Below are 70,886 nucleotides of genomic sequence, written 5' to 3'. Positions count from 1 at the left end.
ATATATATATATATATATATATATATATTGTAAATGCATATATACAGCATGAACAGGGACAGGCAGACAGTCTCATTTAGAAATAGTTAACCTATTTACCTTTAGACTCATTCTGTTTCTCTGGACACACCATTTGAAAAAGAACTGTCTGATTTCTTTAAACCTGATGCAGTAAATAAAGGGGTTCACTAGTGGTGGAAGCAGACTGTAGAACATGACCAGGGCGATCTTCTGACTGCTGTTCATCTGAATGTTCGGGATGCTAGAACCGGAGTAAACCACGAAACGTGGCACATAATAGATGATAATGATAGTCAGCTGTGTGGCACAGGTAGAAAAGGCTTTCATACGACCCTGTGCATTTGCTATTCGAAGCACAGACACCAGGATACTTGCATAGGAAAAGATGATGAAAGAGAATGGTAGGAGAAGCACAACCATTGCTACAATGTAGGCAATGAGATTTGCGAGGGTGGCATCAGCACAGGCGAGCTGGTTCATAGATACACCATCACAGAAGCAATGAGCGATCATGTTTGGCCCACAGAATGGCATTTTCACTGTTTGCATTGAGCTGATGGTTGGGGCAATCATTGCAGTAACCCAGGAAAACCCTATTAGAAGTCTCATAGTGCGGTTAGTCATTAAAACAGGGTATCTTAGTGGGTAACAGATCGCCAAGTACCGATCTAGAGCCATGATCATCATAATAAGAGAGTTTAGGGTCCCAAAATAGTGAATCAGCTGCCTTTGAAACAAACAAACGTAGAATGCAATATAACCATCATTAAACCAGTAGCGAGAAATGACTTTAGGCAGAGCAACTGTGCAAAAACCTATATCAGAAAAGGACAAACTCAGCAAGATAATATACATAGGCTTATGGAGGCTGCGTTCAATCACAAACAGGATCACAATGAGAGAGTTGCCGGTGATTACAGCGATGTAGATGCAGAACAAAAGCACTGCCATCAGGCTGTAGTATTTGGGCAGGAGTCCAGGGAAGCCCACGATGAAAAACTCGGTTACAACAGAAGCTGCGGATTTGTTTTCCTGTAACATACTGAAACATACAGTGAACTTTAACTTTTCCAGTGTATAACATTGACATTACTGACTACTCACTTGTGTATAGGAAAAAATAAAACAAATTTGTCTTATTCAAAGATTATACCTCGCAACATTAAAAATGCAGTAAAAATTTACATAAATGTAAAAAAAAATATAAAAAAATGAAATACATTTTCATAAAATGCTAACTTACAGAAAAATCATCTAAATTCATCTAAATGATCAAACATGTAATTCATACATATAATTTTATTAAGTGATATTTATAATGTAAATACATAATATGGAATTTTCCTTTAATTACCTATTTTTACTGATTTGAAATTATTTTGCAAAAATCGAAATGTTATTTTGGTTGTTATTTCAGCTGATCACACGATTACCTTGATTATTCCCTGTTAAATTATGTGACATCTGCTAAGAATATTCCTGGCTTAGTGTGATACGTTTCTCAGTTATCAGTGCAGATGCTTGTGGTTTCATTATTTTATAGTCATAGAATCAGTGTTAAAGCCTGTAGGGTCCAACACGTCATGAAGGATCATGTTTTGAATCATTGGTGTCATGAAACTGGGATGATCTTTGGTGTTTACTGGATGAGGTGCCCTGTGTGCTTGTGTTTGCTGGATCACACACATTCACACAGATCAGGAAAAGGTGGGAATCAAACATAATAATAATAACAATAATAATAATAATAATAATAATCCTCTAATATATATTTATATATTTATACTAATTTCGTCTACATCTTTAACGGTCACCAGCAGGATGTGCAAAAAACAAGGGGAATCTGTTTTTTGTTACCTGGATCCATTGGCATAAAAGATAGGAAATGTTCTATATGTACTGCTTGGTGCATAATAGGGCTGTCACGATTCCTCGATTAAATTCGAGTACTTGATTTAAAAAAATCCTTGATTTCAATTTGCCATGTCGAATAACAGGCAAAATACCGGAAGTGCCGCTTTCCACGGATGAGAATCCATGAAACGCATTATTAAGACCTTTCACACCGAGAATGATAACTATAAAGATAACTGTATTAGCGTCCAGAACAATGGATGATATTGCCCTGTTTATTCTAAGTGTGTTCTTGTCTGTCACTTTAAATGCTCAAGCTTGTTAAAGCAGGAAGGATTCTGATTGGCTGTTAAAACTTTTTATTGTTCATCAGCTGGATAAAAACATTCTGAAGTGATTCCAACTATATCATTTCTCTACCGATACCGTTATAGCTGTAGTGTGAACTCTGCTATTCTTTAATATTGAGAACGATTTTTAGAACTGTATCTTTATCGTTATCTTTATAGTTATCTTTCATGGTGTGAATGGGCCTTTAGACCGTTTTCTAAGGCTTCACTCTGCATTTTTACCTATAGTTTTAATCTTCATATTTTTTTACTTAAATTTTATTTAATATTGCCCAATTTACAATATAATCTTTGTTATATTTTAAACTACATTTTCCCTTTTTCTTGTATATATTGTCAATATTGTATAGATTATGAGTACTATTGGACATGCCTGTCATGGTCATGAGACACATGAGAGCCAATGCCATTTCACAAACCTGACAAATCAGCTTGGCCAAGCTGGTAGTGCTGGTGGAAACCTGTTTGAGCTGGTCATTATTTGTTACAAGCTTTTTGTGCTGGTGGACCTAAGCTTTCAGTGCTGGGGGTTAAGATGGTCATTATCTGGTGAAAATTATACAGATTAAAAACTCAGTTACAACAAAAGCTGCATACTAAAACATACAGTGAACTTTAACTTTTCCAATGTATCAAGCTGGTGGAGACCTGGTCAAGCTGGTCCACCAGCTCAGCCAAGTTGGTCATTATATGGTCCAACCTGGTGGTGCTGGTGGACCAGCTAAAGACCAGCATAGACCAGCTAATAACCAGCATGGACTAACTAATGACCAGCATAGACCAGCTAAAGACCAGTATGGACCAGCTGAAGACCACCTTAAATTATGTATTTTGACAGTTTTGTTAAAAAAAAACCCAGACTGTCCTCCAAAAAAAAACAACAACAACCCTATAGGTCATTTTTCAAGGACCTTATTACGACTTATATTTACGTTTCAAAGTCATGTGCCCTCTAGCTGGTGTAAAAATAATAACAGTGTCGTGTTACGTCTGTCATCATGAAATGACGTATGACTTTTGTTACCAATCAAAATGCTTGTTCATTTAAATGCAATGTGTGGACTTTTTACAACATTTGTCCTATTTCCATTTAGCAAAACTCATTTTTTTATTAACGACCACACCCACCCCACCCTACCCCAACTTTAGCAAACGCTCCTATGGGTCGTATTTCAGGGAAGTGACATACGACCTACAAACCCGATTCCAAAAAAGTTGGGACACTGTACAAATTGTGAATAAAAAAGGAATGCAATAATTAAATCTCCTAATTAAATCTACAAATCTCATAAACTTATATTTTCTTCACAATAGAGTATAGATAACATATCAAATGTTGAAAGTGAGACATTTTAAAATGTCATGCCAAATATTGGCTCATTTTGGATTACATGAGAGCTACACATTCCAAAAAAGTTGGGACAGGTAGCAATAAGAGCCCGGAAAAGTTAAATTTACATATAAGGAACAGCTGGAGGACCAATTTGCAACTTATTAGGTCAATTGGCAACATGATTGGGTATAAAAAGAGCCTCTCAGAGTGGCAGTGTCTCTCAGAAGTCAAGATGGGCAGAGGATCGCCAGTTCCCCCAATGTTGCGGTGAAAAATAGTGGAGCAGTATCAGAAAGGAGTTTCTCAGAGAAAAATTGCGAAGAGTTTGAAGTTATCATCATCTACAGTGCATAATATCATCCAAAGATTCAGAGAATCTGGAACAATCTCTGTGCGTAAGGGTCAAGGCCGGAAAACCATACTGGATGCCCGTGATCTTTGGGCCCTTAGACGGCACTGCATCACACGCAGGAATGCTACTGTAATGGAAATCACAACATGGGCTCAGGAATACTTCCAGAAAACATTGTCGGTGAACACAATCCACCGTGCCATTCACCGTTGCCGGCTAAAACTCTATAGGTCAAAAAAGAAGCCATATCTAAACATGATCCAGAAGCACAGGCATTTTCTCTGGGCCAAGGCTCATTTAAAATGGACTGTGGCAAAGTGGAAAACTGTTCTGTGGTCAAACGAATCAAAATTTGAAGTTCTTTTTGGAAAACTGGGATGCCATGTCATCCCGACTAAAGAGGACAAGGACAACCCAAGTTATCAGCGCTCAGTTCAGAAGCCTGTATTTCTGATGGGGTTGCATGAGTGCGTGTGGCATGGGCAGCTTACACATCTGGAAAGGCACCATCAATGCTGAAAGGTATATCCAAGTTCTAGAACAATATATGCTCCCATCCAGACGTTGTCTCTTTCTGAATAAAATATTTAAATTTGAAACTTCCACATCATTGCATTCTGTTTTTATTCACAATTTGTACAGTGTCCCAACTTTTTTGGAATCGGGTTTGTATATAGGCGTATTGATTGGAGAACATGTTGATAAAACCTTTTTTATACTTTACTTGAATCAATTATTATTGTGTTATTGCCATTATTTATGTATTTGAAGCCATATGTGTAAGTGACTGTCTTTTGTTGTTTAAGCACCTTTATAATGATTTCATTAGTAGTTGAGCTATATGCAAAATGGACGCCGGCATGTTTGTTTAAGCCGCAGTTCAGAGAATCAGATCTGTCAGATTTACAACACGTGAATTCATGCACTTCTCTCGAAATGTACGGATGGATGTAAGTGTCTGGTGAAACTGGGAGAAGAACAGAGTAAACTTTATAGTTGCTTACACACATGTATCTGATATTAATTAATTAGTCGTCAAATTATAATGGAAAGCATTATTATTGCAGTTTCCTTAGACATTAGTGTATATTTTACAAACTCTATTGTTACTAGTACTTATGTGTATTTAAATGTCTGAAACTTAAAATAAACTTTATGTGGTTGAAAATACTGAATAGTTGTTATAAATGCCAAGCACTGAGTGCATCTGTCACTGGCTCAGGGGATTCAATTACTTGGGTGGACATCAGAATAATTCAACAATTACTCAATTACCAAAATAATAGTGACAGTCCTATAGTGCATAATGACATATAATAAACAGGTCAGTCAGAGGTAAAAAAAGGTTAATGTAAAAATGTAAAAGGTTTTAAAGATCTGCCCATAAACTGGACAGCAGCATCTAAGAATTAAATAATAGTTTCAATTTTATACTTTTTACCAATGTTTTTTTTCCCCCGTTTGATTATGTTCTGATTATTATTAGCTTTACTATTCACAAAGTTTTACCACCTTCATCATTTTTGATGACTAATCATTTTACATTTAATTTTAAATTACATAGGCCAGGGTTTCCCAAACTAGGATTCACAGCTAATCCCTGGCAGTGATTCATTGACCTCAGGAAAAAGCAATCTGGCCACTCCGTTAAAAAATTACAGGACAGTCATGACTATGAGGAAAAGTTTATCAGTTTAACGGTCATTAATTTAATGCACAGACAAGTTAGGCTTTTCAACAGCTCATTTCATTGTGACACGTTTCCATACTAAATGCTTTGCTGCATGGGTATGGCATATTATGGCACTTCTACACTCGAAAAAGTGTTTAGGCCTAAATTTAATATTTATGTATATATTTATGTATTTGCATATACAATTTCCATTCATTTGGATTACACAGTTTTAAAATAATATAATAGACTTAATGAAATGCTTATTTGTCATACATACATTTCTGTAACAGTACTAATAAACTCGCTACTGTTCTACTGTTTTAAATAAACAATAACCAGGATTTAATACAGGTATTTATCAACAATAAAACCAATTTGTTTAAATCTCAAACATTACAACTAATACAAAATTGCTTTTGAAAATATGATGATTTAAAATAGATGCAAATAGTTAATAACTATATGTCATAATTTTTTAAAGTGCAGAAATCTCATGACTGACAAATATGCCTCACATTACGTTTATTAGTTTGTTTGTTAAAGTTGTGTAAACCACATGGATGAACATTTTATATGAAATTCAAATGCATAAACCTTAAATTTAGGCCCAAATATTTTTTGACAAACGGATAGTTAACATGTCTGTTATACATAAAAAGGAGCCAGTTTTATTAATGCTGTCATTCATAACAGAGCAGAGATTTTGTATTGCTTTTCTTGCATTGTCACCACCAGATTTCACTGGAATACGTCACAATACGCAATTAAGCTGAACATAAAAAACTCAAAAAAATTAATCATTGTATTTTTTTCTTTTAAAACTCCACAGATCATGACAATATTCTACAGTGTGATCACATTAATTCTGGATGTTTCTCTCATGGCCCTTTGCCTGCTCAACCATCTGCTCACAATGATTCTGATTTCATGTGTTCGTAAACAGTAAATGAAGGGGTTTATCAGTGGTGGAACGAGACTGTAGAGTAGTATGAGAACTATCCTGAAATCTTTGCTGATTTGGATTTGCAGGAAACTGGCTATATACACTGCGCAGCGAGGCACGTAAAACAGTGCGATGATGCACAGCTGCGTGCTGCAGGTGGCAAAACTTTTCCAGCGACTCTGAGAGCTCGACAGCCTCATGAGAGACATTATAATGTGAGAGTAAGAGTAAATGATGAAGGCTAGAGGGAGAAGAAGCACGAGTAGGGCAACGCACAGGGCCACCAAAATCTGCTTGCTGTTGTCAGCACAGGCCAGGTTGGTAATAGAGATGTGGTCGCAGTAGCACTGAATGATCAGTTTAGGGCCGCAGTAAGGAAGCTGTTGAGTGTGTAGGGTGGCTACTGTGGGGGCGATAAAAGCAGTTACCCAAGCCGTGATGTTTAGGATGTACGTGATGCGGTTAGTCATAACAGCCTGATATCTCAGAGAGTAACAAATAGCCACATAGCGATCAAGAGCCATGATCATCATTATCAGTGAGTTTAATGTCCCAAAATAGTGGATTAGTTCCATTTGGAAGAAGCAAGCGTGAAAGGGGGTTACTCCCGCATCAAACCAGTACCTGGATATGATCTTAGGTAAGGCAACAGTGGAGAAACACATATCAGATATCGCCAGGCTCGCGAGGATAATGTACATGGGCTTCCTGAGGCTCCGTGAAGTGACAAACAGCACCAGAAAAACAGTGTTCCCAGCCACTGTGGTCGTGTAGACGATGAAGAAAATAGCAGCGACCAGGCCATAGTAGTCTGGATGGAGTCCAGGGAAGCCCACAATGATAAACTCAGTGATCGTCGTCCAGTTCTTCTGTAGCATTTTGCAAATCTGCAGAGATTGTAGGACAAAAGTGATAAATATTGCATAATAATAATATTTATAGTATAATCTAAATGAAATATTAATTTCTAAAAACAGGGACACCTTTAAAAAAGGCCCATTAAAAAATAAATTAAAAAGGTTGAATGTTAATGGCAGTTTGGATTATAAATCAGCTAGTTGTACAGTCAGTGAGTATGTCAATAAATTCATTATCAATAAACAGCAGGACATCAGACAATAAGTGAATTTGCACCTGAATCTGTGCTCTAAATGATGACAAATACATGATTGTGTATCACTTATATACTGTACTGTAGCGTTCATTGATATGAACAGTGTCGTTGGGAATCAGTCACACAACTTTTTTTTCCTTTAGAAGATGACGGGGCCAGGGTGGCTTTAGGGATTGGATGTCACTCATAGCTCATGAATGCTTCTACAGGCCTTGTGTCAGCTCAAGTTCTGCTGCCTTCAAAGCAAAATGATGACATGCCAAATACTAAGAATTGTGAAATGTTTGTTATTTATTTTCAACTTTTTACTCAAGTTGTAATGCTGGAAATTACAGACATAAAAATAGAATAATTTTCACTTGTGGTCTCAAGCCACCCTACACACTCAACAGCTTCCTTACTGCGGTCACCATTTCTTTCTTTTTTCTTTTTCTTTTTTGTCATTATTTTAATCAAATTGTAGTAGTTCAGTTCAGTTAACCATTCCTGAGGTTATTGTATTATCAATAGAACCAACTGAAATGTACTTTTACACAAGTTTCATAAGGCTACTATATCATATTATACAATTTTATAGGTGATAATTAAAATATCAATACATCTTCACTCTTAAAGTTGGCGTCATCTTTTGGAGTGATAGATTGATAACCTTTTTCCTGCCTCTTTCATCAGATCTCATGGGGGTTTCAGTGTTTGTGTGTGTCAGTACCGACATTAATTGGTGTTGTCACTTATCTGTTGGATTCCTCAGTGATAATTCTCTCAGGTTTGGTTTCCCATCAGTACAATCTTCAGGGTCTGTCAGGTGACTCCAGAGAACAAATTAAGGACATGGTTCAAGAATGTCGACACTTTTCAGACAAACAATGGTGACAGTGTTTACTGTACTACATTACATGGAAACCCTTGACATCAGCCCTCTAATGTCTTCCTCAGTGCGCAACCCTCCTCTCAAAACACATAAACATCTAACTGTATTAAATATTAAAATAAATAATAGCTAGATACATGGAAATTATGTTCCTGCTGTCTCCACTAATCCTTAAGGATGTAATCTAGTACTGTACTTTGCAAACAAAAAAACTAAAATAGGCCCAAATAGAAGACCCTACTAATTTCTTTTATTACCCCCTTTTCTTGTATTAAAATTTTGAGATTTTGGGCTATTTCCATAACATACCTTCCTTCAGACTAGTGGAAAGAATTTTTTATTTTATTACACTTTATCTGTTTGCATCTGTATAATTCAGTATGATATACAATCATTATAGGCCGTTTTCTCAAAATGAGTTTTTGCTCATGCATTAAGCTATAGAAATCTCCAATTCAGCAGCACATAAAAAATAATTTTATACAATTTTCTGATATATGGAGTGATTAAAAAGAGACATACTAAATCCCATCTGTGAAAATCTTCAACTCTAATAATGAAAGAAGAATTGTGAACCTGGCTTTATCCATTGTTTAGATTTCTGTTCTGGAAATATCTGCAAATTAGTGTATATTTAATACCTAATTAGATATATAATACCTATAGATAATGCCTAATATGCATTTTTAAACATGACCATTCAGAAAACGTATAATACAAAACAACTTAATGTACTGTGATTAATAAACTTGGAAAGTATAATGATATATATTAGTTAAAATGTTTACACTATTCACCAAAGCATCATATAGTATGTTTATTAAATCAAAACCCCCTTTCAGCCTCAAGGGCTCAGTGGTACCAAGCAAATAATACACTAATGATATAATTGAATAATATATTAATTGCTCTGCTGGGAAAATAAAAAAGTTAATGTTGTTGATTAACACCCCCTAATGTATTCACATGGGATAACACAAGAAATTATGTATCATGTACAAATTAGAATTTCTACAGCAGCAATCCTTATTGTTTTTGTCTGATAAATGTTGAGAGCATAGCAAGATTGTGATTCCTGAGTTCCATTTTTTAAACATAGTATTATAATTGATTTGTCTGCCTCTGAATTTGGAGTTGTGATTGATGATCAGTTCAGATCAAAGGGTTAGTTCACCCCAAACTTTTAAGCTTCTGGAAGAGGTTTCTTGTGCGTTATTCAGGTTTGGTTGAGCTTCTGCTTATGTCCTGCATATTTGCCTTATACAACATTAGGAAGATCAGACCCTACCTATCGGCACTGATGTTTGCCTAACAACCAATGGCTCTGCACCACTACACCTAAACTCACTACTTCAGACTTATATTCCCTTCAGAAGCTTGCGTTCTCCAAATGAACGGCGCCTTGTGGTGCCATCCCAAAGTGGCACAAAATCACTTTCACGCACCTTTACCTTGACTATTCCATGCCGTTTCAAGAAACAGCTAAAAACGCATCTTTTTCATCAACACTTCAATTCTAACACTTACTATTCCATCTGTTTATAACTGGGACTAGTCATAAGGGGGCATTTTTGTTCCATTATTCTAAATAAATAGATTATGACCCACAAATAAATGTAAAGAGATTCACAAAAAATAATCATATGCACAAATAAATAGAATTAGATCCTCAAAAATATGTTCCAAAAAAAAAAAATGAGATGTGCTAATAAAAAACATTCACAAATATGTTTTTATGTCACAATCACAACTCTGCCTGGCATTCATTTGTGAATCGCTTTCTGTATATTTGTGAATTGCAGCACACATTTGTGTATCCCTTCCTGCGCATTTGTGGATTTTGAAACAATTCTAGCATCAGGACTGCAGACAAATCCACAAATAGGTCAACTCTACCCACTGACTACTCAAGCCAATCAGATAATGACCACATTGTGCTGACCAATAGCAGCACGTTCTTGCTACAGTCAATCACGTTTGGCTTGAGACAAATTGAGTCTAATTGTCTAACGAAATCTACATTTTAAACATATTTTTACTGTACCAATGTTTAAGAACCCTATACTTCCTATCTAAGCCAATGCAGGACGAGACCGCCCACGATTGTAAAGCAAAACGTGATTGGTAGCGAGAAGGTGCCGTGATTGGTAAGCGCATTGTAGCCGTTATCTGATTGGCTTGAGTAGTCGGTGGGTGGAATCGACCTATTTGAGGATTTGTCTGCAGTCTTGACGCTAGAACTGTTTCAAAATCCACAAATGCGCATGAAGAGATCCTCAACAACAATTCAATAAAAATACTAAATCAATAAACAAATAATAGTTACTTAATCGTTATACATACATGTACATACATATATTTAAGATATATCTTTATTAATTATAAATTATAGTGTTTTGTTACTTTAAATTGTTACTTTAAATTTTAATGTGTTCCTCACAAAGGTATCGTGTCACTTTAGAAGATTTGAAATTCAAGCCTTGAGTCATATGGACTGTTTTTAAAGGTGCTATTTTTTGTAAAATACTTTTTTGTGTGTGAAAAATAAGCCTGATTGCATGAGAAAAACATAGTGTGCATAAATTTTTACACAAAACTTACTAAAATATGAACAAAAATGCTGTTTGACTATAATTTCCATATGAAATGTCCTCTGGGTGGTGCTAAAAACGTGTTTTCCAAAAAAATATTCTAAAAATATTCTATTATATTATTTGTCTAATTAAACTTAAAGGAACCCTAAACTCTACCTTAATGTTAAATTACATTTTAAATCCAAAATTAATCCATAATTATGTTTTGACCTTTATTGATCTTTATAATTCTTGATGAAGGTTAAAGGTCACAGACATCTCAAAGACACCTTAGTTTGAGTGTCATTGTCTACATAATCTTTGTTATGTAGACAGTTTTTCATAATAGTCTACATGGGTGTTGTCACTTATTTACTTCATCTCTGAGTGACAATTCCCTCAGGTCTGGTTTCCCAACAGTACAATCTTCAGGGCATGTCTAGTGTCTCCAGAGAACAAATTAGCGGCATGTAGCAAGTATGTTGACACTCTTCAGACAAACAACAGTGACAGGGTTTGTTGCTCTTGGTTACATGAAAACTCATGACATCAAATCTCTAATGTGTTCCTCAATGAGCATCTCTCCTCTCAAAACACAAACATCATTGTCTGTTCAGTAAGAAAATAGTATCTGTGTAAATAATGTAAGGCTATAGGCAGCTTTTTTATGAACCTAATCAGGCATTTAGAAATAAAGTCAAATACATCAGCTCTTATTTATGTTGTCGTGATTTGCCAGCTTGTTCTCTTCCCATGACACACCAGTTTGTAACATGATTCTTGGGCCTAACTGTGGCACAATATTGCTGCCTTATTAAAAAATGTATGTGTTAGAAATTAGTTTGCACCTGGTACCTTGAATGAAGCCCCCCTTGTGTTGTCACTTTGCTATGGTGGAGGGGTTTGCATGTCCTAGTGACCCTGGGAGCTACGTCAGTGGGAACTCAGGTCCGTGGCAGGTTCAACCATGCTGGATTGGTCTCAGGCAAAGGGACAGACTAAGGACAACGCCTGGTCCTCAGGCCAACAGCCCAGCCCCACCTTGTAAACACACCATTCTGTTACAGAAACCGAGACAAATGCAAATGACAACACCAACTCTGACAGAGGCCATCAGCAGGGGGTTAGGAGTGCGACAGACAGTCTGCTCAGCCCAAACAAAACGTCCACATTGGAGCATGGAATGTCCGAACCATGTAGAATGGGAACCACTCTGTGAAAGGATGATAAAAAAAAGCTTCGATTCAAAGCACTGTAATCTCACCATCACACAACATATGGATATTGACATCAGTCCCCCAAATGAACACACGATCATCCAACATAAGGACATCCACAAGCTGACATGGAAATCACCTGATAGTAACATGATCAATCAGATCGACCACATCCTAATCAACGGAAAGTTGCACAGGTCCTTTCAAGGTGTCAAAGTGTGCTGAGGTACGGATGTCAACAGTGAGCACTACTTTGTGAAAATTACTATCAAACTCAAGCTTTGCAAGGTGATAACCTTGTAACAGCTAGATGTTGCCAAGATCAAGTGTCCTCAAATCAACAAGAACTATTAGACTAGAACTGAGGAACCGTTTTAATGCCTTAGATGAGAAAACAGATAGGGACCCAGACGTTAACACCAAGTGGGAGGCCATTAAGAAGACCTATGTTGATACATCTATCGAGATCTTAGGCTACAGGAAGAGGAAACACAAGGAGTGGTTAACACCAGGGGGAAAATAGAGGAAAGGAAATGACTTAAAACCAAGATGTTCAGCACTAAGTTACCAAGCCTCCAAAGGCTTGTATAGAAAGCCTACAAGTCCAAAGATAAGAAGGTGAAGAAGAGCGCCTGTTTTATTACATAAACAGAAACACTGCAAAGCAGTTGAATGCATGTAACTGTGGAACATGTAACAAAAACACATGTATTTCATGTATTTAACATTGTACATTAACATTACATTGAAAGTCGTAATGACCAGTGTGCCCTTCTGTGCCTCCGCTGTGTGATTGTGCGACACTCTTTGCAAAAGGCGCAGGTATTGTCCATATGGCTTTGAGATATGAAATTAAATTCTTCCGTCCAGCTGTTGTTAAATTTACATGTATATTTAGTTTTTTTTTTTCTTTTTTCGCCAGAGCAGTCTTCTCCTCCCATTTACACCAATGATGCTTGATTCAACTTCCTGTGTCTACTACCTGCACAGATATCAACTATGCAACTTGGTTGTAGTAGGTTGCCATGTTGAGGTCACAAATGGGTTGAAATGTGTATGATGTGTCGATTGTGTGAGTAGGATGCGTTTCATACAAGATCTGGCAACTGGACAACCTTTTAAAAAATATATTGATATGATTATTCATATAACGAGGTTTGGGCCATACAAATTACGGGAGTTTCCCGAGAGAAATAACAAAATGGGAGGGGGGTGGGAGATGGGTGTAAAATACGGGAGATTCCCGGGAAAAACGGGAGTGTTGACAGGTATGCGCATGTCCACTTACAAGAAAAGACCAATAGACTGGACAACTTTGCCAAAAAAATAGGCCTCGACATAAACACAACCAAAACCTAATTGATGCTCATCAACGCAAGATGATGAACCCATTATTCTGAATGGAAGTCAATTTGAAGATGTTGAGGAGTTTGTTGAGCAAGGACAATACTGCAGCTAAGGACATTAAAGCAAAACTAAGTAAAGTCCGCTGTGCATTCACTAGACTCCAGCACATCTGGAAATCTGCACAATACAGCATCAGAACAAAGATGAGACTATACAACAGCAATGTCAAATCTGTTCTGCTGCATGGGTCAGAATGCTATCATGTCATTGAGTGTGACATGAAGAAGATTGAGGTATTCCACAACAATTGCCAATTGGCCAGAGAGGATCTCAAATGCTGAGTTATATAAGAAGACCAGCTCATAGCGTGGCGATGGAGATCAAGCGCCAGAGAATTAAATGGCTTGGGCATGTCCTTCAGATGGACCAGAACCGCATCTCAAAAGTAGCTATGAGTTGGAGACCACCTGGGAAAAGTAAGCAAGGAAGACCGAAAACAACCTGGAAGAGGAATGTAGAAGCTCAACTGAAAGAACCACACTTCTCATGGGGCGACGGACAACATGCTGCCAATGATAGAACAAGACGGAAGCAGATTGTCAACGTCTTATGTTCCATAGGGAAATAAGAGACATTAGTAAGTGTAACGTAGTGAGTAAATCTCACTCCCCTGACCTCACTAGCGATTGACGCTAGAAGCTGCGACCTTTAGCATCCTTGAAATGAATCTAATCAATTATCAATATTAGAAGCATTTAAATCCAATTTCATACAGGACCACTTTGGCAAGTTACTTTGAGTTTATTGAAACACAAGTTATCTTTGGCGGCATGGTTCCTTATGGGGGTTCTTGCTCTGAAATTAATTGAACATACAAGAGCTTTAACATTAAACCCCCAATGGAACCATCAGCTTGGAAATACATAGACAATTAAGACACTTTAGTAATGTCTTTAAAAGCGAACAGTGGTAATCATGTAGATGTGGCAGTGGGACGTCTATACTGTAGCTTGGTTATGAGGATGAGTGTCTCTCAGCAGTGAGATCCATGCCAGCTAGGACTTGAAAGCCTTAGTGTTCTGAAACAAAAGAAGACGACAACCAGACAGAAAGTGCACAGTAATATGCTCATGCTTATAATGGGGAGGGAGGGAGGGTTGCGAGCAGTTTGAGCACTTACCAAGCAGTAATGCCACGTATATATGTCCCCGGTCTAATAGGAGAATGGTAGTGATTGGAGCGATTTGACAGCCGACCGCATCAGCTGGTCACAGCACTATGCCTACGTGGTCTGACTGAACTAACGCTGCGCTTGGTTTGAGTGACATTGCTTGCTCAAGTGCACAATGGTGCCAAGGGTTTAATACACTGATGATCTAAGATAATTGAATAATAGATTATGCCAGTAATGTCTCTTTTGGGAAAAGACTGAATGAAAACAATTAATCTGCTGTTTATTAATATAGCCATGCTTGCTCATTAGAGAGAGCTAGTTCATAATTTATGCTATCAGACAGCAGATTCTTTATTGTCTACTATTCATACCAATGACTATAATGATACTATAACTATAAAAGGGCCTCTATTATTCTCATTTGCAGGTTCATAATTTTGTTTAGGGGTGTATTTTTTATCATTTACATGTCCATTGTATCTGCATCTGTGCTTTCACCCTCTGTCTAAATGCTCTGTTTTTCTTTAAAAATTGCCTTCCAAAAAGCTAGTCAGCTCTATTGTGATTGGTCTATTGTCAGGAAGGTAACGCCCCTTATACCATAACTGGTGGGTCTGAAAATCCTACTGTAACTACGCTAACTAACTTTAGTTAGTGCAGTTGGTGGAAGAGTAAATATCCCTGACTGTGCAGCCTTTCATGGCCACCTCATCTTTATGAAATTGTTTTAGACACGTTAGCAATTCGGGCCAAACTCGGACACATTTCTAACAAGCATGCATCTCATGGTGATCACTGGTGAAATGTAATCATAGACTTTTATAACTAAAACTGTAAAATTTCTTTTATATTTTATTAGATTTTTTTTTTTTGTGTAACTGTATTATGTGTTTGCCCTTTCAATTTCTTTAGACATCTGTTCTCATGAAAATACAAATAAACCTTGAATGAGGAAAAACCCACAAAAAAGCTGCACATTTTGGATAAGCATTTCCAATATTGTAATTAAAATATACTCTTGTACATACAGTTGTTCATTCTTGTTGGTAGCATTTTAATCATTATGAATATCGGTGTATTAAATATGACTGAATCATACCATGACACAACAAATCTGACAAAGTATATGTATAGTTACAAAGTAAAGTAAAAAAATATTTTCATCATTATTTAAATATGTGAAATTGCCAAAGAGTTTTTCTTGTACATTACATCAAGTTCTTCAAATACTGTCCAATACCACATCTATGCTTTGGCTTATCTTCTAACATGAACAAAAGCATCACAAAATATATTATTAAATGCAACAGCAACATCAAAACCATCAGACATGAGAATGAACAAAATAATCTATTATGATAAAACATTTAAATGATTTGGTGCAACTTTTTTGTGCAAAAATACATGTGCTAATCGTTTCCTGATCTCCTTAGTCCTGGTGCAATAAACAGTGGGGTTTATTAAGGGAGGAATTAACGAGGAAATTATTAATAATGCATTTCTCTCTGTCAAATTCAGCACAACTCCTACTCGAGTTAATAATGCAGAGACCAGTTTTGGTGCAAAATAGCTAAACAAGACAATGAGGTGACTCAAACAAGTGTTGATCATTTGCTTTTTGCTTGAATTATTAGAGAGTTTAGTCACACTATATGCCAGAACAGCATAGGTGCACATAATAAAAGGAAACTGTCCACAGAACCACCACAGATTAATCATTGCAGGCAAGAAAAAATATGGTTCAGGATTGACACAAGCAGCTCTGATCATGGAAGGATAATCACAGAACACATATCTGATAACAGGCTGACAGTATGGGACACTGTCTACCACAGAAGTCAAAACACCCATTAGAGTAATAGTAATGAGCAAAGTCAGAAAAATAAACAGAAATGTTCGTGAATTTGTTACAATGCTGTGATACCTTAAAGGAAGCCTAATCGCAATAAGTCGGTCTATTGCCATTAATGTCAGGGCCATGAACTCTGTGAAATCGCCAAGATGATAGAAGAACATCCTTGAGATACAAGAGTAGTATGAGACAGTTTTAATCTCAGCCAGCAGCACTGAGATCATAGTTGTGCTGCAGGTAGAGGAAAACATTATGTCAACAACAGCTAGATTACAGATTAATATGTACATTGGTTTGTGTAAATGTCTGTCAGTCATGATGATACACAGATTGATGCCGTTCCCAAGCAATATGAGAATGTAGGTTATTAAGATGAGGAATCCGAGGAGCTTTTGGTTCTGCAGGTGATCAAATCCAGTGATTATAAAGCTGTCTACATTGCTCACAGTGTAATTTGCCATTTTCAGTCCACTGATAAACAAACAGATGCAAGCACATTAAAATACTCTATATACAAATAAAAAGTCAAAATCAATTAGATCGTTGATGTACTCATATATGCACAGAAAAAAAGCTCCTGTGAAGGAAAATGGCAGAAAGATGCAGACAGCGTCTGTAACTGCAAGGTGATTAAAACTGTAAAAGTTAAAGTATAGTTTCAGAAGACATACAAAAAGAGTTTCAGTCATTATAAAGAATAAATATAAATAATATTTAAAACATTTTCTTGTCTTATTCTTCTTTAGCCATACCTCTTTAGACTCTAAGAATTATTTGAATTTCGGTAACCCTTAACTGAAATTAGTTAACATGAACTAAAAATGAACAGTTGTATTTTTATTAACATTAACAAAGAAGAATAAATACTGCAACAATGTATTGTTTATTGTTAGGTAGTTAATTAATGCATTAACTAATGTTAACTAATAGGACCTTATTGTAAAATGTTACCAGAATGTCTAATGAGAGATATTAAAATAGCATGCAAGAGGTTGCGATGTTCTTCTCATTCAGTTTAACAGATGTGTGACTAATGTCCTCCCTTTTATATTTTTATAGTCTGGCTGATATGTCGCAGTTTCTTAGCAGCTGTGATTTAACTTGGGAGTTCGTTCAGAACACCAAAGTCTTTCCTATAACAGTTCAAGGTTGATAATACACAAACTATAGTTCATCAAATTGAATCAACCTATGATTGACAAATGTTTTATTTTTTTTATTAACAGCTTTCATATTGTGAATAGACATACATTATTAATGTATTGACAACATCAAGGAAAGCATTTTAGTGATGAGCAACTTTAGAGATGTACAAATGTTTGGTTAATTTATGGTAATATATTAATTTCATAGAACTAATAGGCTAATTTGATTGTGTGTGTTTCATGAAATGTATTTAATTAAATCATATCACATTTATTTACCTATTTTCTCATTACAACATTTCATTCAGTATTATTTGTTTTGATAAATCTATATAACAAAACCACGCATGTCACAATCAGTCACAAGACAAGCAACAGCAAATAATGTTTGTTGTTGCAGACGTTGAACCTGTGTTGTAACCCTTGAGGTGGATGTTTTTGAATTTTTAAATGAAAGTAACCTTTGGTCTTTTCCTTATCTTTGAAGACTTGGAATATAATGCACAAATTGAATGGATTACGTTTATGATAATTGTATGGCACATTTCTCATAAAATCATAACCAGGCAGCTGTCATGGGTAACGACCTTTGACTCTTTCTCATTATTATACTTGCAGCTTCCTTTATATGTGAAATCTTGTTTTCAGGCTGGTAGTCTTTCACTTTTTTATAAGACAAAGAAGTATTAAAATACATGAAGCAGTGTTTTAAAATTGCCCATCACTAAATGTTTTTGAATAAAGTTGTTTTTTTAGGTGCACAAAAAGTATTCTCGTCACTTCATAACATTAAGGTTGAACCACTGTAGTCACATGAACTGTTTTAAATATGTCTTTAGTACCTTTCTGGGCATTTGAAAGTGTAAATTAACTTGATGTCAATGGAGGCCTCACTGAGCCATCGGATTTCATCAAAAATATCTTAATGTTGTCACAGAGACGAACTCCGTGATTCCCTCCTCTGACCATCGGAGGGAGTCGAGGGACCATCGAACTGGGTGAGTGATACGTTGAAAACCTGCTTTCGGAGGGGTTTAACTCATGAATTACAAGCTGAACTCGCATGCCGAGACGAAGACAAGACTTTAGATCAGTTTATTGAACTCACCATCCGAATTGATAACCTCATTCGTTCACGCAAATCTGTTGCTCAAACTGGAGCTCGCTCAGTAAATTCCATGGAATCTGATGATCCTGAACCCATGCAAACTAACACTTATCACTTATCTGAAACGGAGAGAAGTCGCAGGCTGGCTCATCGTCTATGCTTATACTGCAGAGGTCCAGGACATGTCCGGAACAATTGCCCAGTTCGACTCCGTCCCGAAAATCCACGGTCGGTGAGTGATTCCAACACGTCTTACCAGGCTGACGTGTGTTTCCGTACCTGTTTCATTACAAGTTGATGAACTACAGTGCAATACTCACACCTTGCTGGATTCAGGAGCCGCGGGAAACTTTATGTCGCCACACTTTGTTCAACAGAATCACATACCCATAATTACATGTTCCCTCACAGTGCAAGCGATAGACGGCCACCCGCTGGGCACTGGAAACGTGACAACCATCACCACACCACTCATGCAAATTGGCCTGTTTCACACCGAGAAAATTCAGTTCCACGTCTTACCCACATCCACATCATCTGTCATCCTGGGGCTTCCGTGGCTACGCACTCATAATCCGCAGATCTGCTGGAGAGAAGGTTAGATAACTCATTGGAATGAACAATGTCAGTCTAAATGCCTGTGTCATACCCCTACGTTACCAGTCAGAGTTGTTAAAGCGACCGTTCCCGAGAGAACTGAAGATACTCCATCTGTCCCCGAAATCCCTGAGGAATACCAGGACCTGGTAGTAGCCTTCAGTAAGGTGCGCGCAACGCAATTACCACCACATCGTTCATATGACTGTGCCATTGATTTGCTTCCAGGAACCTCTCCACCCAAGGGCCGCATCTTCCCATTATCCCAGCCAGAATCTGAATCTATGAGGAAATACATCGAGGAGGAACTAGCGAAGGGTTTCATCCGGCCGTCTACCTCACCTGCGTCTGCGGGCTTCTTCTTCTTGGGGAAAAAGGATGGCGGATTACGACCTTGCATAGACTACCGTGGGCTGAACGAAATAACGGTCAAGTTTCGATACCCGCTGCCACTGGTTCCTGCTGCACTGGAGCAGTTACGAACGGCCAAATACTTCACCAAGCTGGATCTTCGTGGCGCATGCAACTTGATTCGCATCCGGGAGGGAGACGAGTGGAAAACAGCATTCTCCACCGCAAACGGACACTATGAATACCTCGTTATGCCCTTCGGTCTGGTCAATAGTCCGTCCATCTTCCAAGCTTTCATCAATGATGTATTCCGAGACATGCTCAACAAGTTCGTGATCGTCTACATCGACGACATTCTAATTTACTCAGATTGTATGGAGGAACATGTTCAGCAGGTCAGAGCAGTGCTTCAACGTTTAATTCAGTATCAACTCTACGCAAAGGCAGAAAAGTGTGAATTTCATCAAACCTCTGTGTCCTTCCTGGGTTACGTAATCAGTCCCGACGGAGTAGCTATGGACGAGAAGAAAGTATCAACAATTCTGAACTGGCCACAACCCAAAACACTCAAAGAACTACAACGTTTCCTAGGATTCTCTAACTTCTGCCGTCGGTTCATCCGTAACTTCAGCATCATCGCCTGTCCCCTCACAAGCATGGTAAAAAAAGGTAATACACTCCTCAAATGGTCTGTCTCAGCTACCCAGGCGTTCCAAGACCTCAAGAAACGTTTTACCACAGCTCCCATACTCCATCATCCTGATCCATCCAAACCGTTCGTGGTGGAGGTCGACGCATCCAGCACTGGTCTTGGGGCCATTCTCTCCCAAAGACAAGGTAACCCACCTAAATTATACCCTTGTGCCTTCTATTCCAGGAAACTCAATGCAGCAGAACGAAACTACGACGTCGGGGATAGAGAATTGCTGGCCATGAAGGTCGCGTTCGAGGAGTGGCGGCATTGGTTGGAGGGAGCAACTCATCCCTTCACTGTCCTAACTGACCACAAGAACCTTGAATATCTCAGAACCGCAAAAAGACTGAACCCTCGTCAAGCCCGCTGGTCCCTGTTTTTCTCCCGTTTCTCACATACAGACCAGGCTCAAAGAACGTCAAGGCTGATGCCCTCTCGCAGCAACACGAGGGTGAGTTCATACATCAAGAGCCAGAAACTGTATTACCTGAATCTCTCATTGTTTCGCCCGTCCAGTGGGACATCATGACCGAGCTCGAGGAGGCCAATGCTCAAGCGGAATCCGCCACGGGCCTAACACTGTTCCAGTGCGTCTTGGGATTCCAACCTCCCTTGTTCCCATGGTCTGGAGAACCTACCAATGTGCCCGCTGTCAACGACCTGGAACAGAGCACACACTCACCTTCAGCATGCCGTTCGCAGAACCAGAGAACAGGCGGACCGCCACCGGCGACCAGGTCCCACATACCGTCCAGGCCAATGGGTATGGCTGTCCACCAGGGACTTACGTCTCCGATCACCCTGCAAAAAACTCTCTCCAAGGTACGTTGGTCCATTTCAAATCACCCGTCAGATAACACCAGTATCATTCCGTTTATCCTTGCCTGACCACTTTCATATCTCTCCCACTTTCCATATGTCCCTGCTCAAGCCTGCCGATGGTCCCAGCGAGGAGGGAGAGGAGGTGTCTGGTGACCAGGGCCCCCTGCCCATCATGATTGAAGGCAAGGAGGCTTATCGTGTCCCCGAACTGCTGGATTCAAGACGCCGAGGAAGGGTCCTACAATACTTAGTCGACTGGGAGGGCTATGGTCCTGAGGAACGCTCGTGGGTCAACGCGGATGATATCCTCGACCCAAACCTAGTGGATGAATTCCACCGAGACCACCCTGAAAGGCCAGCTCCTCGACCTCGCGGTAGACCCCGGTGTCGCTTGCCTCCTCGCGCCAGGAGGCGCTCGCAGGGGGGGGGCTCTGTCACAGAGACGAACTCCATGATTCCCTCCTCTGACCATCGGAGGGAGCTTTCACCCGAATACTAACATACACACACTACATTTCCCATAACTCTTTGCCTTGGACTGATTACCCACCAGCTGCATCCTGGTTACTGGAATATAAAGGACTTCCTTACACTACACTTAGACGCGAAGTCTTGTATTGCCGTGGTGTACAATTCCGAGTGTTATTCTATTTTCTGACTGATTACCTGTTACTGAACCTGCTGCTTACCATTGTCGAACCTCTGCTGCCTATCCCTGACCTGTGCTTTGGATACTATTCTGTGAGTGTTGTCTGCCAGCCCTGACCTCTGCCTGTCCTTTGATTACGATTCTGCCTGCCCTGTGTTATACCTGTCTGCCCCTGATTTACCCTGCCTGTACGACCACGATCTGTTTAATAAAAGCATGCAAATGGATCCCTGCCTGAGTGACGATTCATTACAAATATTGTGTTCCGAAAATGAACGAAGGTCTTACGGGAGTGGAACGACATGAAGGTGAGTAATTAATGACAGAATTTTCATTTTTGGGTGAACTAACCCTTTAAGATATTTTAATGAAATCCAACACGTTTTTTTATCCTCCATTGAAAGCAACGATATTACCACATTCAGTGTCCAGAAAAGTAGTAATAACATCATTAAAATAGTCAGTGTGACTACAGTGGTTCAACCATAGTGTTAAAAAAGTGACGGCTCTTGCGTCAGCATCACACACATGCCTTGTGCTGCTCACATGAACAGGCGTCAGCTTATGCTGTTCGCAATGCTTCACGGGATTGAAGTTCTTTCCCCCTGTAAAGCCGTTAAGCACACAGTCTTGTACCTTTGTCTTCTTAAAAAAAAAAAATGCCTATAGGAAAAATGAATTGAAAAAATACTTCCGGAACCAGTGCCGCTCAAAGCACATGACATTGCAACAATAATGAACATAAATATCTTAAAGAGCTCTGACTTCCTGCAGATTCCTCCTTACTTCCTCCTGACTGCTGCAGATTCATTTCAGCATTGATAGTGTTGCTATATAAATGCATAAATCAAAGTCTGAGGACGTGAAACAGCTCCGAGTTGAACATCACGAGTGCCATCTCTTAATGTACCCTTTTCACATTTCCAGGGTTTCTCAGATGCGGAAGTCATCATAGTTTGGTAAATGTGAATGGGAGAGGACAACACATTTTTGTATTCTCATTTGCTCAAATATGAAAAGAAAAAATCCATGATAGCATTTTTGACTTTCCAAAATAGAGAAAAATATAGAGAGACTGATTACAGCAGTCAGAAGAGAGAATGATGTCAAATTAGCTGTCACTCCCTCAGCCGGTGTATTAGAAGCACACTTGCAGCAGTGTTAATTTGTGTTTTGTAATTTGCTACCATGGTAATATAACACAAAGTACAGCATTATAAATGTTGTTCAGTTCAGTTCAGTACACACATGCATAGAATTTTTGTATGCGATTGTCACTACTTGCATTTATCGGGAGTAAATTCAGTTGTACAATGTGGTTGTCACTCCTGTAAATCAATGAACTGTGTGTGCAAAGAACAGGATTGAGCACTAAAAGGGTGAACTGACAATGTAATTTAACTGCAGTAGGCCTATGTGTGCTTTAGATTTATTGTATTATTGTAACATACATGAAACAACAAATCTGACATAATATACTGTATAGTTAAAAAGTTGCTATTATTAGAATTATGATATTTTCAATATTATTTAAGATGTGGGACAAAGTACAAGTATGTAACAACGTTTTTTTTTTTTTTTATGTGGCAGCTACTGTACAGAGCAATCTCCTCTAAAAAAAACTTTTTCTTGCACATTACATCATTAATTTCATCAAATACTGTCCATTACACTACAATGTATAAACACATCTATGCTATGGCTTAATCTCTAACATGAACAAGGGCATTACAAAAGACATTAAAAAGCAACATGATCACAATCAGCTATGAGAATGAAAATAATCTATCATGATAAAACCTTTAAATGATTTGGTTTAATTTTTTTATGCAAAAATACATGTGCTAATCGTTTCCTGATCTCTTTAGTCCTGGTGCAATAAACAGTGGGGTTTATTAAGGGAGGAATTAACGAGGAAATTATTAATATAGCATTTCTCTCTGTTAAAGTAAGCACAACTCCTACTCGAGTTAATAATCCAGAAACCATTTTTGGTGCATAATAGCTAAACAAGACAATGAGGTGACTCAAACAAGTGTTGATCATTTGCTTTCTGCTTGCATTATTAGAGAGTTTAGTCACACTATATGCCAGAACAGCATAGGTGCACATAATAAAAGGAAACTGTCCACAGAACCACCACAGATTAATCATTGCAGGCAAGAAAAAATATGGTTCAGGATTGACACAAGCAGCTCTGATCATGGAAGGATAATCACAGAACACATATCTGATAACAGGCTGACAGTATGGGACACTGTCTACCACAGAAGTCAAAACACCCATTAGAGTAATAGTAATGAGCCAGGTCAGAAAAATAAACAAAAATGTTCGTGAATTTGTTACAATGCTGTGATACCTTAAAGGAAGCCTAATCGCAATAAGTCGGTCTATTGCCATTAATGTCAGGGCCATACACACTGTGAAATCGCCAAGATGATAGAAGAACGTCCTTGAGATACAAGAGTAGTATGAGACAGTTTTAATCTCAGCCAGCAGCACTGAGATCATAGTTGTGCTGCAGGTAGAGGAGAACATTATGTCAACAACAGCTAGATTACAGATTAATATGTACATTGGTTTGTGTAAATGTCTGTCAGTCATGATGATACACAGATTGATGCCGTTCCCAAGCAATATGAGCATGTATGTTATTAAGATGAGGAATCCGAGGAGCTTTTGGTTCTGCAGGTGATCAAATCCAGTGATTATAAAGCTGTCTACATTGCTCACACTGTAATTTGCCATTTTCAGTCCACTGCTAAAACAAACAGACTATCTATGTAATGTTAAAATACACTATCTACAAGGGACAAGACAAAATCAATTAAAGTCTTGATGTACTCATATATGCACAGAAAAAAAACTCCTGTGAAGGAAAAGATTCAGACAGCGTCTGTAACAGCAAGATGATGAAAACTGTAAAAATTAAAGTATAGTTTCAAAAGAAATACAAAAAGAGTTTCAGTCATGTTAAAGAGTAAATATGAATAATGTAAAACATTTTAGTCTTATTCTTCTTTAGGCGTTCTTCTTTAGATTCTTAAAAACATTCGAATTTCTAATCAGTGAATATTAAAATAGCATGCAAGAGATCCTGAGATGTTCTTCTCATCCAGTACATACTGATGTCCTGCCTTTTATATTTTCATGGTGTGACAGATACTTCATGGTTTCTTAGCAGCCATGATTAAACATGGGAATTTGTTCAAAACGCAATAGTTCATAACAGTTCCAGACTGATAATAGGCAAGCCATAGTTCAACCTAAACCTAAGATTGTTTTGTAAGTTTTGTTATTATATATATATTGTTCTCTTTCATTTCGCTATATACGGTGAAAAAGTCTTTACCTCCTAGAATTAAAGGTTATATTAGGTATTAGAGGGACCTAGGAGGAACCATTTTAAAAATTGTCATACTTGACTCACTGACATATAAAGAGGACAATCATGTAGAATAATAAGAATATTAATAAATGTAAATAAAGTCTGTTGTCCCTGGGTCCCAGCAGTGATATCAGTTTATGATTTTATTAAAACATTTGTGTAATGGGATCTCAACAGGGAATATTATCTGCTCTGCTATTAATGGATCATTAAGAGGGCTCTTGTGTATATTAATAAGGTGGAAGCATTGTGGCCTAAGCAAAGCAATCACAGTGAGCAGAAGCTAATTGTTTACTTTTGCACTATTACAAATTTCTTAACATTCAGCAATTTTAATAAACCTTAAGGTACAGTTTATGTAATCTAAGTTAATTTAGACATTTTTAAAAGTCTGATTACCTTGCAACACAACTAGTCATGCATTCAAACTCAAGAACTTTTAAAAATTGGTATAGGACAATAATCTGGCAAATCGCAAAACAATATGCAAGAGCTGATGTAATGAATGATTAAGCTTGTAGAAACACTAGCCTATATTCTTTCATAATTTACATACATCTTACATAATCTTTTAATACAGTTTGATTATTATGTGTTTTGAGAGGTGAGGTCCTCAGTGAGTAAGGCATTAGAGATCAGATGTCAAGGGTTTCCATGTAACATTGTTTGTCTGAGGAGTGTCAACATACTTGATACATGCCCTTAATTTGTTCTCTGGAGTCACTAGACAGACCCTGAAGATTATAAGGATAGGAAACCTGAGAGAATTATCAAACAGGTGTGATATATTGCCGTTTATAATGACACACAAGATCAATCAAACCAAATTTGTCTATAACCTTTACCCTTACCATTATTTTTTTTAAAGATCATTGTATATTGGCTTTGTAAAGGCTTTGTACATTGTAGCATTATTTTCGTCGAATACTGACATTTTTTCCCCCCACTTTCTTTTCCTTCATTTTGAAAACAAATTGAACATACAACATATCAACATGTTTATGCTTTGGTCTAGTCTCGAAGATGAGCAAGAGTACCAAAAACACATTATCAAACATCCAACATCATTACAGTTATCCATGAAAATAAACAGAATAATCCATCACGATAAAATCTTTAAATGACTCGGCACAATTTTTTTGCGCAAAAATACATCTGCTAATCGTTTCCTGATCTCTTTAGTCCTGGTGCAATAAACAGTGGGGTTAATTAATGGAGGAATTAGAGAGGCAATTATCAATATTGCATTTCTCTCAGTTAAAGTAAGCACAACTCCTATTCGAGTTAGTAAGTTAGAGACTAGCTTTGGTGCATAAAAACTGAGCAGGACAATGAGGTGACTCAAACAAGTGTTGATCATTTGCTTTCTGCTTGAGTTACTGGAAAGTTTGGTCACACTATATGCCAGAACAGCATAAGTGCACATAACAAAGGGAAACAGTCCACAGAACCACCACAGATTAATCATTGCAGGCAAGAAAAAATATAGTTCAGGATTGACACAAGCAGCTCTGATCATGGAAGGATAATCACAGAACACATATCTGATGACAGGCTGACAGTATGGGACATTGTCTACCACTAATGTCAAAACAACCATTAGAGTGAAAGCAATGAGCCAAGTCAGTATTATAAGCCCAAATGTTCGTGAATTTGTTACAATGCTGTGATACCTCAAAGGAAGCCTAATTGCAAGAAGTCTGTCAATTGCCATTAATGTCAGAGCCATACACTCTGTGAAATCACCAACATGATAAAAGAACATCCTTGAGATACAAGAGTAGTATGAGACAGTTTTAATCTCAGCCAGCAGCACTGAGATCATAGTTGTGCTGCAGGTAGAGGAGAACATTATGTCAACAACAGCTAGATTACAGATTAATATGTACATTGGTTTGTGTAAATGTCTGTCGGTCATGATGATACACAGATTGATGCCGTTCCCAAGCAATATGAGCATGTAGGTTATTAAGATGAGGAATCCGAGGAGCTTTTGGTTCTGCAGGTGATCAAATCCAGTGATTATAAAACTGTCTACATTTTTTACAGTGTAATTTGCCATTTTCAGTCCACTGCTAAACAAACAGATGCAAAAAGATGCAAGTAGATATAACACTACATAGAGGTGACAAGTCAAAATCAATTAAAGTCTCGATGTACTCGTATATGCACAGAAAAAAAGCTCCCATGAAGGAAAATGGCAGAAAGATGCAGACAGCGTCTATAACTGCAAGGTGTTGAAAACTGTGAATGTTGAAGTATAGTTTCAGAAGAAATACAAAAAGAGTTTCAATCATTATAAATAATAAATATGAATAGAATCATTTTCTAGTCTTATTCTTTATAGGCGTTCCTCCTGAGATCTATAAAAATATTAGAATTTCTAATCAGTAATCAGTAATAAAAGAACATACAAGAGATTCTGAGATGTTCCTCTAATTCAGTTAAACACACTTATGACTGATGTCCTGCCTTTTATATTTAAATGCGTGACAGCTTGTACCTCGTTGTTACCTAGCAGACGTTAAACTAGGGAGTTGGTTCAGAACACCACAGAATAGAAACAAAACACAATGACACAGTATAGATAAATGAAGAAAAATAAGGAAAAGAAAAGACAACTAATAAGAAGGAAGTGAAAGATATGTTATGGTAAGCAAAAGAATCTACACACTGTAAAACCCAACTCAAACCATTTGAGGAAACCAATTACCGTAAACCATTAAAGTTTTAAAACCAATAAGTATGAGTACTGTAAACTCATATATATTGAGTTAAACTTATATTTTAGTGTTGGTTTAGTCAATCATTAGAGTATCAACTTAAAGATTTTAAGTTTATTTTATTAATTTAGTTTGAATTCAGGAAACAAATCTAACAATCATATCTTTACTTAAATGGTTTGAGGAAACCGATTGCCGTAAATGGTTTAACTTCATCAAACTCAAAGTAATAAAGTTACATAAGACTAAGCAAAACCTAACATTGGCACAAAATGATGACAGAACAGGAGCACTGTAAACTCAGTAAGATACAAACATTTAAGCAAACTAACTCATTTTGTTAAGTTAATCGAACTTAAAATTTTTGTAACAAGTGGGGCGGGGCCGAGAGCTGTGGAAGCGGAGCAAGGCCAGTCTGTTGCACGTGACTTTTATTAACAATCACACAGCATCACAGCATCATTCTCATCATCGTCACCAGCATCATTCTCATCCTCATTCTCAGCATCATTCTCTACTCTCTTTATGGCTTTATGGCACTCTACAATGGCAACCCTACAAAACTAACATAACAGAACCCTCTCCACTGTAATAAAATATTTTATGATGAAGTAAATACTACATGAAAAAGTTAGTTCAGGCAATAATTTAAAAAACAAAGTAAATTCTATAATAGTACTCAATTTAAGCTTGTAGAAATTAAAGCATAAATATGAACATTATAAAATTAAGTAAAACTACTCAACTTTTCTGCAAATGAAGTCTCATGAAGCACTGAGGCTTTCCCCATATTTGCACATTCAAATACGATTTCTAAGAAAAGAAAAAAACCTGGGGAAAATAAATGCAGAACATGTTCACATGGGACACTATTAACACAACTATATGCATGAAACCATTGAGAAAAATTTGAGCACAAATGGGTTAAGAGATGATTGAGCATTTCTATGGCAACAATATCAACGCCTAAATTAATTTGCAGTGGTCAGGTGGTACAGTGATCACGTTTTACAAATCGAAGTTGGGTTGCGTTCATGTCATGTCGTAATTACCATGATACTGACATGTAAAAGCATTTATGTGATCTTAGAACTAGTCTGCGTCTTAATGTGCATACTATCCATACTAAATAGTATGTGACATTAGTAATTTTCAATACCATTTATGGCGGAAAGGGTGGATAATAGGCACATTGGGATGCAGGCCAGACATTTCTGAAAGCTACGACTTGATCGCTGTAAATTTGTTTTTCGAGGTAATAGTGCAAAAGAAAAGTATAGTACTGTAAGTAAATCCGAATCTGAGGACGTTTGATTAAATCTGAGAACGGCTCCAAGTATACAGTATGGACCATGGGCGTTTCCTCCGAGGAGGCAAGGGAGGCAGTGTCTCAACTTAAAAAAAATTAGGATGAGAAAATTATCCATATTACATATAAAACAACACAAATATTACAAATTATGACATTAAAAAGAGTGCAAGTCACCCGTATTTCAAAAGGAACACTGCCCAACAGCGACACCTGCAGGTAAAGTTACAGTAGGAGTCATGCCTCCCTTTGCTCTCATAGGAAACCATAGAAAATCATCAGACCCTCGGCATGAGGTGAGTTTTGTGGGGGTAATTGAGAATGAATGGGGGAAAGTCATGTGAGAGGAGGCAATGTCTCCATCACGCTATGATTGGATGTAATTGGTTATGATTGGATTTGATTGGTTTCTGCGATAAATCCCACCTCTTGTTGTAGTGCGCATTCTGTGCATCAGTTTGAATGAACAAATGTTGGCGTCAGTGGGAAAAGTAAGTAAACAGATCACCCAGTTAGATATCACTGCTTTATGTCACGTCAAAATCAAACTTGAATTTACATTGATTCATAAATAAATAAAAAATGTGCCTCCTCATTTCAGAACACCACTGGTATGGACATGTCTGTGGAAAGAGAAGAAACTGCAGAATATTCTCAGCATACTGTATGTGATTTGCTTTTAATTCATCATGAATCTGAGAGGTGAAGTAGTGCTCTTATTATCTGTATAGAAGCCTGCAAGGGTGAAGTCACAGCAGCACAACACCAATAATTGAATGTTATTATAAAAAAACTGAAAAAGGCACTGAAATGTTTTAATATTTTAATTTATTTTTAAAACAGCTTTGCATTGTGCAAAAATAATGACAAATTAGTGTGGAATCTTTTTCTATTGATATATGTCTCCTCATTTACAGTTAGAGCATTGATGTGAACACGGGTTTCATCAAACAACTCCAGGGAAGCCCACTATCAACATAAAAGTGGCTTGCTTTTGCCATATGGTTTGATTGTCAGTTGGAAATTCAATGAACTTCCATAGAGTAGTAGCCAAATGTGATGTCCAGCCATATGAAAATGGACATCTTCAACCTTAATTCAAATATTGTAAAAGATGTAAGCATATTGTGTAGCTGTGCTTGGAGTCAATTGTTTTATGTGTGATAATGAAATTAAATTTCAAATTATTTCAAATTATTTTTGGCCAGGATGTCATGCAAAGAAATTATGAACATGCAAAAACAAGAGAAAACCAATGAAATATTAAAAACGGATTATGTTAGTCAAGGTCATATTTTAAAACATTTAAATAATATAAATATAAAATTAAAAATATTTTCCTCATATTTTGATGGTTTAAGCAAAATTGTAGGGTCATTTAAAAAAAAAAAAAACCTTTGCACATCAATTTTGGCCACTGTGTTTGGTGTGGTAAGTTTACACAATACAAAAGAGCTCAAAAGAATATCACTGGAATAAAGGTTTATGACTGGGTAAGGGCTTTAAGACCTGCGTTAATATTAAGCTTTCCAGCACTGGAGAGAGCTAAGCAGGAAGGCCTGAAAACAGATGAAGAGGCTGCTTTGATTCCTTATCATGTAAGTAACACTGGGTTTTGATAGTCTGGAGCTGCTGTTCTGTTGGTGATTAACAAAAAACCTCTTGTTTGTATTTACTCTTGTGTACTGAACGCTCATTTTTTTGTGCTTCCTTGTCGTTCGCTCATCATCTGCACTTTATCTTTCATGAAGCATTTTGTTGCACGTCAGCTGTGATAAACAGACATCCACGCATTACGTGTGTAACAGTGGCCACATAATGAGTGTAAAACAGGCCACACACAGGTTATTTTCACTTGCCTTAGTTCTAAAGCGATACACTAAAGTTAACTCACACGCAGCATCCATCCAGCGAGCCGATCACTGCTCCGGGTAGGATGTGCAGATCAGCAGTCCTGCCCACTGAACTGAGTCATAACAATTGGGAACGGATGATAGCTAGCGATTTATATCTTTGCTAAAGTTGTGTGTGTGCCTATAAAGTGAGTAATAGTCTGTTCATACATTGTTTGTGAACATTTAACCGCCCAAGTGTTTATAAGTTAATGTATGTGAGTGACAAAGATGAACTAGCGTGTAAAGATGTTTGTGTGTATATTTACATACTAGTTTCCTCACATTAGGGCTGTTCAACGATAACCGTGGTTATCGTGTACAAAATAAGAGTCTGTGTTTACGTAATATATGTGTGTTTGTTTTGTGTATAATTATTATGTATATATAAATACACACACATACATGTATATATTTAAGAAATATAAGCATGTATGTATAAATATATTTATATTTTTATATATTTAAATTATATATAAATGTAAATATTTGTATAGAAATATAAGATATTTTTCTTAAATGTATACATGTATGTGTGTATATTTATATATACATAATAATTATACACAAAACAAACACACATATATTACGTAAACACAGACTATTATTTTGTAACCACGGTTATCGTTGAACAGCCCTACCTCACATATATCACTGTTATAAGACAAATGCTATATGCCATTTGATCATCATTTGGTTTATTTAATTTATATATTTAATATATATCGTTCAATTCTGACATTTAGAGCACTCTTTTGGCGCATACGCACTAATATTTTAGACCGCAGCTCCATCTTTGTCCTCGGTGCTGAGAGGTGTCAAATTTAAACTGCTCAATATTAGTAATTTCTAGCAGCACATCTTTCATATAATGGCACATTTGTTTTCCTATTTATATTATTCACTGTAGTGTATTCTTTGTACAGAAATTGTACTATTATATTTATTGTAACCACTGTTAATTGTTATTGTTACTTATATATTTTTCTTATATCTTTATTTTGTAGAAAACACACACACATACATGCCAGCCAATAAATGTGGTGACAATAAATGGGTTATTCCCGCATACCTGACCATCTGTGATAAAGTCTCCTACCGGACGCTCTGTAGTGGATTTGTCATCAACCGGCAAATTCACATAAACCAAGAAGAGCTAGCCACTACTCAGTTTTACAATGAGAGTTTTGTAGGTAAACCACTGCACACTGAGGAACACTAGAGAATGAGGTGTTTATTGTCATTGGTGGTGCATTCGCCTCGCATGCCAGCAGCGATCGGGCCGGGGTTCGAGACCGACACGGAGCAGGGTGGTTAGGATTGGAGTGTGAGTTTTGGAGGCAAAGCAATGAAGAGAGGGGTTGATTTAAAATATCAACAACTAATTTGAGAAATCGCATACAGCAACTTTAAACATTAATATTTATTACATTTCTTATTAGGTCAGTTACAAAAAGAACTGACAATTAAGTTTATATCATTTTGTCAACTCCATGTCATCATCTAACGTCAATACTTCATATCTTTATTGGAGAGCGTGTGTCTCTTCTTTGCTGCCATCTTGTTACACCTCTCCAGCTTTCCAAAATAATTTAGCAGCTAAGACCCAATCTTGACACTTAAGTATGATTCATAAAAAGGATCCCAAGTCTAGGAAGAATAAATTACATCTTAGAATTTTGACACTTTAAGAATAAAATTTTACTCTGAGCAGCTTTACACATACGGGCCCTGGGGCCCTGTACCATGATGGTAGTTGAACAAACTCAGGGTTATAGGATTAGTTTTGAGTTGACAAATCCAAACCACTCCAATCCGGCTTTGTTGGTACCATGATGCTTATCATCAACTTTCTCTGTCAACTCGGGCTTTGATCCTGAGTTTGTGGAGCGCGTGCACATGAATGAGTGACATCAGTGGATCATATGCCTTACAACAGAGAGAAACTATGATTCACTTCTCGCGAGAGAGCCAGCGCGATTCAAAACTCTTTTGCTTAAAAATGAAGAATTTAAACGTGTTTACACTAATGGAAAATGCTTGTCTGTGAAAGAGGACAAATAAAAGAAATTATCTTTTTCTATCAGTGCAAGTGAAAGTTGTGAAGTTAGTTTATATAGTTGATAATATATAGCGATATGGACTCAAACATGGACAAGGTCACGTCATATTTAAATGTAGTATATTTACACCTTATATTGCATGTGATCTATATTAATATTCATTGAAACTAATATGAAACTAACTTAATAACAACTGTTAAACTAAATGTGCTTGTGTGTAATGGATCAATAAAAATATAGATCATATACTTATACAAATCATATATAAATCATAAAATAATTTTAAGTAATTATCATTGAAACCACACAATTTCATCATTAAATATTTGTTTTTACTATATAATGACCTTTAATTTGCAGGAAGAGAATCTGGGGGAGTGACTTTATTTTGTTGGGTGTGTCAGCGTCTCTTAGCTTACATCTGATTGGTCCAATTTCAGTTTGAGATCTCTAATCCAGAACATAACCTGCCCTGGAGCAGGTTAGCTGTGGAGCGTAAATTACCATGGCAATGAACATCTCTCACTCATAGCAGACTAACGGTTGCAGGGGAGTGGTTTAAGCATTTTCAACCCAAGCCGTCAAACTGATGTCATCAGAGAAGGGGCACCGTTGCAGAGGGGAGGAGCATTTTCAGATTTTGATTAAATATTACAAAGCCAGGCAATTTTTTTGTGTGGATTGACTTGCACGGATTAATTGTTCACCACAAAACTAGCAATTTGAGCTAACAAAATAAGGTCAATTTTGATTTCATGTGTGCTAAAGGGGTCATGAACTGCGTTGGTTAATTGTTTTATAATGTTTAGTGGGGTGCACTTATGTTGGTATGCTTTGTACATCCAAAATTGTCATCATTTATAAATAAAAGGCATTTTTCCTATCCTGATTTTAGCCTTCTGGTTTGAACCTTTTTTTTTTTTTTTTTTTTTTTTTTTTTTTACAGTCTATGGTCTGAACGCTGTGTTTTAAGGGGCGTGTCTGCTGTGAGACTTCAGTGTAAACGCCCACTGCTGTGACTGGCTAACATCTTTGCATATGAAAATATCCAAGTATTAAGCCGCGGTCACACTAGACTTTGAACGTGTGAAATTTCTTCGGATGTGGTAACGGTCGTGATATGACGACACGGCCTACAGCGTCTTTTTTATAAACATGAATTCAACAACTTTAATACATTCAAAATGGAAAAAAAAAAAAATATATATATATATATGACAAATCGATCTTCTACTGGTCGCAAGTCTTCATGTGATGTGAATTCACAGGTCAGAGTTCACCGAACTTGAACTTTGGAACGCAGCGATACGCGGAATTTTTGCACGAGCTTGCGTTTCCGGTCTGATGCAGTCGCATACGTTTGAATGGAAGTCAATGGAACAAAAAGTGTAGTGTGACCACAGCTTTACGCTCTCTTTTCGCGCATTTTTACTATTATAGCTCTCAAGGTTAACTAATCGTGAAAAGTACATTACATTTAGATCCATGACATTATATTTAGATTGTGGCATGAAAGGTTGCAGAGATGAACACCGTGTAGCCGATCAGAGACATGTTGAGCGCATGAAAGCGGTGATCTCATCATTCCAACAATTTCTGTACACGAACAAGTGCTTTACCAGTGGCGTAACCATAAGGCAAGGATTTATATTTTGTGGTGGTTTTTGGCAAAACGCAGCAAATGGAAAGGAGGAAAAAAAAAAAATAAAATAAAAAAAAATAAAAAATAAATAAATAAAAATAAGTCAGAAAGACACTTCACTAAACATGATTTATTTTGATGATAAACATACACTATGACTGACATTGGCCATCACCCTGCCCATTTCCATCACCGCCGTGGCCGCGACCATGTCCATCACCGTGACCATGTCCATCACCGTGACCATGTCCATCACCGTGACCATGTCCATCACCGTGACCATGTCCATCACCGTGACCATGTCCATCACCGTGACCATGTCCATCACCGTGACCATGTCCATCACCGCCGTGGCCGCGACCTTGTCCGTGTCCGTCATGGTCACCTCGATGGGGACTTTGAGGACAGCTTCCGCCACACACTGGAGGCTTGGGCGGCTCGGCGGCAGGGTTCACCGGAGGCTTCACGGGAGGCTTGGGCAGCTCGGCGGCAGGGTTCACCGGAGGCTTCACCGGAGGCTTCACGGGAGGCTTGGGCGGCTCGGCGGCAGGGTTCACCGGAGGCTTCACCGGAGGCTTCACGGGAGGCTTGGGCGGCTCGGCGGCAGGGTTCACCGGAGGCTTCACCGGAGGCTTCACGGGAGGCTTCACGGGAGGCTTCACGGGAGGCTTCACGGGAGGCTCGGCGGCAGGGTTCACTGGAGGCTTGGGCGGCTCGGCGGCAGGGTTCACCGGAGGCTTCATGGGAGGATTGGGTGGCTTGGGCGGCTCGGCGGCAGGGTTCACTGGAGGCTTGGGCGGCTCAGCGGCCGGGTTCACTGGAGGCTTGGGCGGCTCGGCGGCAGGGTTCACTGGAGGCTTGGGCGGCTCGGCGGCCGGGTTCACTGGAGGCTTCACGGGAGGATTGGGTGGCTCTGCAGCAGGGTTCACCGGAGGCTTTGGCGGCTCGGCGGCAGGGTTCACTGGAGGCTTGGGCGGCTTGGCGGCAGGGTTCACCGGAGGCTTCACGGGAGGCTTGGGCGGCTCGGCGGCAGGGTTCACCGGAGGCTTCACGGGAGGATTGGGTGGCTTGGGCGGCTCGGCGGCAGGGTTCACTGGAGGCTTGGGCGGCTCGGCGGCCGGGTTCACTGGAGGCTTCACGGGAGGATTGGGTGGCTCTGCAGCAGGGTTCACTGGAGGCTTGGGCGGCTCGGCGTTAGGGTTCACTGGAGGCTTCACGGGAGGCTTGGGCAGCTCAGCAGCAGGGTTCACTGTATTGATACAGATAATCAGTCCATTAAGCAGCATTCAATCTCATACAGCACAAAACATACAAAAGCATGAATAGCAAATCTTTATTCCATCCTGTGCTTGAAACTGTATTATGGGCTGAATTCAGTTGGAAGTTGTCAAAGATTATCAAAGTAGGTTTTATAAGAACATACTAGTTCATCCTTCATAGTTTCATGTTTGTTTCAATGAGTTACTTATGGTTTCCTTGCAGTTTGTGAAAGTTACTAGAAATGTGTGAAAACTTCGGGGAAAGTTCATTTATCTGCTTCTAGTCAAGTATATGATCACAAACACTGGACAATGACACCATTTTCTTCTAGAGCTGCTGTACAAACAAAGTTATGTTCCTGCTATCACTGTAGAGATGGTTTGAAAATCTGCATTGTAAAACACACACACATACATATATATTTATATTTATATATTTATATTATATTATATTATATTATATATGTAGAGGCACTCATTCACGCATTCCTTCGGGCTGTGAAATGAAGTTAAAAAAACTTCTCACCTCCTACGACTCCAGCGTCTTTTGTGTTCAAACATGCAGACAGACACAATAAAACAGCGCTCAATGAGCATAACACTCGAGCTGTCATCCTCTCGACCTGCGAGCTCACAATGCACGCTACTAGAAAACGCACTGAATTAGTGAATCAGGAGGAATAACGAGGCACAGAGAATGTGCTACTGAATCCCGCAACAAAAAGAAACGCGTTTTTAAAGATCCAAGGAGGTCCGGGCACCTCCAGCCCAGATGAAACTCACCTGCATCTAACTCTCTATCCTAATCTTGAAGACCTTGATTAGCTTGTTCAGGTGTGTTTGATTTGGGTTGGGGGAGCAGATCGTTGCGTTCACGCCAGATCTCGTAATAATTATCGTAATTAACCCATTTCAGCCCACCGGCAGTTGCTGCAGTGTATAGTTTTCTTCATAGTCATTTTCCTTTTGTAAGTATTTTTTTCTAGATGTTATCCATGTTCTATGTGTCAATGACATGCAAGAAAACATCCAAATAAAGGATTTTAAGAACAAAAAAAAAAAAAAAGTATTCACTTCCTTCCTGCCACATGAGGCTGTCAACTTTACCCCTACTTCCAGGAAGCGAAGGCAAACTCTCTCAAAGAAATGCCAGCATGAAAATCTGTATTTATATATATCTGTATTTTGTCTGGTTTTCGTCCTAACGTTATAAGAAAACCAAGGACGTTCCAGATATGTACTCTATTCGTAATATAATGGTCATTCCATGACTTACTGGCAACGTTACAGCAACGTCATGTGCTCGTAATTTCATTACCATAATTTACACATTCTTTATGTTATTATTACCAGAATTTGCAATTTAAAATGTGTAATTAAACGTCAGACACAAGACTGAAATGTCCCTTAAGAAAAAAAAAATGTTTCTTTTCACCAAGTCAGAGTATGGATGACTGCTTTTTATATATAGTGACGTGACATACAGTGCGCGCCTCCACAAATGGAGTGCGCGCGCGCCCACAGTATGTTGATAAGACTGTAAAGTTAATTTTTCTGAGAGAAGAATTTATTTTTCCGAGGTGACAACCAATAAATGTCTTTTATAAAAATGTATAAAGTTAATTTGGAAAGACGCAAAACCTTTTTTTATTGTTATGTTTACTTTAGTGCAGGTGGCCGTTAGAGTTGCCATGGCAACCGGGAAAACATTCAAGCTGCTGGAGAGGACAGCGTCAACGTTTCTCCGTGTTTCTCGTCAGTTTTATAGCAATAAAGTTCAACAACTGCGTCAGATTGGTTAAGTAACATTACCCACAGTCTACTTTACTTTTATTAATATTTTTACCTCTGTGATTATATGGTATCTTTCCTTGATCGTCTGAAATATGTTAGCAAAATGTTACGCTAGCATAGCATATGTTTTTATTGATACTGAGTGCAAAACGTCTTGAATGCTTTTATTTTATGGTTCGCTGTAGGCTATATGTTTTTTATTTATAGTTTCAGTGTATTTTATTATTTTTATTTGGAGTTTTGTTCATGTTCTGTGTGTTTTTCAAAATAAATGAATTGAATTCATTTTGAGTCTGCATTCATTGTTCACAGCTGTTGGAATAGCCTTTAAATTAGTTTAGGCAAATGAGGACATAAATTAGGTTAAACTACTGCATGTCCGCCCATAGAAAAATAAATAAATAAATATAAAAATTACCAACTGATTACCAACACACAACTATAATACACAACGTTGCCACGACGTCGCAGTTACTAACTGGCGACGTATAGGCACCTTTCACTTTTCCGGTTGCCACGCCACGACGAAAGTTTGGTCACCAAATTACGTTGCAGTTACGTAGTCACGTATTTTGGTTAGCTGGGATGTCACCTTAGCAGCTAATTTCAGCCACTGAATTTGGCATCTCGGCCGTATTTGTGCCTTTTTTCTGGAATATTTTATACAATATATGGCTTGCTGCATACTCGAGACAGATGTCAGTCTGTGTTAATGATGTCCAAATGAAGCAATGAACCAGTATTGAACCACTTCATCAATTGTTTTGAAAATGGGTTCATTCATTCAAAGCTTCGTTTCAGTGACATCTAGTGGCGAAATTGTAGATAGCAAAATAATGTCTGTATGAGTGTAACTAGGGTTTGCGTGAATGATGTAAATAAACTTTGATTGAAACTCCTACTACAACAAACTCACATCTTGTGCATCATTTTGGGTGTCTATATAGTCATATTACACGCCAAAAAAGCTGCTGAAGCATGTGCGCAGCAAAGTCTCACGTCACAAAGCCTCTCGCGATGCGAAGCAGTATCGACTAGTCTGAACCAGTCACGTGATTCACTCAGAGAACCGAAGCAGTTGCTGCTTCGGACGTCATCGGTCACGTGGGTTTTTCCGCACCAAAGCAAGCTTCGAAGCAGTAGTTCAAGAAAAATCCTGCTTCGAGTTCGAAGCTTGTGTCGGAGCATCGGTGTCAGACGGTCATCACTAGTCTGTGTACATGTGCTCACATGCCGAACACACGTTGTTGGATCGTCGTGGCATTGGCTAAAAGTTTTGTTCCTGAGATTTACTATATGACAATACCAGGAGGATATACAACTCCAACTGCACTGCTTGGATATAACTAAAACTGCTGCACTATTTTGAAAAATTATAGTTATGTTGAGAGAACATTTGAGAGTTATACAGATATCTGGTACCTATATATGTACGTATAGAGTTTTACATTATAAACAGTGCTCAGATTGCATCCTTTCTTGAAGAACGATGATGGAGAGCAAATCATTCCGAAGATATAATGCAAACGATGGATAATATATAAAGATTTCATGGATTTAACGCTTTTTTTAATGTTTTGAAATGGACATTTTACCCAAGTGCAACGGATTGGATTCATCTCGCGATCTCTATTTCATTAAAGGTATGAAGTCCCAGTTGATTTTTTTGTGTTATTTGCACACCCCACACAAATTAATTAGCCTACTGGTGTTAGAACATCTATAACGTTAACTTAAAAAACTAAATTGACAGTAAACCTTTAGTACTTTCTAAAGATATTGTTATCTTATTAATATTTGAGATAGTATCTAAGATAGATATGCTAGGTGGGCGTGGTTTCAGCAACCAGTCACATGGGCTCCAACTACGTCCCGCCTCTTTGCCCATTTTCAGTTATCCGGGAGTGACGTGCGGTGATGCGCAGCTAAGATGGCAGCGGCCTCATTTTCGCGTCAGAACTGCTGTTCAGAACTCTATGGGTGACGTCACGGACACTACGTCCATATTTTTTTACAGTCTATGCAATAAACACGAAACACACGTGATCGTTGTCATGCGGTGAATCTGGCCAATCATGAAACAGCTGTGTCGTCATCAGCACTCGTGCAGCTCCTCTTGAGAAACTGCGCTGGCTAACTCAGGCGGCTGATCTCGAATCGCTCTCGCGGTACTTTAAAGCCATACGTCACAGTCACATGACGTCAGCGCTGTCTCAAGTCGGACAACATTTCTTACCGGCATGCACTGCTTCAAGTCAGCCGCCGATCGGTCTTTGCGACACTGCATCAAGTCGAACAAGCCTAATTTCTAGTGAAGCCTCGTATCGGGGTGTGTATTGGTTTCCCAGAGTCACGTGATTGATGACAAATGAAGCCTCACTTTCTGTCCAATCATGTGCGAGATTCATTTTGAGTGTCGGAAAGTTCGAATCCCCCGATCTTACTGTACGAGTAGGTTTTCATTTAGGCTTATTAAATTACATTTTTAAATACCCAGTCATACAAGTAATATTAAGAATACAAATTATTTCAGGAAAATAAAATATTTTGCCATATGCAATTCATATATTTGTACATTTATTCTTATGTTACATCATATTGATATTCATACTGGCATTAAATGCCACAGTTAAACAGGTAAATGAATTTGAGTATTAAACACACACAGGCGCGCGCTACTTAGGCTTTTATTTGAGCACGTAACAGCTACGTAACAGAAGCTTCTTTCACTGAGTTTTGGCTACTTTATTTTTTACTAGACACCAGATGGCGCTGTTTTCGACACCCTCGAAGCTTTGAATCTTTTACCGAAATAATGAAGGGAAAGCCTCAGTGCTTCATGAGGCTTCATTTGCCCATCGCTAGTGTGTATTGGTTTCCCAGAGTCACGTGATTGATGACAAATGAAGCCTCACTTTCTGTCCAATCACGTGCGAGATTCACTTTGAGTGTCGGAAAGTTCGAACCCCCAGATCTTACTTTACGAGTAGGTTTTCATTTAGACTTATTAAATTACATTTTTAAATACCCAGTCATACAAGTAATATTAAGAATACAAATTATTTCAGGAAAATAAAATATTTTGCCATATGCAATTCATATATGTGTAGGCTACATTTATTCTTATGTTACATCATATTGATATTCATACTGGCATTAAATGTCACAGTTAAACAGGTAAATGAATTTGAGTAATTCAACACACACAGGCGCGCGCTATTTAGGCTTTTATTTGAGGACGTAACAGCTACGTAACAGAAGCTTCTTTCACTGAGTTTTGGCTACTTTATTTTTTACTAGACACCAGATGGCGCTGTTTTTGACACTCTCGAAACTTTGAATCTTTTACTGAAACAATGAAGGGAAAGCCTCAGTGCTTCATGAGGCTTCATTTGCCCATCGCTAATACACACCCCGATATGAGGCTTCACTAGAAATTAGACTTGTTCGACTTGATGCAGCGCCGCAAAGACCGATCGGCGGCTGACTTGAAGCAGTGCATGCCGGTAAGAAATGTTGTCCGACTTGAGACAGCGCTGACGTCATGTGACTGTGACGTATGGCTTTAAAGTACCGCGAGAGCGATTCGAGATCAGCCGCCTGAGATAGCCAGCGCAGTTTCTCTCTTTTTTTTTCTTTTTTTTAAAAAAAAAAATCTTTATTATATCTTTACGATACAAACAATAAGAACACACAAATAGAGTCATTAATACAGAAATATCAAATAAGACAAGAGCAGAGCCAGGGGGAGTTTCAAATAAATACATTAAAGATAGAGCATAGCTGAATGGTTTTAGCAGCCTTCTTATTTTTTGAATCATGGATGGAATTGATGTACTGTTCCGTCTCCTTACCAAAAGCAATAAAAGAAGGTTTAGAATTGCTAAATTTGGCTTTGTGAATGTGATATTTCCCTAAAATGATCAATAAATTAATTAGGTATATTTCTTGGTGTTTTTTATTCTTGTTATCATGGAAACCAAACAGTACATTTTTCCAAAACAAAGAAAAATCAGCAATAAGTTTAACAGTAATGTATCCAGAAAGTGATGGCATAGGGACATTGCCAGAACATATGTACCATTGTTTCTGGACATATTCCACAAAAAGAACAGTTAACACATACAGGTGCTGGTCATATAATTAGAATATCGTGAAAAAGTTCATTTTTTTATTGTAAATTATTTTTAAAAATGAAACTTTCATATATTCTAGATTCCCTACATGTAAAGTAAAACAAAAGTTTTTTTTTTTTTTTTTTTTTAATTTTGATGATTAGAGCGTACAGCTAATGAAAGTCCAAAATCCAGTATCTCAAAATATTAGAATACTTACATTTGAGTTTCATTAAATGACCATCCCTACAGTATAAATTTCGGGTATCTCTTGTTCTTTGAAACCACACTAATGGGGAAGACTGCTGACTTGGCAATGGTCCAGGAGACAATCATTGACACCCTCCACAAAGAGAGTAAGTCACAGATGGTCATTACTGAATGGGGTGGCTGTTTACAGAGCGATGTATCAAAGCATATTCAATGCAAAGTTGACTAGAAGGAAGAAATTGGGAAGGCAAAGGTGCACAAGCAACAGGGATGACCACAAGCTTGAGAATACTGTCAAGTAAAGCCGATTCAAACACTTGGGAGAGCTTCACAATGAGTAGAATGAAGCCTGAGTCAGCGCATCAAGAGTCACCACACTCGGACATCTTCAGGAAAAGGACTACCAAGCCACTTCTGAAACAGAAACAATGTCAGAAGCATCTTACCTGGGCTAAGGAGAAAAAGAACTGGACAGTGAACAGTGGTCGAAAGTCCTCTTTTCAGATAAAAGTAAATTTTGCATTTCATGTTGAAATCATGGTCCCAGAGTCTGAAGGAAGACTGGAGAGGCACAGAATCCAAGTCTCGTGGGAAGTTTCAGAAGTTAGTAATGATTTGGGAGGCCATGACGTCTGCTGGTGTTGGTCCATTGTGTTTTATCAAGTGCAAAGTCAATGCAGCCATCTTCCAGGAGATTTTGGAGCACTTTATGCTTCCATCTGCTGACAAGTTTTATGGAGATGCTGATTTCCTTTTCCAGCAGGACTTTAGCACCTGCTCACAGTGCAAAAACCACTTCCAAGTGGTTTGCTGACCATAATATTACTGTGCTTTATTGGCCAGCCAACAATTTTCAAGAGAAATATGAGAAACAGTCAATCCAACAATATACAGATGATCTGAAAGCTCAATAGTGCCTCAGCAGTGCCACAGGCTGATCACTTCCATGCCACACTTCACTGATGCTGTAATTTGTGCTAGAGCAAGTCATTTGCTGTAATATGTGCTGCCGACCAAGTATTGAGTGTACAAATGAACATTATTATTCTTGGATCGTCGTGGCATTGGCTAAAAGTTTTATATAAAGTTGGATATAACTAAAACTGCTGCACTATTTTGAAAAATTATACTTTGGACACATGCTCATTAGTTTGAGAGAACATTTGAGAGTTATACTGATATCTGGTACTGTACGTATAGAGTTTTTACATTATAAACGATGCTTAGATTGCATCCTTTCTTGAAGAACGATGATGGAGAGCAAATCATTCCTTAGATATGTAATGCAAACGATGGATAATATATAAAGATTTCATGTATTTAACGCTTTCATGAACAAAAAGTAGTTTTTTTATTTTTTGAAATGGACAAGTGCAACGGATTGGATTCATCTCGTGATCTCTATTTCATTAAAGGTATGAAGTCCCAGTTGATTTTTTTTGTGTTATTTGCACACCCCACACAAATTAATTAGCCTACTGGTGTTAGAGCATCTATAACGTTATCTTAAAAAACACCGTAGATTGACAGTAAACCTTTAGTACTTTCTAATGATATTGTTATCTTTATTAATATTTTAGATAGTATCTTAGATAGATATGCTAGGCGGGCGTGGTTTCAGCAACAAGTCGCATGGGCTCCAACTACATCCCGCCTCTTTGCCCATTTTCAGTTATCCGTGAGTGACGTGCGGTCACGTGCTGCTAAGATGGCCGCGGCCTCATTTACGCGTCAGAACTGCTGTTCAGAACTCTATGGGTGACGTCACGGACACTACGTCCATATTTTTTTTACAGTCTATGGTTTATTGTCACGCCTAATGCTCAAAAATCTGTTTTTATAACAGTTAAAGCTCTTTTCATGTAGTCGCGATGTTGTATTGTGTCATGTTTATCAAAATAAAACGGATAAAAAACAAAGACCCCACTACATTGTTATTTAAATAACATATGCTTATGCTGAACTTTATTCTTGTAAAAACAGACGCTGTAAGCAGTAAAGTATTGAATGAAAAGGTCTCTGAAACATCAGTGTAGTAGTCAAATATTGCATTTATTTCACTTCAGCTGTGATAAAGTATGCAAACCGATGCAAACGCAGTGCGAGCGTCACTACGGGAAGCAGAAAGTGTCCGACTTCACGTCTCCGTTTTCAGCTCCTCCCCACCTGGACGCGACTAATCTCGCCGATCGGTTACATCCAGCCGCAGCCGATGTCGAACACACCTTTTGTGATGGCGCGCGAGCGGTGAGCCTTGTGTCTTGACTAAACTTTGTCAGTTGTATTTGTTTTATGGTTTGGACATTCAAGCGACTAGACGATCGGATGTGTATTATTATATCGATCTACCGCGCTCGCATAGATATATAGCCTACATATATCTATGCCGCGCTCGCGCAGCTGCATGTAGCACGAACACTCATACAAACAGCTGCGCAAAACGTGAAGATCGCGCGCACACAGAGGAACGCAGAAACTTGTTGTCAGCGCTGTCCTGTGATTTATCACTAAAATAGCTTAGAAACTCAAAAGTTATAGCATCTATTTTTTATACTTTTGAAGGAACTATTTACAACCCACAGCTTCACAATTAATAGAGAGACGGTATGACTAATTCACACACGCAATCAGTACTGGTACTGTGCTAATTTATCTTTATCTGATTTACAACGAGCAGAAACCTGTAAGAAATGTTACAAACCATAGATAAAATAACTGCTGATAGTGAGCTATGATGTCAGATCACTCTTTCAACAGGAAAAAAAATATCCCACCTTAATAGTCAATCATAGGCTATTTACAGTACAAACCTTGTCAGTGAACTATGAGGGCAAAAAAAAAAGAAAAAATCAGAAATAAAATAATCGTTCATTAATCGTAATCGAGGTAAAATGTTCAATTAATCGAGGTTTTGATTTTAGGCCATAATCGTCCAGCCCTAATGCAAACCGATGCAAACACAGCGCGAGCGTCACTACGGGAAGCAGAAAGTGTCCGACTTCACATCTCCGTTTTCAGCTCCTCACCGCCTGCACGCAGCTAATCTCGCCGACCGGTTACATCCAGCCGCAGCCGATGTCGAACACACCTATTGTGTCGTATGCGCGATACGCACATCGAAGCTTCAGTGTCATAAATAACATCACTAAGTATACACTTTAAAAGCATGGTTTAATTCAGTGTTATATAATATATAATTCAGGCTATAAATTGACTACAGCACACCATGTGGTCGCGGATCAATGTCACCACCACCAAACTTCCTCAAACTGTATTTAGAAAACAACTTTATTTAAAAACATGCTCGCTGATTATGATCTGTGCTGTGTATGAATACTTATCCACTTTTTCATGAGAAATGCTGTCCAAATGTCCTGTTTGTCATGATGATGTCTAAAGTCCCCGCCAAAGGAAGTAGTCCCTTTTAGCAATTTGTTAGCAACCGCCGTTTTTAAGACACAGTAAAAGTTTAAAAAATCATAAGCGGGTTATAACTGATGTGTTTTATGCCAGATCAACACGTGAAAATATTTAGAGGCTTTGTTAACCACAGACCTTATTTCAGGCGATTTAGCAAAAACCCATTCAAAAAACCCATAGACTTTACGGCGATGGAACTGGAAGTCCTAAAATGCTAATCGCTTCCGGGTTTTGCCTACAAAAATGCATCATCCCTGAGGTACTCTATTGCATGTCATGTGTGAATCGGTGGGCGGGGCTAAACAGGCAGCGATGAAGTAGGCGTTGATCTTCTGCAGAGGCGGTGCTTGCTGCCCTTTGATGTCATAGATCCCCACTTTGTAAATCCTGTCGTTTGCTGGGTCTGGTGTCAATTAAAGCTTTTATTGGACTAACAAGGAAGTTTCCAGCTCTAAAGCATACAGGATATTCTTATAGTATGATGACATCTTAGGCAGCTCACTGTGTTTTGGAACAGAGCTTCAGTTTATCACAGAAGCAAAACCTGCATGTGAGAAATGTGGAGAGACTCAATTCTCTGGGATCTCTAGACAGATAATACAATCAAATTCAAGTTCACGCAACTTTTTTCTATTAAGTAAACTTTCATTATTATTATACAGTACAGTCCAAAAGTTTGGAACCACTAAGATTTTTAATGTTTTTAAAAGAAGTTTCGTCTGCTCACCAAGGCTACATTTATTTAATAAAAAATACAGTAAAAAACAGTAATATTGTGAAATATTATTACAATTTAAAATAACTGTGTACTATTTAAATATATTTGACAAAGTAATTTATTCCTGTGATGCAAAGCTGAATTTTCAGCATCGTTACTCCAGTCTTCAGTGTCACATGATCCTTCAGAAATCATTCTAATATGCTGATTTGCTGCTCAATAAACATTTATGATTATTTTCAATGTTGAAAACAGTTGTGTACTTTTTTTTTCAGGATTCCTTGATGAATAGAAAGTTCAAAAGGACAGCATTTATCTGAAATACAAAGCTTCTGTAGCATTATACACTACCGTTCAAAAGTTTGGGGTCAGTAAAAATGTTTATTTTTATTTTTTTGAAAAGAAATTAAAGAAATGAATACTTTTATTCAGCAAGGATGCATTAAATCAAAATCGTTTGTACACAAATATTTTGTACAATTGTACACATTAAATGTTTCTTGAGCAGCAGATATATATTCAAAATATTTGTGTACAATATTTTTTTTCAGGATTATTTGATGAATAGAAAGTTCAAAAGAACAGTGTTTATCTGAAATCTAATCTTTTGTAACATTATAAATGTCTTTACTGCCACTTTTGATTGATTTAATGCATCCTTGCTGAATAAAAGTATTCATTTCTTTAATTTCTTTTCAAAAAAATAAAAATAAAAATTCTTACTGACCCAAACTTTTGAACGGTAGTGTATAATGCTACAGAAGCTTTGTATTTCAGATAAATGCTGTTCTTTTGAACTTTCTATTCATCAAGGAATCCTGAAAAAAAAGTACACAACTGTTTTCAACATTGAAAATAATCATAAATGTTTATTGAGCAGCAAATCAGCATATTAGAATGATTTCTGAAGGATCATGTGACACTGAAGACTGGAGTAATGATGCTGAAAATTCAGCTTTGCATCACAGGAATAAATTACTTTGTGAAATATATTCAAATAGAAAACAGTTATTTTAAATTGTAATAATATTTCACAATATTACTGTTTTTTACTGTATTTTTAATTAAATAAATGTAGCCTTGGTGAGCAGACGAAACTTCTTTTAAAAACATTAAAAATCTTAGTGGTTCCAAACTTTTGGACTGTACTGTATGTATATAATATTTCATTATACAAACTCATTTAATTAATGTCACTGTTTTTACAATGCATAAGATGACACAGTATATTTCAAGTTATATAAAGGTTTAGGTTGATCATGGTTTATGAAGAAAAGGGGGGACCAGCCAGGCTTGTGTGAAGAACTCTCTCCAGGGTTGAGCATTCTGATAATAAATAGAGACAATTATTTATTTAAAGGTTTGTTCTGTCTTTGCAGTTGAGCAAGATTTTTTTATTAACATTATTTTATTTATTTTTTGCTATTAAGAGATTAATAAAAATTATGGCTGGGCACTGAAATAAATTTCACGATTTTATTTGATTTAATTTCAATTCAGCTTCTGATTTGATTATTCCAATATGTTATATAGCTTAAACTGTGTCTGTCATAAAATCTTGTTTCAAAACATTTAATCAAACATACATTAAATATTGAAGAACAGGTTAAGTAAAGATATAATATAGTAATATAGTGCAGTGTTTCTCAACTTGTAGACTGTGGCCCAAAAGTCTCTTACCTCAGAAAAAAAAAGGCAAGAAGAGTTTAGGCTTTTATTCACATATAAACATTTATCAGTGCACACATGAGATTTGACAGAAGCTCAAGCATGCTTGCTTGATGTATGAGAACCAATGAGGTTCATTCTTGTGTGTTACGCAGCACATTTGAGCTTACGCAAGAACCAATGAGGTTTGCTCTCGTGCATCAAGCAAGTGCGGTTGAGCTTCTGTTTATGTTCGCTGATCAGTGTTTATATGTGTGTAAAAGCCTAAATTCAATCTGTTCATCATAAAAAGCGAACGTGTAAATTCGGACTGAACCGCTTGATTCATATATGGATTACTTTTATGATCTCTTTATGAACTCTTTGAAGTGACAAAGTGATAGTTGCATGGACAGTCAATGGAGGGATAGAAATATTTTAAAAATATCTTCATTTGCTTTTCAAAGATGAACAAAATTCTTACGTGTTTGTAACGAAATGAGGGTGAGTAATTGATGACAATTTTTATTTTTTATTTTTGGGTGAACTAATCCTTTATGGTCAAGAGGATCGCCCCAGTAGTGTTTCATCCCAGTTTGGGGATGGCCCCTTCCAACATGACTGCACACCAGTGCACAAAGCAAGGTCCACAAAGACATGAATGAGCAATTTTGGTGTGGAGGAACTTGACTGGCCTGCACAGAGTCCTGACCTCAACCCCATAGAACACCTTTGGGATGAATTAGAGCGGAGACTGTGAGCCAGGCCTTCTCGCCAACATCACTGCCTGACCTCACAAATGCGCTTCTAGAAGAATGGTCAAAATTCCCATAAACACACTCCTAAACCTTGTGGAAAGCCTTCCCAGAAGAGTTGAAGCTGTTATAGCTGCAAAAGTTGGGCCAACTCCATATTAAACCCTACAGATTAAGAATGGGATGTCATTAAAGTTCATATGCATGTAAAGGCAGGCGTCCCAAAACTTTTGCCAATATAGAGTATATATACACAGTCAAACCAAAAATTATTCAGATATTTTTGATATTTTTGATATATTTTACTAGTGGGTGCAGGACACTATTATTCATTTATGTATGTGTGAATAGCAAAATAAAGTAAACTGTGACATATTATACCCAAAAATTCTTCATACAGTGGACTACTAGTAAAATTGATAAAAAGTTACATATTATATAGTTTATTTTTTCTTTTTGAGAAGTGGCTAGGTTTAGGGTACGGGCTCATAAGAGCTCCTAAAACACTGTGTGTATACATAATTTTAAAATAATGTAAAAATATGGACAAATCTCCAAATATTTTTCCTATTTTCTTCATTTTGAAAACAGACAAGATAGCAACATACCTACTGTACTATCTCTAATGTGAAGAAAAAAAAAAACCCATCACCAACATTTTGACAATCATCCATGATAATAAACACAATAATGAATAATTATATCATAATATAATAATATTATGATAAAAACCTTTAAGTGGTTTGGTGCAAAAATATATCTGCTAAACGTTTCCTGATCTCTTTAGTTCTGGTGCAATAAACAGTGGGGTTTATTAAGGACGGAACAAGAGAGGCTACAATCGTTATTGCGTTCCTCTCTGTTAAATTTAGCACAACACCTATTCGAGTTAGTAAAATTGAGACCAGCTTTGGTGCAAAATAACTAAACAAGACAATGAGATGACTGGAGCAGGTGCTGATCATTTGCTTTCTGTTTGAGTTGTTGGAGAGTTTAGTTACACTATATGCCAGAACAGCATAGGTGCACATAATAAAGGGAAACTGTCCACACAAAAACCAAAGAGTAATTATTGCAGACAATAAAAAATATGGTTCAGGATTGACACAAGCAGCTCTGATCATGGAAGGATAGTCACAGAACACATATCTGATGACAGGCTGACAGTATGGGACACTGTCTACCACAGATATCACAACAGCCATTATAGTAAAACCAATGAGCCAGGTCAGAAAAATAAACAGAAATGTTCGTGAATTTGTTACAATGCTGTGATACCTTAAAGGAAGCCTAATTGCAAGAAGTCTGTCAATTGCCATTAATGTCAGAGCCATACATACTTTGATATCACCAAGATGATGGAAGAACGTCCTTGAGATACAAGAGTAGTATGAGACAGTTTTAATCTCAGCCAGCAGCACTGAGATCATAGTTGTGCTGCAGGTAGAGGAGAACATTATATCAACAACTGCTAGATTACAGATTAATATGTACATTGGTTTGTGTAAATGTCTGTCAGTCATGATGATACACAGATTGATGCTGTTCCCAAGCAATATGAGCATGTAGGTTATTAAGATGAGGAATCCGAGGAGCTTTTGGTTCTGCAGGTGATCAAATCCAGTGATTATAAAGATGTCTACATTGTTCATGGTGTAATTTTCATTCACCATTTTCAGTCACCGTACTCCTATCACACAGACACAAATATTTAAAAAAACAACAACTATTAGATCTAAAATCTAAAAACACAATTAGATCCTTGATGTACTCATATATGCACAGAAAAACAGCTCCTGTGAAGGAAACGGGCAGAAAGATGCAGATAGCGTCTGTAACAGCAAAATGAGAAAAACTGTGAAAGTTGAAGTATAGTTTCAAAAGAAATAAAAAAAGTGTTTTGATCATTTTAAATTATAAATATGAATAATATGTAAAACATTTTCTAGTCTTATTCTTCTTTAGGAATTCCTTTTTAGATTCTTAAAATATTAGAATGTCTTATGCAAAAGCTTCTGAGATGTTGCTCTCATCCATTTCAGCAGATGTGTGATGTCCTGCCTTTTATTTCTTTTAACTGTATGACAGATATGTCATAGTTTCCTAGCAACCACGATTACGTAAATTTAAAGTCACAAAAAAATTTCTTTAGCAGTGGTTTTTAATGATGGTCTCAAACACACAGTTTAAAAATTAAAATGTTTTTAGAACATTTTAATTCTAGCATCATATTTTGTAAAAACCAATGTAAGACTAAGGAGATGAGCTTCTTCTTTAATTTATAAGCCATATATATTTATAAGCTACCTTATTAATAAACTAATATTAGCTGAGTAGATAATGTTCCCAGTAGTGTTTGAGATCCCATTACACATGCTTTAATAGAATCAGTAACTTCCGAGACTGAGGGAAAAGAGACATTATTTGATGCTGATTAAATTTATTAATGTGATTCATGCTTCATATACATGGCAGAAATACACAATGCATCAACAAATATTTTTGTTTTCTGTTTAACATTACATTATTAATGTCTTCTAATTCTGTCATATAAAAAATAATCAGAGCTTCACATATATTTTTCTTCTAACAAACAAATGTCTATGATTTGGCCTACAGCAAGAGCATCACAAAACACATGCAACAGAAACATCACCTCAATTTAAGAATGAATATTTTAAATCCACCATGATTAATCTACCCAACCTGCCTTTTAATGATTAAGTAAAATAAACAATTATGAAAAAATACACCTACTATTCGTTTTCTGATCTCTTTAGTCCTGGTACAATAAACAGTGGGGTTTATTAAGGGAGGAACTACAGAGGCTATTATCGATAATGCATTTCTCTCTGTTAAAGTAAGCACAACTCCTATTCGAGTAAATAATGTAGTGACCAGCCTTGGTGCAAAATAGCTAAACAAGACAATGAGGTGACTCAAACAAGTGTTGATCATTTGCTTTCTGCTTGCATCATTAGAGAGTTTAGTCACACTATATGCCAGAACACCATAGGTGCACATAATAAAAGGAAACTGTCCACACAACATCCACACACTTAATATTGTAGTCGGGGTAAAATATGGTTCAGCATCAACACAAGCAGCTCTGACCATTGAAGGATACCCACAGAACACATATCTGATAACAGGTTGACAGTATGGGAGATTGTCTACCACAGATGTCAAAAAACCTAATATAGCGAAACCACTGACCCAGGTTAGAAAAATAAACAGAAATGTTCGTGAATTTGTTACAATGCTGTGATACCTTAAAGGAAGCCTAATTGCAATAAGTCGGTCAATTGCCATTAATGTCAGAGCCATACACTCTGTGAAATCACCAAGATTATAGAAGTACATCCTTGAGATACAAGAGTAGTATGAGACAGTTTTAATCTCAGCCAGCAGCACTGAGATCATAGTTGTGCTGCAGGTAGAGGAGAACATTATGTCAACAACAGCTAGATTACAGATTAATATGTACATTGGTTTGTGTAAATGTCTGTCAGTCATGATGATACACAGATTGATGCCATTCCCAAGCAATATGAGCATGTAGGTTATTAAGATGAGGAATCCGAGGAGCTTTTGGTTCTGCAGGTGATCAAATCCAGTGATTATAAAACTGTCTATCTTGTTCACAGTGAAATTTTCATTCACCATTTTCATTCATCGAACTCATAACATATAGACACAAATATAAAAAAACAACAACTCTAAAATCCAATGAACAACAATTAAATCCTTGATGTACTCATATATGTACAGAAAAAAAGCTTCTGTGAAGGAAAATGGCAGAAAGATGCAGACTGTAAAGGCAAAGTGATAACTGTGAAAGTTGAAGTATAGTTTCAAAAGAAATACAAAAAGAGTTTTGATGATTTTAAATCCTAAAAAGGAATAATATGTAAAACCTTTTGTAGTCTTATTCTTCTTTAGGAATTCCTTTTTAAATCTTTAAAATATTAAAAGAATTTCTTATGTAAAAGCTTCTGAGATGTTGCTCTCATCCATTTCAACAGATGTGTGATGACCATGCCTTTTATGTCTTTTAAATTTATGACAGATACAGTTTCCTAGCAACCATGATTACGTACATTTAAATTCACAATTTTTTTTTTCTTTTGCAAGGTTTTTAATGTTGGTCCTAAATGCACAGTTTAAAATGGCAGAAATTAGAATGTTTTTAGAACATTTAAGTTCTTTTACCATATTTTGTAAAAGTGGTTAAGTAAAAACACAATATAATCACACTGGTAAAACATTCAGGCAAGGGCCAACCAGGGGGTCAACAGTTAATTAAATGATAGCTAATTAAACGATATGCACTATTTTAGTTCGGTCTCATGGTCATATATGGACCTCTGTTGACCTTTTTTCTCCACACATTATCCATTAGATTCATGAGCAGTAAGACATCAAAATATAACTACCCTTAAAGGATCAGTTCACTTTCAAATTAAAATTACCTGATAATTTACTCACCCCCATGTCTTTCTTTCTTCAGTCGAAAAATAATCAAGGTTCTTTTCGACTGAAGAAAGAAAGAAATAAACTTCTTGGATGACATGGGGGGTCAGTAAATTATCAGGAAATGTTAATTCTGAAAAGAACTAATCCTTTAATGTTTGCATTATCCAATGTAAGTGATACAAACTATTTGTTTTTGACTTGACTCTTGGGTTCATTTGTGTTAAATATGAATGCCTATTATCAGTTGTCTGTCAAAGTCCATAGGGAACTAATTAAGGGCCTTGAATTGTTGAAAACATTAAGAAACTTTGCAGACAAACATCACCGAAAGCTCAAACAACTCTACAATTGCATATGCACTGAAAAAAAAACGTGAAATTATTGTGTAATTTATATATAATATATATACATAGTACCTAACACTCCCTTTAAGTTGGACACTTTCCCTGCACTCCTTATCTGTTCTTGATTGTTTTCTAACCATGTATGTTGTTCCTGTTTTCTGGTATTGTGAATAAACCCGTTTGTATTGTGGATCTCTGTACTCGCCTCATCTCTCAACATACACCTGTAACAGAAGAACAGACCAAAACCACTGGAGATCCACTACTCAAGATGGGCTTAAGGTGCGGTCACACTGCACTTTTCGTTCCATTGACTTCCATTCAAACGCATGCGAATGCGTCAAACCGGAAACGCCAGCTTGTGCGAAAAAGCGACGTGTACCAGGTCGTCGATTGTGTGGTACTGGAGCAGTTCATCACTCGGCTCCCAAAGAAAACCGCCGAGTGGGTCCAGTGCCACCGCCCCACGTCGCTGGACTCAGCCATCCATCTGGCGGAGGACCACATGGTGGCGTGCCAAGGGGTCGGCGAACCCCTCCCATCTACCTCTCCCTCTCTTCTTTCCCCCTCTTTCTCTAGGCCTGTCCCTCTTCCCAGGTCTCGTCCGCCCGGCCCGCCTCGTGTTCCGCCCTGGGGGCGGGGTGAAACTGAACAGGGACAGCTCTACGGACCTAGAGCCCCGCCCAGGGGGGCGGGACTCTCTGCTGACTGGCCGGACCCCGCTCCTGCTTCTCCCCTCTCTCTGCGCCAACCATTTAACCCACTCTCTGCCACGAGAGCGGCGGGCAGGTCTGGGCCGGCCTGTTGGCATTGCGGGGACCCGGAGCATTTTGTGGATAGGTGTCCGGTTATGGAGGTCGGGACAATGATCCGGGTCCTGGAGGCCCCGAAGGCTACCCCTGGTCAAGCTGGCTGGTACCAAATACCTGTGAGTATCAAGGGGGGTACCTATCAGGCTTTGGTGGACTCAGAATGTAACCAAACCTCCGTTCATCAAAGCCTGATTTCGTCCGGGGCATTGGATACAGGCCGCATAGTTAGGGTGCGGTGTATGCACGGGGATGTGGTGAAATATCCTATAGTGCCCGTCAATATTCAATTCAGGGGTCAAAAGCATAGTGTTGAGGTGGCAGTTAATCCGCACCTCCAGCATCCAATAATTTTGGGAACGAATTGGCCAGCATTTAATAAATTATTGGGGTGTTTATGCTCGGATGCCTCTTGGGGGGAAAAGTCACTGGATAAGGATGTGCGAGTGCAGGTGGGAGAAACTGATCAGGGACCAGTGAGTTCAGCTTCAGGGGAACAGAGCGAAATCAAAAGACTTATTCTTTCAGACCGCAATGATTTTCCCCTGGGGCAGTCTCACGACGAAACGCTAAAACATGCGTTTGAAAAGGTCAGTACCATCGATGGTCAGCCTCTCCAGCCTGGATGTCTGCTTTCTTATCCATATTTTGCGATCATAAAAGATAGGTTGTATCGAGTGACCAAGACACTCAGACAAAGGAGGATACAACCCAATTGTTAGTTCCAAAGAGCCGCAGGGAAATGCTTTGCCAAGCGGCTCATACTAATCCAATGGCTGGGCATTTAGGACAAACGGCAACACTAAATCGCCTCATGACCCAATTTTTTTTGCCGGGCATTCACGAGAATGTGCGCAGGTGGTGCGCGTCTTGTCGTGAATGTCAGTTGGTAAATCCACCGGCCACCCCAAAAGCTCCTTTGCGCCCTCTCCCATTAATGCAGGTCCCCTACGAAAGAATTGGTATGGACCTCATCGGGCCATTAGAGTGATCAGTGAGAGGGCATCGCTTTGCATTAGTCATTGTGGATTATGCAACGCGATATCCCGAAGCAGTGGCTCTCCGCAACATTTCCGCTAAGAGTGTTGCGGACGCACTGTTTAGTTTAATCTCCCGAGTGGGGATTCCGGAAGAAATCCTCGCTGATCAAGGCATGGTGTTTATGTCACGCACGTTACGCAAACTTTACGAATTATTGGGCATTAAATTGGTTCATACCAGCGTCTTTCACCCACAAACGGACAGGCTGGTCGAACGTTTTAATCGCACGCTTAAATCTATGATTCATAAATTTGTTCAAGAGGACGCCAAAAATTGGGATAGGTGGTTAGAACCCCTGTTATCCGCAGTGCGAGAGGTCCCACAAGCCTCCACGGGGTTTTCCCCCTTCGCGTTTCTCTTTGGACGCCATCCCCGCGGGGTACTGTACGTCCTGAGAGAGACTTGGGAGGACAGACCATCTCAGGCCAAAAGCGAAATTCAGTATGTGCTGGACTTGAGAACAAAACTCCACACTTTGGGGCGGCTATCTATGGAGAGATAGCCTCTCGCCCTCCCAGCTCACTGATTTATCTAAATTACAAGCAGAGTTTTCTGACGTGTTCTCTCCCCTACCGGGTCATACGGCTCTCATTCAGCACCACATCGAGACAGAGCCGGGCGTGGTCATTTGCAGCCGGCCATATAGATTACCTGAACACAAGAAAAAGGTAGTTCAGGCAGAATTAGGGGCAATGCTTGAAATGGGAGTAATAGAAGAATCCAGCAGTAACTGGGCGAGCCCGATAGTTCTGGTTCCCAAAATGGACGGCTCAGTGCGGTTCTGTGTGGATTATAGCAAGGTGAACGCAGTGTCGAAGTTCCAATGCCGCAGGTGGACGAATTGCTTGACCGGCTCAGTACGGCTCGATTTTATTCGACACTGGACATAACAAAGGGATATTGGCAGATCCCCTTGTCGCCATTATCCAAAGAAAAGACAGCTTTCACAATGCCGTTCGGATTACACCAATTCGTTACACTTCCGTTCAGGCTGTTTGGGGCACCAGCTACCTTTCAGCGTCTCATGGATAAAATTTTGTGTCCCCATGCTGCATATGCTGCTGCCTATCTGGATGATATTATTATCTTCAGTAATGATTGGCAGTGGCATATGCAGCATTTGAGGGCCGTCCTAAGATCGCTGAGAGGGGCTGGGCTCACGGCCAACCCGAAGAAGTGTGCGATTGGGCGCGTGGAAGTAAGGTATCTGGGCTTCCACTTGGGGCATGGACAGGTGCGTTCCCCAAATTGATAAGACAGCAGCGATTGCGACCTGTCCGCGCCCCAAGACCAAAAAGGAGGTTAGACAGTTCCTCGGGCTGGCGGGATATTATAGAAGGTTTGTACCTAATTATTCCAACCTCACCAGCTCGCTAACTGATCTAACTAAAAAGGATGCACCAGATACGGTCCAGTGGACGGAGCTGTGCCAGCAGGCCTTTACCCAGGTGAAGGCTGCTCTATGTGGCGGGCCATTGCTTCACTCTCCTGATTTTTCTCTCCCCTTTGTGTTGCAGACTGACGCGTCGGACAGGGGGCTGGGTGCTGTCCTGTCCCAGGAGATAGAGGGGGAGGAACGGCCGGTGCTGTACATTAGCCGTAAGCTCTCTAAGGGAGAAGCTAAGTACAGCACAGTAGAGAAAGGGTGTCTTGCCGTCAGGTGGGCCGTCCTCACCCTCCGCTATTATCTCCTGGGATGGGAATTCACCCTCTGTTCGGACCACGCAGTGGCTCCACCGCATGAAGGATACCAACGCGAGGATCGTGTTGGTATCTGGCTTTACAGCCTTTTAAGTTCAAGGTGGTCCACAGGCCGGGTGCTCAGATGGCTGTGGCCGATTTCCTGAAGTGAAGCCCTTTGTGGATTGTATATACCGAGACTGGAGTGAAGCCCTTTGTGGATTAATTATTTTGTTGTTGTGCGTTGCACAGTCTTTCTGTTGGACATTTTTGATTTATTGAATAAAGCTCAGTCAGCATATTTGTGCCATGTCTCATATTCTTTATCTAAAACTCTTGTGTTTAGTGTATTGCATCACCTCCACCCCACAAAAATCAAGTTGTGTATTAATTGCTAACTGTAAACTTGTTTGTAATATTTAAACCAATTTTAGATCAATTTCAGTAACTTTTCACTGTGAACCTTAATTTATGAGCCACAATGCTTCCACCTTATTAATATACAAAAGATGTACCCAAAAGCCTTCCTAATGGTCCATTATTAGCTGAGCAGATAATGCTCCTAGTAGTGTTTGAGATCCCATTACACATGCTTTAATAGAATCAGTAACTTCTGAGACTGAGGGAAAAGAGACATTATTTGATGCTGATTAAATTTATTAATGTGATTAATGCTTCACATACATGACAGACATACACAATGCATCAAATATTTTTGTTTTCTGTTTAATATTACATTATTAATTTTTTCTAATACTGTCATTTAAAAATAACTAGAGCTTTATATATTTTTCTAACTTTATTTATAAACCAGTGTCTATTTTGGCTAGAGCAAGAGCATCACATGCAACACATTTAACAACATAATTTAACATTTTAAATCCATCATGATCAATCTATTCAACCTGTCTTTTTAATGATTAGGTAAATTTTTTTGTGTGAAAAAATACACCTATTAATCGTTTCCTGATCTCTTTAGTCCTGGTGCAATAAACAGTGGGGTTTATTAAGGGAGGAATTACAGAGGCAATTATCAATAATGCATTTTTCTCAGTTAAAGTAAGCACAACTCCTATTCGAGTTAGTAAATAAGAGACTAGCTTTGGTGCAAAAAAACTGAGGAGGACAATGAGGTGACTCAAACAAGTGTTGATCATTTGCTTTCTGCTTGCATTATTGGAGAGTTTAGACACACTATATGCCAGAACACCATAGGTGCACATAATAAAAGGAAACTGTCCACACAACATCCACGCACTTAATATTGTAGACAGGGCAAAATATGGTTCAGCATCAACACAAGCAGCTCTGACCATTGAAGGATACATACAGAACGCATGGCTAATATCAGGGTGACAGTAAGGGAGATTGTCTACCACAGATGTCAAAAAACCTAATATAGCGAAACCAATGACCCAGGTTAGAAAAATAAGAAGAAATGTTCCAAAATTTGTTACAATGCTGTGATACCTTAAAGGAAGACTAATTGCAATAAGTCGGTCTGTGGCCATTAATGTCAGGGCCATGACCTCTGTGAAATCGCCAAGATGATAGAAGAACATCCTTGAGATACAAGAGTAGTATGAGACAGTTTTAATCTCAGCCAGCAGCACTGAGATCATAGTTGTGCTGCAGGTAGAGGAGAACATTATGTCAACAACAGCTAGATTACAGATTAATATGTACATTGGTTTGTGTAAATGTCTGTCAGTCATGATGATACACAGATTGATGCTGTTCCCAAGCAATATGAGAATGTAGGTTATTAAGGTGAGGAATCCGAGGAGCTTTTGGTTCTGCAGGTGATCAAATCCAGTGATTATAAAACTGTCTATCTTGTTCACAGTGAAATTGTCATTTGCCATTTTCAGTCACCCAGCTCCTAACATACACACACAAATATTTTAAAAAATACAGTTAATACAGATGAAAAGATGAATTCATTTATAGCCTGAATGTACTCATATAAGCAAAGAAAAAAAGCTCCTGTGAAGGAAAATGGCAGAAATATGGAGACAGTGTCTGTAACATGCAGGTGATGAAAACTGAAATGATAAAAGTATAGCTTTAACAAAAGTACAAAAAGAGTTTCATTCATTCTTAATAGAAAATAGAGAAAATAAAAATATTATGTAAAACAATTTAAGCTTAATTCCTATTTACGACTTAAAAAAAAAATTAGAATTCCAAACAGAGTAGTTTACAATTGCATATAATACACAATCTAAGATGTTCCTCTTATCCAGTTCCACAGAAGTGTGTGATGTCCTGCTTTTTATATTTTTATTCTGACAGATCAGTCATAGTTTCATAGCAACCACGATCAAGACCTAAACATAGAATCCCTGTCCACTGTAAATTCAAATAGTATTCCTTACTATAAAAACACTAGTATGTTTACGTGATTTTAACCAAAATGTTGACTTTACTACAAATTTGTAATTGTTGCTGAAATTTTAGAACAGATAGTTCCCATAACTAATGTAATTTGAGTAAAATTACCAAAAAAAATTTTCAAGACATGCCAAGACATCCCTCCACACAGTGCAGAATCACACGGACTGAGGATTCATCGTTATGTTTGCAGAGTGGATCTACTTAGGTGAAATAAAAGTAAAACTATTCTTACTGTCTATTAATGGCTTGTTTACTCAGAAAACCCAAGTTAAGATCAATTAGTTTGATGTTTTTTTTTTTTTTTTTTTTTTTTTTTACTTACCATGATGGTGATTCATGTTCCCTTTGGTTGGGCACTTGGAACTTTGTTAAAAATTTTATAATTTTCTCCATTTTGGTCCAGCCATGCATCGAGAAATCATTGTTTGTGCTTTCAAAGGAAGAGAAGTAATAAAAAAATAACTTTTAAGAGATGATCTGATTTCTAACTGAATGTTGTTTAGTTAGATGTTTAATTTTCGTATTCAGTAGTAATGTTTTAAAACGTTTGTGCTAACACTATGTTATCAACATCTTGTTAAACTTTTAATTGAGTATCTGTAACAGTAGCTCACAGCTGACCACTTTAGCCACACACAGATCTCAACATTCAGCATGCAAACCACAACAATGGTGACAATAAAATTTTATTTAAAGCAAATTAAGTACTCTCTACAGTTCTTCTTTTAGTTAGTAGTACTCTCGTGTAAGTGAACTATACTAACAAAGCTTTTGTCAGTACAACATACTATTCTTCTTTCACTTTACTTGAAGAAAATGTGGAAATCGATTGCACATAGTTTTTTAAGTCTACGTAGCATAAAATGGCAGATTAAAGCCATGTTGAGAATAATAGTATTTAAGATGTTTGCAGAACACAATATAACACTGTTAGTTAAATGGAATTTCTTGTGTAATCTTACTATTAAATCTTAAGTAAGATTAGTAAATATTCTAGAGTATGTTAACTAGAATTGACATTAAACTAACTTGATATTTATTACTTAGTTTACTTGGGAAGAGTTAGATTTCTTTACTTTTAATAGATTATTAACTTAACTTCAGTGATCCTTTTAAGTTTGCGTTGCAAAAATAAGGCAATCGGTTTCCAAACTTTTTTTAAGTAAACTGAACTTGTTAGAATTTACAGTGTAGAAATGCACAAGCAGTTATTTCAGTTAGGCAGCCCAGGTGACACCCATCTGGGCCCCACCATGCTGTGTTGGCTGTGTCATAGAAATGCACAAGCAGTTATTTCATATGATGAATTAACCTATGGTTTGTTTCTGTGAATATGGCATGTTTCACTCTTCTGCTGTAATCTCTCTATATTTTTTCCTCCTTTTACCTCCTTAACCAGAACTGTATTTTTTCTTTTGCTGTTGAATGTAAAAATATTTGCTATTGAATGTAAAAATATTTGCTATCATCCTACATACCTCTACATACATCTAGTTTACATATTCCAAATCCAAAAACGTGAAAAGGGTCCAGTAGGGTCAAATAAATTTATCAGACTAGACAGGGGTATCGCTTGATCCTTTTTACTGGGGCACAAACCCCAGTGAAATACCTCTGTGCCCCAGTAAAATATTATTGATAAATCCTTGTTTGACAATGGAGATTATGGTATACCAATCTAAGAATCATTTTCCCTGATAATACTTCAGCAATCATGTTGTGTCTTTTCTTTTCACTGTTTACAATCAGAACTAATGATGCCAGATTCGCAAATAAATAACTATTTTGATCTAATCTGACAAATGGGTTTGCAAAAAGGTCTGAATTTGTTTACAATTCAGTTTAATTCACTCATGCACAGAACTGGTTTCAGCAATTTCTCACACTGAAATAGTGACTGGATACTGTAGCTGCCGTCAGAGGCAACTCTCATATATTTCAGTTCATAATATGCACTTTACAGTTAAAAGGTAAATAAATAGTTAAAATCTTCAGAATAATCATTAGAATAAATAAGTAATATAATTTTTGTTAAAACGTGTCAATTAATTTAATATTATTCAGCTAAAACCATAGAAAAAGGGGGGAACCTATTTCCTTTTTGTTCCGCTTGGGAATTATTTAATTGATGCTATCAGGATATTTTTTGCGGTGCACTACATGTAGAAGAGCCACACGAGGTGCTGCACTCGTAACATGTCTGTAAAAGTTATCTGGAAGAAGTGCTAAGATGTTATATTGTCTTTTTGTTTAAGAAGAAGAAACTGTAACCCTCCAAGTTTATTCCTCTTGAGTTAGAGAGGCCAATGAGGTATGTGTTTTATCGTGTTAATTGTTTTGCCATATGTGAACGTGTGTTATGTGACTGTATGTTAATGTAGGCTATAATTAGTCAATTAAGTGTATTTTCTTACGTGTTGAATGTGCACGTTATTTATTCGTTTTGTATGTATTTTTCGTTTATTATTATGTGTAAAACACCACTTTTAGAGGGTTAATTTAAGTTTTACGTATTTCCTTTCGTAGTTCTAACGGCATTGTTGGACATAAAGGGCTGCAAGACTAGAATGAACAAGACATGTTGAAGACTCGTGTCCAAATAAATGTCTGTTAAAACCAAGAACGACCTGAGCCTTTGATTGAACTCGAGGGGAGTAACAGTCAGAACTCGGCCTGTTTCTTGCTGGAGGAGAGGAGAGCGGTGCCAGTTGCAGGGGAGCCGTAAACGAGCAGCTCGTTAAGTGGTGACGTCGCTCTCAAGCATCAAAGGATGCACGTAAAGCCCAAACCAGTGGCAACCGGGGTCCAAGAGTGCAGCGTGGTTAAGCTAAGAAGAAGCAACGCATTTAAAACAAGTTAAATGTGAAGAAGTAGATTAACTTTGCTAACTTTAAAGGGATTCTATTAAGTGCTTAAAGGGCTAAAGTGCAGTGGTCAAAAATATAAGTCCAAGCTTAAGTTATTGCTTGTTTAATATAAAGTGACTGTTACAAAGCTTATTTCAAGTTAACTACAAGTATTTTGCTAATTTAAGGGTACATCAAGGTATTTAAAGGTGAAGATTTTACTATTTCATTTTCTTTATATTGAAGGTCATTTGTTTTTTATTTTACAACAAGTGAACACGTATTCCTAATTTTGGCTTAAGGTGTTTATAACACACATTTAAGTTTATCTTTAAAGAGTGAAGCAATTTAAGTTCACAAGTACATTTAGGAGCATGATATCACTTAGTTGAGTTAAAGTCATAAGTAACTAAGTCTAAAGCACACTAGAATAGTGACATGGCTGATCAAGAAGACTGTGACACTGAAGCTGTGGAGTTGCAGCAACAAGTAAGTCCTGATGTTGAAACTTCACTGGAGTGAAGTTGGTTCAGTGTTCATCTCAGCAGCCTCCCAAAGATCCAAAAGCTCAAGAAGCACATGTTTAAGTTCAAACAGGTTGTCTGTAAAGAAACAAGAAGCAGCAGTGGAACTAGCTCCAACTGAAGCCACTCTGAAAGTTATGGAGGAAATGGATTGTGAAAAAAAATGAGCTTGAAAACCTCGAAGTAGAAAATCGACAAAGGTTAGCAAAACGAGAAGCAGAAAATTCTGAAAAACTAAAAGCATTAGAACTGAAACAAAGAGAGCTAGAACGTCTAGAAATTGTAAAGAAAATGAATGCTGCCAAAGCACGACTGAAAGTATATGAGCAAGAAATCAACTCAGACGAAGAAATGTCAGACCTTCTACACAACAATGCTAAACAAAGAAAAGCTGCTCCTAAGCCAGTAATGCCTGAACTTCAGCTCGCACCATCACAACCCACTGCAAAACTGCAACAGTTTTCTGCTCCACAACAGACCATAAGGTGGCAACTTACAACCAATGCCACACAAGAAGATAGCACCACAGCACTGGCTAGAGCGTTAGCAGAGTCTATTAATATTAGCTGTCTACCAGTACCAGAGCCTACCCACTGAGCAAATTACGTCCAGAAGACGTCTTTTTGAGGTCTTGTCTCAGGTTGAAAAGACGTCCACTGAGGGGCCAGAATGAAAGTTTTTATGACGTCTTTTTTTGACGTCTTCTGGACATCCAATATAGACGAACATGCAGAATCACCAAAGGAGAAAAATCACAATTTTTAAGCCACCATCGTGGAGATGAGTGTTTGCTTTAGTTGGGCTCTTGACCCTTGCCTTATTAATATTAGAGTTTGTTTGGGCAGTTAACAAAGTCATAACAGCCAGACAAGTAAAGAGAAATGATCAGGTGTTGGTTATGGTCTCACATAACCATTAATTGACCTGAATCACTGAACTCATGAAGAGCCCAATCTCTGAGTTAGATTTACATTATTGATTGCAGCATCACTGTGATTCTACAGCAAGAGCAATCAGTAAATCAGGACAAATTCACTGTTCACTTGTCATTGCCAAGTCCAGAGTAGCATCCAACAAGGTAACAGATACTTTATAAGAAATAAAACAAAAAGAGAGTTGCATGAGATATTTACATACAATCCACAGTAGGAAACAACCTGCAAATGTCTTTTGTCATCTGTGAAGCAGCTTGACTCTGTATTTCAAAACCAATTTATTTAAATATATACATATTTTATAACTATTTATTTAAATATTCGGGCATTTTTTGATTGGGGTCTGTGTCCCAGTACTGATGACATGCTAGAAATGCCCTTGGTAGTGAAGCAGTTGCATTGCTATTTTCTTAGGGGCCATTTACTTGACACTGTTTTCAACTAAAAACAGAAAACTTTTATGCATTTTGGTCATTCATTTACACAACAAATGCATTTTGGCAACCTTAAAATGCAAGCTTTTGAAATCGAGTTTCAAAGATGAAAGTCATCAACATTTAAACAACAAAAACATACATTTGTGAAAATGGTGACATCATTCGCATGCGTATTACACTGTAAAACGTAATTAGTTGAATTTACTTAGAAAATATTAAAGTCACCATCATGGTGGATAGTGTTTGCTTTAGTTGTGCTCTTGACCTTGACTTTTAATGTTAGTGTTTCTTTGATTGCTGTAATTCAGTGTTTATAAGACACAGCTGTTATAATGAAAAAAAGAGAAATACTGGAAGTGATCTAATGAATCTTTACTGATGATATCGTCAAATATCCACAGATTTCATCCAAAGGTTTATGCTTGATTGAGAGGGTAGTTTATCATTAAAAACCAAATAAATATTGTTTTATAAGCGCTGAAACTATAGCAAGAGGCTGAGCACTGTTGAGGACAAACATTTTTTAAAATCATTAGGCAAAAAACATTTTGAACTACTTCTATGTCTAGACACACAGAGACATCAAGAATCAGCATATAAATCTTGACAACGGTGACGTGCTTAATTCTGCTATGCATGCTGGGAGCCAAACTCATCCATGACTCCCAGCATGCATTGCAGCATTAAGCTTGTTGTTGAGATTTATATGCTGATTCTTGATGTGGTACTCTGGGTACTCTGGGTTTGGGCTGAATTCTGAGCTTGGAGTTCTATTCCAGGACAATATGCCAAATACACATATTTCATACCCTATCTGATTATATGTAAGTGAAAACTGCAATCGTGTCTGTCGTTCAAATCACTCGATTAATATGACAAGCTGTACACCAAAATACATTTTAAAACAGAAGCATTTCGGCCACTGTACTTCTTTGGAATTTGAAGTGTCAATCAGAATAAAGTATTCTGGAGATCTGTGTAATATATTATGTTTGTATATATAGTCCTATATATTGTATCCAAATAGCAAGCTACTTTTTCCATGTAGGTTGTAGAGTAGTTCTGTTGAGTAATTTGTGTCTTATAGCTAGCTACATTTAGTTAGTTAGCATAGCTTGCCCAATATTGGGACACATTTGCAATGTTTTTTCCTTACTCAAGGGTCCTCATAATCATCCATTAGCTGAGCAGAAAAGTGGTTCAGATCCCAGTGCACAAATGTTTTAATAGAATCAGTAAATAACTTGTTTGGACTCAGGGACAACATATTTTTTGTTTATTATGATTACTGATATTGTTTATGCTTCACATACAAAGATGGGATATACAATGTATCTACAAACAGTTTTGTTTAACAGGTATTTGTAAATGCATAGAAATGATTTCTATTTAACATTACATTTTAAATTTTTTGCCAATACTGTCATTTTAAAAATAAGCAGGACTCCAAATATTTTCCCTATTTTACTTTTACTTTATTTGAAAACAAACAATTTAATATCAGCATGTCTATGCTTTGGCTTATAGTATCTAACATGAGCAACAGCATCACAAAACACACGATCAAAACAAGCAGCAGCAACATCATCACAATCAGAATTAAGATGATAAAGCTATTGATATTGACTTTAAATGATTTGGTACTATTTTTTTGCGCAAGAATATATCTGCTAACCGTTTTCTGATCTCTTTAGTTCTGGTGCAATAAACAGTGGGGTTTATTAAGGGAGGAACTAGAGAGGCTACAATCACAATGGCGTTTCGCTCTGTTAAATTTAGTACAACTCCTATTCGAGTTAGTAAGCTAGACACAATCTTTGGTGCATAAAAACTGAGCATGACAATGAGGTGACTCAAACAGGTGTTGATCATTTGCTTTCTGCTTTTGTTGTTAGAGAGTTTGTTCACACTGTATGCCAAAACAGCATAAGTGCACAAAATAAAGGGAAATTGTCCAAATGTTGGCCACAGATTTAACATTGCAGATAAGAAAAAATAGGGTTCAGGATTGACACAAGCAGCTCTGATCATGGAAGCATAGTCACAAAACACATATCTGATGACAGGCTGACAATATGGGACACTGTCTACCACTGATATCACAAAACCCAAAACAGCAAAACCAGCGATCCAGGTCACAAAAATAAACAGAAATGTTCGTGAATTTGTTACAATGCTGTGATACCTTAAAGGAAGCTTAATTGCAATAAGTCGGTCTATGGCCATTAAAGTCAGAGCTATGACCTCTGTGAAATCACCAAGATGATAGAAGAACGTCCTTGAGATACAAGAGTAGTATGAGACAGTTTTAATCTCAGCCAGCAGCACTGAGATCATAGTTGTGCTGCAGGTAGAGGAGAACATTATGTCAACAACAGCTAGATTACAGATTAATATGTACATTGGTTTGTGTAAATGTCTGTCAGTCATGATGATACATAGATTGATGCTGTTCCCAAGCAATGTGAACATGTAGGTTATTAAGATGAGGAATCCAAGGAGCTTTTGGTTCTGCAGGTGATCGAATCCAGTGATTATAAAACTGTCTATCTTGTTCACAGTGAAATTTTCATTTGCCATTTTCAGTCACCCAGCTCCTAACATACACACACAAATATTTTAAAAAATACAGTTAATACAGATGAAAAGATGAATTCATTTATAGCCTGAATGTACTTATATAAGCAAAGAAAAAAAACTCCTGTGAAGGAAAATGGCAGAAAGATGGAGACAGTGTCTGTAACATGCAGGTGATGAAAACTGAAATGATAAAAGTATAGCTTTAACAAAAGTACAAAAAGAGTTTCATTCATTCTTAATAGAAAATAGAGAAAATAAAAATATTATGTAAAACAATTTAAGCTTAATTCCTATTTACGACTTTAAAAAAAAATTAGAATTCCAAACAGAGTAGTTTACAATTGCATATAATACACAATCTAAGATGTTCCTCTTATCCAGTTCCACAGAAGTGTGTGATGTCCTGCTTTTTATATTTTTATTCTGACAGATCAGTCATAGTTTCATAGCAACCACGATCAAGACCTAAACATAGAATCCCTGTCCAATCCCCAGCCAACACAGCATGGTGGGGCCCAGTTGGGTGTCACCTGGGCTGCCTAACTGGGGCCCAGACATTTTTGTCCACAGTTTCCATGGAGGCCCCACATAGGTTAGCCCAGATGAAATGAACACTGCTCAGTGTGCACACTACAGGCTGTTTCAGTGTAACACAGAAACATGCTGGAGATAATTAGGTGATAACGAGCAGAATCACCGAAAGACAGAGAAACAACAAGAACTACAACTTCAGCCACAGCCTTCGATGAAATCAACTGAAGATAAAAGACATTAAATCTCTCAAGATCTGATTAAACATCTCCACAAACAGCATTAGCAGCTTCACTTATTACTAACCAGATTGACATTATTTCTGACATACAGTACATCTACAAAAGTTGTTATTGAGAATTACCAGAGGTTTAGATGTTGATAATTTGTTGAAAATAAGTTGGTTTTGATGTCACCGTGATCGAGGTCAGTGCTTACTTCAGTTAGGCAGTTTGACTCTTAGCTGTTTTAGTGTTAGTGTTTTTTTGGCTGTGCTTGCTGTTTGTTATGACAAGACAAACAAGAGACAATGTGATCAGCTGTTAGATGATAAAAATGTAGTCATCATTTAGTGGCTTAATTCACTGATCTAATGACTGAGCTTTTTATGAGCAAAATGTCTTTAACTTTGCATTGGATCTCTTTGCATTGGATTATAACAATAAAAATACTTTAATCAGAAAATTTGAGAAACACATTGTTCACTAAACTCTTCAAACCTCTGCAAGAGCTACTTACACACAGACATCAAGAATCAGCCTATGAATCTCAACAATGGTGACATGCTTCATGCCGCAATGCATTCTGGGAGCCATGGATGAGTTTTGTATGAGGCAGCCAGAATGCATTGCAGCATGAAGCATGTCACCATTGTTTCATATTCAGATTCATACGCTAATTCTTGATGTCTGTGTGTGAATACATTTTGCAGGTGTTTTAAAGCTCATTGTATTTTTCAGATTTATTGTTTTGATCTGATTTTTGTAACTGTTTTTTTTGTTATTCAGGAAAAGATCCAGCTCAAAATAAATAACATTTTTTTTTCATATAAAGCTCAATCATTAGATTAGTGAATAAAGCCACTACATGATGACAATTATATTCTTATCATCAAACAGCCGACAACAGCTAAACACATTATCTCTTGCCTTTCTTGCCATAGCAAAAAGCAAGAGCAGCCAGAGAAACACTGACACTAAAACAAGCAAGAGTCAAACTGCCTAACTGAAGTAAGCACTGACCTTGATCATGGTGACATCAAAACAAACTTTTCAACAAATTATCAACATCTAAACCTCTGGTAATTCTCAATAACAACTTTTGTAGATTTTTGTCAGAAATAAAGTAAATCTGGTTAGTAATAAGTGAAGCTAATGCTGTTTGTGGAGATGTTTAATCAGATCTTGAGAGATTTAATGCCTTTTATCTTTAGTCGATTTCATCGAAGGCTGCTGGGTGAAGTCGTAGTTCTTGTTGTTCCTCTGTCCTTTGGTGATTCTGCTCGTTATCACCTAATTATCTCATTAACTCCAGCATGTTTCTGTGTTACATTGAACAGCCTGTAGTGTGCACACTGAGCAGTATTCATTTCATCTGGGCTAATCCATGTGGGGCCTCCATGGAAACCGTGGACAAAAATGTCTGGGTCCCAGTTAGGCAGCCCAGGTGACACCCATCTGGGCCCCACCATGCTGTGTTGGCTGTGTCATAGAAATGCACAAGCAGTTATTTCATATGATGAATTAACCTATGGTTTGTTTCTGTGAATATGGCATATTTCACTCTTCTGCAATCTCTCTCTATTTTTTCCTCCTTTACTTGTGGAACCAGAACTGTATTTTTTCTTTTGCTGTTGAATGTAAAAATATTTGCTATCATCCTACATACCTCTAGTTTACATCTAGTTTACATATTCCAAATCCAAAAGCGTGAAAAGGGTCCAGTAGGGTCAAATAAATTTATCAGACTAGACAGGGGTATCGCTTGATCCTTTTTACTGGGGCACAAACCCCAGTGAAATACCTCTGTGCCCCAGTAAAATATTATTGATAAATCCTTGTTTGACAATGGAGATTATGGTATACCAATCTGAGAATCATTTTCCCTTATAATATTTCAGCAATCATTGTTGTGTCTTTTCTTTTCACTGTTTACAATCAGAACTAGTGATGCCAGATTTGCAAATAAATAACTCGTTTGATCTAATCTGACAAATGGGTTTGCAAAAAGGTCTGAATTTGTTTACAATTCAGTTTAATTCACTCATGCACAGAACTGGTTTCAGCAATTTCTCACACTGAAATAGTGACTGGATACTGTAGCTGCCGTCAGAGGCAACTCTCATATATTTCAGTTCATAATATGCACTTTACAGTTAAAAGGTAAATAAATAGTTAAAATCTTCAGAATAATCATTAGAATAAATAAGTAATATAATTTTTGTTAAAACGTGTCAATTAATTTAATATTATTCAGCTAAAACCATAGAAAAAGGGGGGAACCTATTTCCTTTTTGTTCCGCTATTATTTAATTGATGCTATCAGGATATTTTTTGCGGTGCACTACATGTAGAAGAGCCACACGAGGTGCTGCACTCGTAACATGTCTGTAAAAGTTATCTGGAAGAAGTGCTAAGAAGTTATATTGTCTTTTTGTTTAAGAAGAAACCGTAACCCTCCAAGTTTATTCCTCTTGAGTTAGAGAGGCCAATGAGGTATGTGTTTTATCGTGTTAATTGTTTTGCCGTATGTGAACGTGTGTTATGTGACTGTATGTTAATGTATAATTAGTCAATTAAGTGTATTTTCTTGCGTGTTGAATGTGCACTTTATTTATTCGTTTTGTATGTATTTTTCGTTTATTATTATGTGTAAAACACCACTTTTAGAGGGTTGATTTAAGTTTTACGTATTTCCTTTCGTAGTTCTGATGGCATTGTTGGACATAAAGGGCTGCAAGACTAGAATGAACAAGACATGTTGAAGACTCGTGTCTGAATAAATGTCTGTTAAAACCAAGAACGACCTGAGCCTTTGATTGAACTCGAGGGAAGTAAAGCCCTGGGTATACTTTGGCCGTCCGCATTCGTGCACCGAAAATTACGTCATGCGGAGGGCTCGCGGCCGGCCGCACACCCTGGCCGTGTGCAGGCCAAATTTCGATACCGCGCGGACAGTCCATGTGCAACAGCGCATGCGCAAGCAGTACAGAAGAGTCCACTAGGTGGCAATACGCACAGTATTGAGCACAGTGTTCAGCCGTCAAAGAAGAGTGTGAAAAGACCAGTTTAAAAACAACACGCTTGAAAA

The 70,886-nt window shown here is 37.7% G+C and overlaps 11 protein-coding genes and 1 long non-coding RNA gene across 13 annotated transcripts in view; 2 read left to right on the top strand and 10 right to left on the bottom strand.

Annotated features, from left to right (window-relative positions):
* Nucleotides 1–2,116, bottom strand: part of LOC125261243 (olfactory receptor 2AT4-like) — a 3,825-nt gene extending 1,709 nt beyond the window's left edge. The window contains exons 1-2 of the mRNA XM_048179862.1: nucleotides 1,455–2,116; nucleotides 1–1,063 (exon numbers count right to left, since the gene is read on the bottom strand). The exon at nucleotides 1–1,063 is cut by the window's left edge and continues 1,709 nt beyond it. Coding sequence (XP_048035819.1) covers nucleotides 73–1,062 — 990 coding nt within the window. The 5' untranslated portion in view covers nucleotide 1,063; nucleotides 1,455–2,116 and the 3' untranslated portion in view covers nucleotides 1–72. The remainder of the gene's footprint in view (nucleotides 1,064–1,454) is intronic.
* Nucleotides 2,117–4,679: 2,563 nt separating this feature from the next.
* Nucleotides 4,680–8,862, bottom strand: or30bv1 (odorant receptor, family 30, subfamily BV, member 1). Its single transcript, XM_048181760.1, has 2 exons — nucleotides 7,663–8,862; nucleotides 4,680–7,415 (listed from the first exon to the last, which is right to left on the bottom strand). The coding sequence occupies exons 1-2, from the start codon at nucleotides 7,693–7,695 to the stop codon at nucleotides 6,429–6,431; spliced, it is 1,020 nt and encodes a 339-aa protein (XP_048037717.1). The 5' UTR covers nucleotides 7,696–8,862; the 3' UTR covers nucleotides 4,680–6,428.
* Nucleotides 8,863–13,517: 4,655 nt separating this feature from the next.
* LOC125262916 (olfactory receptor 10G4-like) lies at nucleotides 13,518–17,860 on the bottom strand. The gene has a single exon (XM_048181759.1). It carries the CDS (start codon nucleotides 17,135–17,137, stop codon nucleotides 16,178–16,180), a length of 960 nt encoding a protein of 319 aa, XP_048037716.1. The 5' UTR covers nucleotides 17,138–17,860; the 3' UTR covers nucleotides 13,518–16,177.
* A 5,599-nt stretch (nucleotides 17,861–23,459) lies between these two features.
* On the bottom strand, nucleotides 23,460–25,148 carry LOC125261227 (olfactory receptor 10G4-like). Its single transcript, XM_048179844.1, has one exon. It carries the CDS (start codon nucleotides 24,788–24,790, stop codon nucleotides 23,831–23,833), a length of 960 nt encoding a protein of 319 aa, XP_048035801.1. The 5' UTR covers nucleotides 24,791–25,148; the 3' UTR covers nucleotides 23,460–23,830.
* A 164-nt stretch (nucleotides 25,149–25,312) lies between these two features.
* Nucleotides 25,313–29,058, bottom strand: LOC125261236 (olfactory receptor 10G4-like). The gene has a single exon (XM_048179852.1). It carries the CDS (start codon nucleotides 27,490–27,492, stop codon nucleotides 26,533–26,535), a length of 960 nt encoding a protein of 319 aa, XP_048035809.1. The 5' UTR covers nucleotides 27,493–29,058; the 3' UTR covers nucleotides 25,313–26,532.
* A 6,104-nt stretch (nucleotides 29,059–35,162) lies between these two features.
* On the bottom strand, nucleotides 35,163–37,386 carry LOC125262915 (proline-rich extensin-like protein EPR1). Of its 2 annotated transcripts, XM_048181758.1 has the most exons (3): nucleotides 36,845–37,385; nucleotides 35,397–36,308; nucleotides 35,163–35,360 (listed from the first exon to the last, which is right to left on the bottom strand). In XM_048181758.1, exons 1-3 carry the CDS (start codon nucleotides 36,930–36,932, stop codon nucleotides 35,212–35,214), a joined length of 1,149 nt encoding a protein of 382 aa, XP_048037715.1. In that variant the 5' UTR covers nucleotides 36,933–37,385; the 3' UTR covers nucleotides 35,163–35,211. The 2 variants fall into 2 exon arrangements, with proteins under 2 accessions (XP_048037715.1, XP_048037714.1); XM_048181757.1 differs by having other exon boundaries at nucleotides 35,163–36,308; nucleotides 36,845–37,386.
* Nucleotides 37,387–49,334: 11,948 nt separating this feature from the next.
* On the bottom strand, nucleotides 49,335–51,179 carry LOC125261217 (olfactory receptor 10G4-like). Its single transcript, XM_048179836.1, has one exon. It carries the CDS (start codon nucleotides 50,648–50,650, stop codon nucleotides 49,712–49,714), a length of 939 nt encoding a protein of 312 aa, XP_048035793.1. The 5' UTR covers nucleotides 50,651–51,179; the 3' UTR covers nucleotides 49,335–49,711.
* A 230-nt stretch (nucleotides 51,180–51,409) lies between these two features.
* LOC125261209 (olfactory receptor 10G4-like) lies at nucleotides 51,410–53,427 on the bottom strand. Its single transcript, XM_048179827.1, has one exon. The coding sequence runs from the start codon at nucleotides 52,647–52,649 to the stop codon at nucleotides 51,675–51,677; it is 975 nt and encodes a 324-aa protein (XP_048035784.1). The 5' UTR covers nucleotides 52,650–53,427; the 3' UTR covers nucleotides 51,410–51,674.
* A 108-nt stretch (nucleotides 53,428–53,535) lies between these two features.
* Nucleotides 53,536–57,681, top strand: LOC125261204. The gene is made up of 2 exons (XM_048179813.1): nucleotides 53,536–54,725; nucleotides 57,165–57,681. Exons 1-2 carry the CDS (start codon nucleotides 53,940–53,942, stop codon nucleotides 57,492–57,494), a joined length of 1,116 nt encoding a protein of 371 aa, XP_048035770.1. The 5' UTR covers nucleotides 53,536–53,939; the 3' UTR covers nucleotides 57,495–57,681.
* A 347-nt stretch (nucleotides 57,682–58,028) lies between these two features.
* Nucleotides 58,029–59,817, bottom strand: LOC125262914 (olfactory receptor 10G4-like). The gene has a single exon (XM_048181756.1). The coding sequence runs from the start codon at nucleotides 59,190–59,192 to the stop codon at nucleotides 58,248–58,250; it is 945 nt and encodes a 314-aa protein (XP_048037713.1). The 5' UTR covers nucleotides 59,193–59,817; the 3' UTR covers nucleotides 58,029–58,247.
* A 1,646-nt stretch (nucleotides 59,818–61,463) lies between these two features.
* LOC125262913 lies at nucleotides 61,464–62,344 on the top strand. Its single transcript, XR_007183661.1, has 2 exons — nucleotides 61,464–62,035; nucleotides 62,251–62,344. It is a non-coding gene; the product is annotated as an uncharacterized LOC125262913 (long non-coding RNA).
* Nucleotides 62,345–65,727: 3,383 nt separating this feature from the next.
* LOC125262912 (olfactory receptor 6N1-like) lies at nucleotides 65,728–67,543 on the bottom strand. The gene has a single exon (XM_048181755.1). The coding sequence runs from the start codon at nucleotides 67,044–67,046 to the stop codon at nucleotides 66,066–66,068; it is 981 nt and encodes a 326-aa protein (XP_048037712.1). The 5' UTR covers nucleotides 67,047–67,543; the 3' UTR covers nucleotides 65,728–66,065.
* Nucleotides 67,544–70,886: the final 3,343 nt, after the last annotated feature.

This window comes from Megalobrama amblycephala, linkage group LG2 (assembly GCF_018812025.1).
Source record: "Megalobrama amblycephala isolate DHTTF-2021 linkage group LG2, ASM1881202v1, whole genome shotgun sequence".
NCBI classification, from domain to species: Eukaryota; Metazoa; Chordata; class Actinopteri; order Cypriniformes; family Xenocyprididae; genus Megalobrama; species Megalobrama amblycephala.
The sequence above is the reverse complement of the archived record's forward strand: the minus strand, read 5'-3'. Positions and strand labels throughout refer to the sequence as shown.

Coding starts and splice junctions, on each gene's coding strand:
- or30bv1 (XM_048181760.1), bottom strand. CDS start 7,695: ATGTATTTGTCATCATTTAGAGCACAGATTCAG. Junction 7,416..7,662: donor CATTTAGAGCACAGATTCAG/GTGCAAATTCAC, acceptor CAATCTCTGCAG/ATTTGCAAAATGCTACAGAA.
- LOC125262916 (XM_048181759.1), bottom strand. CDS start 17,137: ATGGCAAATTACACTGTGAGCAATGTAGACAGCTTTATAATCACTGGA.
- LOC125261227 (XM_048179844.1), bottom strand. CDS start 24,790: ATGGCAAATTACAGTGTGAGCAATGTAGACAGCTTTATAATCACTGGA.
- LOC125261236 (XM_048179852.1), bottom strand. CDS start 27,492: ATGGCAAATTACACTGTAAAAAATGTAGACAGTTTTATAATCACTGGA.
- LOC125262915 (XM_048181757.1), bottom strand. CDS start 36,932: ATGACAGCTCGAGTGTTATGCTCATTGAGCGCTGTTTTATTGTGTCTG. Junction 36,309..36,844: donor AGACGCTGGAGTCGTAGGAG/GTGAGAAGTTTT, acceptor GTATCAATACAG/TGAACCCTGCTGCTGAGCTG.
- LOC125261217 (XM_048179836.1), bottom strand. CDS start 50,650: ATGGTGAATGAAAATTACACCATGAACAATGTAGACATCTTTATAATC.
- LOC125261209 (XM_048179827.1), bottom strand. CDS start 52,649: ATGAAAATGGTGAATGAAAATTTCACTGTGAACAAGATAGACAGTTTT.
- LOC125261204 (XM_048179813.1), top strand. CDS start 53,940: ATGTTGTTCCTGTTTTCTGGTATTGTGAATAAACCCGTTTGTATTGTG. Junction 54,726..57,164: donor CTGGCTGGTACCAAATACCT/GTGAGTATCAAG, acceptor TTTGTGTTGCAG/ACTGACGCGTCGGACAGGGG.
- LOC125262914 (XM_048181756.1), bottom strand. CDS start 59,192: ATGGCAAATGACAATTTCACTGTGAACAAGATAGACAGTTTTATAATC.
- LOC125262912 (XM_048181755.1), bottom strand. CDS start 67,046: ATGGCAAATGAAAATTTCACTGTGAACAAGATAGACAGTTTTATAATC.